The sequence below is a fragment of the Rutilus rutilus genome, assembly GCF_951802725.1.
Source record: "Rutilus rutilus genome assembly, chromosome: 7".
NCBI lineage: Eukaryota > Metazoa > Chordata > Actinopteri > Cypriniformes > Leuciscidae > Rutilus > Rutilus rutilus.
Genome location: NC_140221.1, coordinates 27300875 through 27372963, shown reverse-complemented (window position 1 = coordinate 27372963; position 72089 = coordinate 27300875).

Genomic DNA, 72089 nt, shown 5'->3' with positions numbered 1-72089 from the left:
ATATCTAAACAGTTCATGTCAGCCTTTTCGGTTATCAGCAGTTTTTCAGCTTATTGATGGTTGATTGTGCTCTCTGATCTAAATTTCAATTAAAATGAACATCACCAACAAAATTCTTTCAATACCAAAGTGTTTTACTCAATAAGCTGTTTACTCTCAACTCAAGAGAATATTTATTTTATCTGTATTTATTTTATAATTTTATAATATTTATTTTATAATTAAATACAAATTTTTATTTAATTTAATAATAGTAACAACATTGGTCACAGTTTCATTGCTGAGCAAGCAGGTGATTAGCTTTCATATTTTTCCTCAATCCTCTACTTTTGTGTCATCACAAAGATCTGTAAATGCTATATATAAAATTGGATTTCCAATTATTCATCATCAAATTAATCAATATCATTGCATGTGCTATATCAAAGTCATCTAAAGCCATACTGTATGCTTGCGTGTCATTGTAAGCTTTTGAGATTTTTGTAAGATTTTGAATAGTAATTCCTTCCGATGGATTTGGTTACACTTTAGTCATTGCTAGTGTGTTCCCGTGATCTTCACTTTAGAATACTGATCCAAATAATTAGTAGTTCCTTTAGAAAGATGTAATAACACTTGAGCCATTACTATCCAAAACCTTGCAAAAACCTCAAAAGCACAATGACTAAAGTCAATATTAGTTATCAAGCTTTTCAGTTTAGAATACTGATCCAAATTTAGTAGTAATTCCTTTAGAAGGATGTAGTAACACTTATTTCATTACTAATGGGTTACCATTACCTTATATTATACATTATGCATTATTAATATTAATTATGAACCTGTATAGTTCTTAGTAGTCTTCAGTGAGGTATGAAAAATTGGAGTAACTGATTAGTTAATAGTGAACTACCACATTCAACTGAGCGCTATTACTAACTCATTAATCAGAGTTTCTTGTTAGTTAATACTAGAATGTTAATAGTGCGTTACTCACTTGTTCCTATGCAATTATTCATTAATGAAGGAACAGTATTCTGAAGTGTTACAACATATTTTCTACACATTTCTATTAGACTTTTTTTTGTAAATGTGTCCTGAATTGATGAATTGCAGAGCTAATGAAGGGAAATGTAAAGGGCTAGATCAATGATCAACCAGTTCTCTAAAATAGCTCAGAGTTGCATTTCATGAAGCATAATTTGGAAAGCATATATAGAAAGAGCACAACACAGAGTTCCAAATTCTGACAATGGAAGAATAAACAAGGAAACAAATGGGGTCGAGAAGCTGAGAAAAAGAAGAGTAAGGATGTGTGGTGGAAGATTAGGGAGGCATTCTGAGTGTGTTTGTATCCAGTTTCTCCTGTGTCCTGGTTACCTTGATGCCTGTTCCCTCGGATTTCTCTCCTTGCCTCGCCCCTTTTTCTGTTATTGCTTGTTTGTGTATGACCCTTACCTGGATGTGGATTACGTCTTTGGATTACCCTTTCAAAATAAATACTGCATTTGGATCCTCAACCTTCTTGTCTCGGAGCTAAGTGTGTAGTGTTGTCTTTTCCTTTATATCGCAATGACATTTTACAGTAATTTGTCCACAGACCAACAGTAAAAGAATCCTGTCCAGTCTCTTGCAATCAGTATTAACAGTTAACAGTACAAATTTACACATTACTTTATGTGGGATACTGATATCCCACATAAATTAAGGTGTAATTTTGTACTGTTAACATTTACATATGCCATACAGATAAAGTGCAGTCTTGTGCATTTTCGATTATTGTCATCCAAATCGTAGCCATAGTTTACATCTGAAAATACTGACAGAGTACAGTAATATTGACAACATGACTAAGCATTTTGACTATCTGTTTTTGTGATCAATGACACAAGGACTTTTCATTCTGATGGCACTGATATGTTCATTGACATAAATACTTTTGAGAGATTAACTAAAGATTTTGAGCAAGTTGCAGGCTTTTGCAGGTAATCCATTGTGTGGTGCTGTTTGTACAAATTGTTTTGAGAAATGATCTTACTAGTTGCAAATATTAAGGATGATTCGAGAAATGTACCAAAGCGACGGAGAAAAACTGTAACTTGTTATTGCCTTGTTATCTGTGTTCTTGATACTTGAAGGTTACACTGCGACTTTACCTCTTAAACTTTTTGTATTTGCACTGAAGTAACACTGAACTTTTAAGTTCTCTGTCTGCCTGAGAGACACAGTATGTCAATATATTAGGTATTTTAGGAGAATTTCCGAAACAACAGAAGTGTCTGTTGTAGTTTGTGCGATGTGATGAAAATTGACTTGCTATTTTTAATCATTTCGGGGGAACATCGCTCGTATATCTTGCTCAGATATGGAGCAGCGTTGCTGATTAGAGGTTTTGGGACTGGGCCAGCTCTTGTCCCTTTAGTGTAAAATGGAGTTCTATAGTGTTCCATTGAGAGGAGAGGTAATAGAGTCTAAGAGAAAAGAGGGTATCACTAAAGGGAGTTAAATGAGATCTCTTAAAACATCTTTGAGTATGCCAAAGAGTCTTCCTGTGCAATATGAGAGCTCTCTCTCTCTCTCTCTCTCTCTCTCTGTAGCTCTCACTTACTCAAACATGCATATGCAAGTCTCTTACCATTATATAAATGAGTAAGCATTATATACTATTATATCATTTCTGTCATTTCATGTGTGTTGATCCTGTTTTAGAAGTAGATTTCTGTTTGGTTACAAGCAGCAGCAGCTAAATTGCATGATATTCTGAGACACTGATTTTGTTTGGGTGGTTTTATTGTGAGCAGGTGCATAACAGAAAGAGAGAGTAAGACATTCATGCCATCCATAGGCTTAAACAAACACCTTCTTGTCAGCTCCATCAACGGCTAACTTGACCATTTGGTATTCATAGGCACTAATCTAACACGTCTCTCACTCCCTTTGCTCATACACACACATACACAGACACATTCACTCTTAAAGACTTGTTCTCTGTCTATTTCTCATTGCTATTCCTCTATGATGCTCTTGGGCCGCCACTGAATTACCGTGCTTAATAAAAGACTGTCTCTCTTTGAAGACAGAAAATGGATGTGAAAAAAATAAAGTTTTGCCTTGCCCTCTAGACCCCAGGGCATGCTTTTCTTGAAGTAATTATTCGATTCACACATAAAAGCAACAAACAACCATTAACAAGGATGGCATGATCAGACTGCTTCCAACACAACAGCGCAGCATTATATACTATAAACCTAGACTTACATTTTGAGCTATGCATGCTATCTTGACCTTTAGAACAAAGCTATGACGTGTTTCACATGGCATGCAAAATCTGAAAATAGTGCATATTATATATTTATGTTGTCGACAATATCAGAGATCTTCAACCCTGCTCTTGGGGACCTCCTGTACTGCAGAATTTAGTTCTAGCCCTAAGCAAACACACCTGAAGCACCTAACCAAGCTATTCAGGATCATGCCAGAAAATACACAGACAGGTGTGCTGAAGCAGGTTGGAAATTACAGGGCAGAGTTTCTCCAGAAGCAGGGTTGAAGAACAGGTTGTAGTTATGCTGCTGCTTAAGTTAAAGTGTAATGCAAAGGCTAAGTATGGTAACCCATTCTCGGAATGTGTCCTCTGCATTTAACCCATTTACTATCAGTGTAACAATATATTGTGTCACAATATATCGCAATACAAAAATGAAACAATATGTATCGTGGATAGTGTATAGTTCACCCAAAATGAAAATGACTGTCTGAGAATTTTTTGGGGGAAAAAACAAGTTTACAGAGTTTTAGTGTCAGTACTACATTAAACTTATATATATATAATGTTGAATATAATGTATAATAATGCCATTGTGGGTCCTGGTAATGCCAAATGCCTTATGTTACCAGTAAAAAGTGGCCTACATTATTTTAAATATATTTAGTCAGTGACAGAGTGCAAGCATATTCGTCTAAAATAATTCTGTATTATCAGCTTCAAAATCATAAATATGTTTATTCTGGTATCACCATTGCATTGGGTTAGTTTGTTAACCGTTTATCATATGTCTTGGAGTATTGCAATAATATTGTATCGTGATATGTATCGTATCGTGACATGAGGGTATTGTTACACCCCTACCATTTACCCATCCAAGTTAACACACACACAATAGGAGTAGTTAGTGAACACACATACGCTGCCATTTTGCTGTGACACCCAGTGAGGCATAGGGGCATCTCAGTCATTTTCGCTCGCTCTGCCATGTAACGTTAACCTAGATCAGTGGTTCCAAAACTATGAAGGTAAAATAGTAGCAAAACTCGAGAGCACGTAGATGTGAATTTGAGAACTTGTACAATAAATATTTGTACTTGTACATGAACATTTACACTCACAGCTCCAATGTGAAAACCTGTAAAATAAAAATCTGAAGTTGAATGTTGAAATTTGCACTCGCAAACAATAGTCACAAACCTGTATTCTGAATCTGAAGCTGCAGACAAGTAGACACAAATGTGTAAAATGCCATTCACAGAAATACAACGACAGACACAAACTTGTAATATATATTTTGCGTTTAATCTTACATTCACATTCGCGGTACTACCTCAATTAGGCACTTGCAACTTCTCAAATCTGTCACTGCAATTTAAAATTTCGCGCCTTGACTTTTGCTACTCTTTTCGCGATATATCAGGTGCAAAACTAACTTGTGCACTTGAAACTCAGAGGCGGTGAGAGAGAAAGGGGGGCGGGAGCGGGGGGGTTCAAATGAGCCGTTTTATTGGTTGGCACCTAGCCAATGAAATGGGACTTCGATGATGTCACGAAACCCGCGTGCACTGAAATACTGTCTATGGCAATGAAACGCTAACATGGCTTAATGCATTAGACCGATTTTAAAAGAAATAAACGATATTATCAAACTCAGTAAACACCATGCTAATAATTTTCTCCATTAGGTCACCTGATGGAGTTTTTCGGTTCCTTGCCACTGTTGCCTTTGGCTTGCTCAGTTGGGGATATTTTGGGGATATTTAATTTAGATTTTATCAATCAATAAATTCCATTAGAACAAACCTTGTTGTATTATTTTAAATTAATACTGTGAAGCTGCTTTGATACAATCTGTATAGTGAAAAGCGCTATACAAATACACTTGACTTGACTTGACTTAATAATGCATACTACAGAAAAGCAGATGAGCACAGAATATCAACGCAACGCGTGTAATTGAGACAGTGGTATTAAAAGACCAAAACTCAGGAAACACCACAAACAAAGCATACAGAAAAGCAATTGAGCACAGAATATGAACTCAACGCGTTTAATTGTACGTTTTCCTCCCATATAAACCAAGAAAACGCTTAATGAGGCTTAATGGACCAACAGTTATAAAAAAATAAAAAAAAACATAATTCGTTACATTATTAATAAAACACAGGCAGCAAGTTTATTTGCACTGAACACACATTTGCTTTATTTCGTCATATTCTGTGCTCATCTGCTTTTCTGTAGTATGCATTATTAGCATGGTGTTTACTGAGTTTGATAATATCGTTTATTTCTTTTAATATCAGTCTAATGCATTAAGCCATGTTAGCGTTTCATTGCCATAGACCAGGGGTGTCCAAACTCAGTCCTGGAGGGCCACTGTCCTGCAGAGTTTAGCTCCAACCCCAATTAAAGGGGTCATATAATGCCATTTTTGTACAAGCTAATATGATTATTTAGGGTCTAAATTAAAAGTTTGTAATATACTTTAATTAAAAATTCTCATTAGTATTGTAAGAAAACACTCATTTTACCTGGTCAAAAACAGCTCTGTTTTCAGCACGCCGTTTAAGTGCATGTGTCTTTAAATGATAATGAGCTTTGCTCACCCCGCCCCTCTGTTCTGTGCGTACACGGTTGGTAACACAATAACCATAACGCGTTGTTCATCATAAACGTGGGATTATGAATTATATTGAGAATGTAGTACATAGAAAACATGCCGTAATGTACCCTGAGTGTAAAACTTAGATGCATTCATCTTGGAAGCCTGCAAGCAATTTGCAAAGATTAATATATTAATAAAGGTTAATAAAACGTTACACTTACTTCTTCTGGAGGTTCAGCAGGAACACGTTGGTACCGATTATTTTTTTTCAGGAGCAGCTTCTTAGCAAAACCAGCTTTACTGACCCTCGTTTGTAAAGCTGTCTGGTGTGTGAAATGATTCGTGCAAACATGAAAGCATGGACTGATCGTGGGGAATCCCCGCGAGGGAATCCCCGCGTCAATGCTTTGGGCATATTCCCTTCAAAAACAAAATTCAGCCACTGTGTCTTCAGCAGTTCGGATTTAGGACATCAAAATGACTGCTGTGTTCCTTATTACACCCAAGAACAGAACACCACAATCGCTTAGACGACGCCATTCTGCTCCAGCATATACACAATGCACTATGATGACAGACAGCTGCTCACGAGCGAGGGCGGGTCTGTGTTAGAAACGCTGCTGTCAATCAACCATCATGGGAGGGGCGTCGATTTTGTGACGTCACAAAATCGAACAGCTTGATTTCAGAGAGGGTAAAACATATAAGGAGATTTAAAAAAAAAACCACTGGATGGATTTTTATCATTTTATGATGGTTGTGTACAGGCACTGCCAACACACATTTCAGTACAATCAACTTGTAAAAGTGCATGTACCATTATATGACCCCTTTAAACACACCTGAACCAGATCATCAGACCTTGATTATCTGGTTCAGGTGTGTTTAATTGGGGTTGGAGCTAAACTCTGCAAGACAGTGGCCCTCCAGGACTGAGTTTGGACACCCCTGCCATAGACAGTAGGCTTGTTCGACTTGAACCGGCGCTGCACAGACCGATCGGTTTATGACATCAAAGTACCGCGAGAGCAATTCAAAAGCATAAGGAGCCGTCTACTTTCTATTCGCTCTCGCGGTACTTTGATGTCATTCACCGATCGGTCTGTGCAGCGCCGGTTCAAGTCGAACAAGCCTAATATTTCAGTGCACGCGGGTTTCGTGACATCATCGAAGTCCCATTTCATTGGCTAGGTGCCAACCAATAAAACGGCTCATTTGAACCCCCCCGCTCCCGCCCCCCTTTCTCTCTCACCGCCTCTGAGTTTCAAGTGCACAAGTTAGTTTTGCACCTGATATATCGCGAAAAGAGTAGCAAAAGTCAAGGCGCGAAATTTTAAATTGCAGTGACAGATTTGAGAAGTTGCAAGTGCCTAATTGAGGTAGTACCGCGAATGTGAATGTAAGATTAAACGCAAAATATATATTACAAGTTTGTGTCTGTCGTTGTATTTCTGTGAATGGCATTTTACACATTTGTGTCTACTTGTCTGCAGCTTCAGATTCAGAATACAGGTTTGTGACTATTGTTTGCGAGTGCAAATTTCAACATTCAACTTCAGATTTTTATTTTACAGGTTTTCACATTGGAGCTGTGAGTGTAAATGTTCATGTACAAGTACAAATATTTATTGTACAAGTTCTCAAATTCACATCTACATGCTCTCGAGTTTTGCTACTATTTTACCTTCATACAAAACTGGGGTACGAGAGGTGACAGAGGGGTTACACAAACAATATGCTGAGTTTTTCTGTTCATTTAATTTTACCCCACCTTAAAATAACATTTAAAACCGAGCAGCTTTCAAAAGGCTGCACAGTAGCTCAGTGGGTAGCACTGTCGCCTCCACAGCAAGAAGGTTCAAGCCCCGGCTGAGTCAGAAGTCTTTTCCGTGCAGAGTTTGCATTCCTCCAGGTGCTCTCTTTCCCCCAACACAGTCCAAACACAGTGTGTCTATGTGAGTCCCAAGTCATGTAGTGGGGAGGGTTGGGAAAAGACCTGGCAAACTACCAACTTCCTTAGTATTTTTTTTATTTATTTTTTTTACCACCAACAGTTTGGTTACCCATGTAGCGTCTGGACCAATCAGACACAAAAACTAACATCCCAAATGAAGCTAACACACTGGCAGAACGCGGTGTCCTGTTACAGGACACATTGAGACTGATAAGAGTTTTACGACCCAAAGGAATTTCCAGAAAGCTGTGACGCTCACATAATTCTTGCCGAGGAAGAGAAATAAACCCTGTTAATCCTATATATTCTATATATAACCACTTGAGAAATGTGTAAACATGTATCTAATTTTCCCATCTTATGATTTTCCTTTTATGTGGTTTGGCTTTTGTATTCTTGTAAACTATATTGGGTTAATGTTTCAGACTTTGGATACTATGGTTAACCAAAATCATATGTGTGGCATGTTTGGTCTCTGTTACGTCCCTGAGTGGTTGTGCGTGCCTGTGTGTGTGTGTCTCTCTCTTTCTCTCTCTCTGTTGCGCTCTTAGGTTTGCTCCACCTCCCGTTTGCTGGAGGGCTATCGTTTGCTATCAGTGGCGTGACGTCACCTCCACCGCAGCCAATCGAGTTCCTCGACAGCAGTTAAAAGGACGCTGAGAGAGAGCGTGGAGGCAACTTGTTTTCTGCCGTTTGGTTTTGTTGTTGCCTTGTATTTTCCCTTTTCGTTCAGTTTTGATTTTTTGTTTGACGTGTTACGGAAAGAGTATAGAGTTAAGAGGACAGTTTATATGTCACGTGACCTACATTACAAACACATAGGTAACTCGATCTGTATAGAACATCAGGTAAGGAAGTGAACGCCACCCCCTGTATGTTTTGTTTGTGAGACAGAGTAAGGAAGTTAGGGCGTGTGACGCCGAAGAGTTGTTGTCTTTTCTTTTCTTTTGTTTACTAGTTAGGTAAGAGGTTTAACTACGAGTTAGAATGAGTTTTGTTTTGTTACTTTTATTTCTTTGGCTTCACTACTAGCGTCCTCTCATTACTCTTGGTTTATTTACCTTTCTAGTATCTTTTGATTTATAAGCCGCTTGTTGTTGTTTCATTGTTTATATTAGTTCAACATTATTACTAATATTGTTATCTTTTACTTTTGTATAGTTATTTCACTTATTATGTATAATAAATTATCCTTTTCCGCCTTATTTTGTTGCCATGTTGTCTTTTGCCACCTTAACCACACCAAATAGTGTCACGACTTCAATGTTTCCTCTTTTGACCTTGCAAATCATAAGAGTTTGTAACATTTAATGGGGGCTCGTCCGGGATCGTTCAATCCCAAATAAATTAGTTGTGATACTTTTGTGTGTGTGTTGGTGGCAATTGATGTTACGTTATTTTAGCGGCGTATTTATGCGGACTGGTATTGTTGCACTCGTTTGCTGGTTGTGCATTATGGTGATGTTTAACTTGCAGAAGTTTATTGCCAATCCGTCCTTAGAACAGATTAGTTTGTGCAGGAAACAAGATTTATTGCTGATAGCTGACCACTATCAGTTTGTTGTGAGTAGACAGGCTCTTAAGAGTGAAATAAAGAGTAAGCTGATACAGCGTTTAAGAGAGCTCAGTGTTCTTCCTATGGCAAATGTTGTGGGTGATGGTGAGGCGGGAGGAAATGTCGTTATTGGTGACGTTGCAGTGGCAAATCTCAACTTTATGGATGATGAGGATAGGCGGAGTGGTAGAGCTAGTGCTGAGGCGGAGGTGAGCGCCGATGCTAAGGCCGGCTTGCCCCCGTTTGATCCATTCTCTCCAAGTTCTGTTGATTCCAGAGACGGCGCGCGGCTGAGAGTTCGTCTAGCCCGTTTGCAATATGAGGCACTCCAGGAGAAAGCCCAAGCACGTCAGGCTGAGCATAATCTGCGGCTGGAGGTACGCAGGCTCGAAATAGAGGCTGAAACTCAGGTGAAGCTGCGACAGCTTGATCTGGAAGCAATGAGGGTTGCTGACGGTTCAGCTGCGCGGTCGAATCCAGGGCAGCTCTCTCAGGTTCCTCCGCGCTCTGATTCATCCCAGGTAACATTTGACATAAGTAAGCACATTGTGTTAGTACCTCAATTTAGAGAATCAGAAGTAGATTCGTATTTCAGTGCGTTTGAACGCATCGCTACTTCGCTTCGCTGGCCTAAGGAAATCTGGTCTTTATTGTTACAGTGTAAGTTGATTGGTAAAGCTCAGGAGGTTTGCTCTACTTTATCGTTGGAGGAGGGTTTAAAATATGAGTCTATGAAGTCTGCTATTCTTCGCGCTTATGAATTAGTTCCAGAAGCATATAGGCAGAAATTTAGAGGACATAAAAAAAACGCTACCCAGACTTTCGTGGAGTTTGCAAGGGACAAGGGGATTTTGTTTGACAAATGGTGCACAGCCAGTAAAGTGAGTGACTTTAATGAGTTGCGAGAGCTTGTACTACTTGAAGAGTTTAAGGGATGCTTGCCTGATCGTGTTGTGGTTTACCTTAATGAACAGAAAGTAACTTCATTGTCCCATGCAGCCGTGCTAGCGGATGAGTTTGTTTTAACCCACAAAAATGTCTTTGCATTTGTACGCCCAGAGAAGTCACAGCCTGTTACTTTGCAAAACCAAACGTCACGTTCCAGACACAGCCCACCTCGTACTAGAGAGGATCGTGAGTGTTTTTATTGTCATAAACAGGGGCATGTGATAGCGGACTGTTTGACGTTAAAACGCAAACAACAGTCACAAACTAAAACTGTAGGTTTTCTGAAAGCTGTTAAGCCGTCTGATGTTGTACTTGGTGAGGAGAAAATTGATGACAGTTACCGACCTTTTATTTTGAAAGGTTTAGTTTCTTTAACTGGTAATCGTCAGGATCAGAAAGAGATAAGGATGCTCCGAGATACAGGTGCAATGCAGTCATTTATTGTGGCAGATAGGTTACCGTTGTCTGACGATACCTTTTGTGGCTCAAGTGTTTTAGTACAAGGCATTGAAATGAGTTGCATAAATGTACCATTACATCGTTTACATTTGCAGAGTGAGTTATGTACGGGATTCGTGAGAGTGGCGGTACGTCCTTCTCTGCCTGTTCAGGGTGTTGATTTTATTCTTGGAAATGACCTGGCTGGAGGGAAAATATTGCCTGTGTTAGAGGTTGTGGATAAACCAGACACGTTTAGCCACTCTGAAGATTTGTCTGACAATTACCCTGACGTTTTTCCCGCATGTGCGGTCACTCGTGCTCAGTCGCGCAAAGTGGGTAATATGGTGGATTTGTCTGACACTCTGTTTCTTCCTCTCTTTGTTGGTGACGAACCACTGTGTACTGGTGCTACTTCAAAGAAAAAGAAATCACAGTCAGAGAACAACAGTGTAAATGTGTCTGACGCGGATACCTTAACATTATCTGTGTCACGAGAGAAAATTAGTGCTGCACAGAAAAACGACAAGTCTCTCATCACTTCTTTTAATTCTGTTATCTCTCTTGATGTGGCTAAGGATGAGAAAGTTGCTTATTTTGTGGAAAATGATTTGTTGATGAGAAAGTGGTGCGCGAACACTAACGATTTGGAGTGGAATGTTGTATATCAAGTTGTTGTTCCTTCTCCTTATCGTCAACATGTGTTATGTCTAGCGCATGATCACCAGCTTGCTGGTCATCTAGGAATTACTAAGACATATAATAGGATATTGCAACATTTCTTTTGGCCAGGATTAAAAAAAGACGTTGTTCAGTACTGTCGTACTTGTCATACTTGTCAAACTGTTGGGAAGCCGAATCAGGTGATTCGTCCTGCTCCACTCGTTCCCATACCCGTGATTGCTGAGCCGTTTGAACATGTGATTATAGACTGCGTTGGACCGTTGCCTAAAACTAAATCTGGTAACCAGTTCTTGTTAACCATAATGTGTGCGGCTACTAGATTTCCGGAAGCAGTTCCATTAAGAAAAATCACTGCACCTGTGATTATCAAAGCATTGATAAAATTCTTTTCCACTTTTGGACTCCCTAAAATCATACAAAGTGATCAAGGCACGAATTTTTTGTCAAGACTTTTTAAGCAGGTACTGGAGTCTTTGGCAATTTCTCACAGAGTTTCAAGTGCGTACCATCCGCAGACCCAGGGCGCACTTGAACGTTTTCACCAGACACTTAAGTCAATGCTTAAGAAGTATTGTATGGACACTGCTAGAGACTGGGATGAGGGAGTTCCCTTGGTTTTATTTGCAGTAAGAGAGACTGTACAAGAATCTCTTAGTTTTAGCCCAGCCGAACTCGTATTCGGACATCAAATGAGAGGACCCTTGAAAGTTCTTAAAGAACACATTTTGAACACTGAATCAACTCCGAACACTAATGTACTGGATTACGTAAGTACATTTCGAGATCGTTTGCATACTGCTTGGTCGCTAGCTAAAGAATCTCTAGCAAATGCTCAGAAAGGTATGAAACGTAAGTATGATCAGAAAGCAGTTGCGCGTTCTTTTATGTCTGGTGATGAAGTGATGGTGCTTTTGCCTGTTCCTGGATCATCTTTGTCGGCTCGTTTCTTTGGTCCTTATGTGGTGAAACAGAAAATGAGTGAAACTGATTACATGCTTTACACACCTGATAGGAAACGTCAAACCCGTGTTTGTCACATAAACATGTTGAAAGCTTATCATGCCAGGGAGAGTTCTGCGGTCAAAGCTTCAGAGAAGACTGCAGGGCCCGCTGTCTCTTCTGTCGCAGTCGCTGTGGAACTGTTACCACCTTCTGGTACTTCGGGGGCTGACGAAGATGGTGTCGTGCTTCGCAATCCTCCTCAGCAGAGCGCAAGGTTGCCCAACTCAGAGATTTTAAATGATCTGCACTCTTATCTTAATCATTTAACTATGGACCAGGAAACTGACATTGTTAATGTAATATCTGATTTTCACTGTCTGTTTAGTGATGTTCCTAAACAAACAAATGTTTTGCAGCATGATATTGCTATAAATGGTGCTCGTCCTATTAAGCAGCATGCTTACCGTGTAAATGCAGTTAAAAGAGATATTATGCGTCAGGAAGTAAGTTATTTGCTGGAGAATGATCTGGCCAAGCCTAGTTGTAGTCCCTGGAGCTCTCCGTGTCTTCTCGTTCCTAAACCTGATGGCACGTTTAGATTTTGCACCGATTTTCGTAAGGTGAATGCCGTAACAGTCCCAGACAGTTATCCTTTGCCGCGAATGGAGGACTGTGTCGATAATGTTGGCTCGGCACGTTTTGTTAGTAAGCTGGATATGCTTAAAGGGTACTGGCAAGTACCACTGACTCCACAAGCATCAGAAATTTCAGCATTTGTAACTCCAGATACTTTCCTTCAGTACACATCGATGGCCTTTGGTCTCAGAAATGCTCCAGCCACTTTTCAACGTCTTGTAAATATTGTCCTGGCTGATGTACCGAATTGCAGTGCATATCTTGATGATCTGGTTATTTATTCAGTGGATTGGGAGGAACATGTGTGTGTGTTGAGAACAGTTTTTGAACGGCTTCGTAAAGCTAATTTAACCCTCAACTTAGCAAAATGTGAGTTTGGTCGGGGGACGGTCACTTATCTCGGTAAAGAGGTTGGACAGGGCCAAGTGCGACCAGTGGAGGCTAAAGTCATGGCTATTGCGGAATTTCCAGCTCCTACCACTCGACGAGAGTTACGAAGGTTCTTAGGTATGGCTGGCTATTATCGCAGTTTCTGCAAAAATTTCTCAACAGTTGTTAATCCTCTCACTGCGTTGCTCAGCCCGTCTAAACCTTTTGAGTGGTCTGTGGAGTGTCAGTATGCTTTTGACTGTGTGAAGACTCTTTTATGTAATGCACCTGTTCTTGTTGCCCCTGACTGTACACACACGTTTAAGCTTGAAGTCGATGCAAGTGCCGTTGGTGCTGGAGCTGTTCTTCTTCAAGAAGATAGAAATGGTATAGATCATCCTGTTAGTTATTATTCTCGTAAGTTTAATAAGCATCAGCTTAATTATTCTACGATTGAGAAAGAAGCACTAGCTCTCTTGCTTGCGCTACAGCACTTTGAAGTTTATCTAGGTTCTAGCAATCTTCCCGTCATAGTGTTCACAGACCACAATCCTCTTGTGTTTTTATCTCGAATGTACAATCAAAATCAGCGTTTAATGCGCTGGGCGCTAGTGCTCCAAAATTATAATTTAGAGATAAAACATAAAAAGGGTGTTGAAAATGTTTTGGCGGATGCTCTTTCGAGAGTGTAAAATGTTCTTTGTTTGATTATTTCATTTTTATTTTTCTTATTTTTTTTTACAAACAGGTTTGTTCTTAAGGGTGGGAGTGTTACGTCCCTGAGTGGTTGTGCGTGCCTGTGTGTGTGTGTCTCTCTCTTTCTCTCTCTCTGTTGCGCTCTTAGGTTTGCTCCACCTCCCGTTTGCTGGAGGGCTATCGTTTGCTATCAGTGGCGTGACGTCACCTCCACCGCAGCCAATCGAGTTCCTCGACAGCAGTTAAAAGGACGCTGAGAGAGAGCGTGGAGGCAACTTGTTTTCTGCCGTTTGGTTTTGTTGTTGCCTTGTATTTTCCCTTTTCGTTCAGTTTTGATTTTTTGTTTGACGTGTTACGGAAAGAGTATAGAGTTAAGAGGACAGTTTATATGTCACGTGACCTACATTACAAACACATAGGTAACTCGATCTGTATAGAACATCAGGTAAGGAAGTGAACGCCACCCCCTGTATGTTTTGTTTGTGAGACAGAGTAAGGAAGTTAGGGCGTGTGACGCCGAAGAGTTGTTGTCTTTTCTTTTCTTTTGTTTACTAGTTAGGTAAGAGGTTTAACTACGAGTTAGAATGAGTTTTGTTTTGTTACTTTTATTTCTTTGGCTTCACTACTAGCGTCCTCTCATTACTCTTGGTTTATTTACCTTTCTAGTATCTTTTGATTTATAAGCCGCTTGTTGTTGTTTCATTGTTTATATTAGTTCAACATTATTACTAATATTGTTATCTTTTACTTTTGTATAGTTATTTCACTTATTATGTATAATAAATTATCCTTTTCCGCCTTATTTTGTTTCCATGTTGTCTTTTGCCACCTTAACCACACCAAATAGTGTCACGACTTCAATGTTTCCTCTTTTGACCTTGCAAATCATAAGAGTTTGTAACAGTCTCTATAAACTCCAATCTTCGTGCCCGTTTTGTTCATTTACATTACATTCTGCTAACTTTGTGACGCATTAGTATTATAAGCATCTTAAAGATTCTTGTGTTAAACATCCAATCAAATTACATGTTCAATGGGTCATAAAGAAATTTCCCTCCAAAGGAAAACACTTCTTATTGGCTTTTACACCTCCAGAGGGTGTGACATCTTCACGCTTGAAAAACACAAGATTAGCTCTCTTAGCTCTCTTAGCCCCTTTCTGAAATGCTGACGTGAAGATGATGCTGAACTAGAAGTTTTCTAAGGACCCTCCAAGTTTGTGCCAGGCTGCGGCCTTGTCTTTCCATTCACCAAAGATACCCTGACTACCACTGGTTCTCTCTCATCAAGACCACATCAGCAAAGATCAACTGGAGCCTCAACAAATTGCATCAGGACAGTTTAATTCAAATGGGCAAGACATGCAAGTATCAAACTTAGTCTCATTATTTGATACATTAAGTATCCTTACCCCTTTTAAAGAAGGGCGTGTTAGAACTAAACTGATGGTTTGCTCAATGCTGTTGATCTGCTGAATTTCAAACAATACTATAACTTCCTGCTTTCCTGTATTCTGCTTCAGCTCTCTTTCCCTTGGTAAACTGTATGCATGTATGTGTGTGTGTGTATGTTAGAGTAGTTTAAGTGTTTAGACTAGTTAATAAAATCTTGTTCATGTCACACGTAAAGTTGTCCGTGTCTCAAGCTCCTAACTGGAGTCACTAATTCATAGTTTTTGTCTACTTGCTCTTAGTAGTACTGTAAATTAAGAAAGACATTTCCCATGCCCCGGAAATGTACATTTCTTAGAGTTAATAAACAATTAATCCTGAGTGTTCACGTGACAAACAGGTTAATTGATAACAGAATTTTCATTTTTGGGTGAACTTCCCTTTTAACGGAAAAGGTGTGACTGCAGTCTAAGTGGAAGTGAGGGGGTACGCAGAAGGATGTTAAATGCCCCAGGGGGGACACCACACTAAAAAGTATGGGAACCACTGACATAAAATGTGCGCTAAAGGCAAGCTCACACTCCAGGACTTTTGGCTGGATTTTTTTGTCGCAGCCAGATTTCCAACATCTGTGACAAAACCCTTGGACTGCGGACAAATTTATGCTGGTTAAGTATGAGCAGGTCAGCGACGTGATCTGAGCCTCGAGCAGTCACAGACGCTGTGATATTTTTCGAACCTATTTGATATTATCGCCACATGATCTTGTAGTAAAAAGGTGGAACTAATCCAGCCAATCACAGTGCAGATGGTATGAATGGGAAAATCTCGTAAACACTTCCATGAATTTTTGGCAATCATTTATATGAGAACGTTTTTTTTTTTGTTTTGTTTTTTTGCTGTTGCCTCTTGACCAAATGTGTTGTAGTTTGTGCACCTCGTTAGCATTGTGATGTGTAGTATTCGCGCTGCTATGAAAAGACGATGACAGATGACATGAAACCGTGTTGTGTAGTGTGAGCACCACAGCAATTCAGCTAGTCTTACAGTCCTGTATAGTGTGAGCTTGCCCATAAATGAGCGTCTAACAGTCGACCAAGAAAATCTTTAGTTGAGGGCAGCCCTAAAGGAAAAGTGTGGTAATTAAATTGATTTATTATATTTTGTTTGCAATTAAATTGGACTCTTCTCAGGAAGCAAGCGCAAGCCTGAAATGCATTTCTCTGCACTTAAATCTATGTTTTCAGTTGTAATTTTAAATCAAGCCCAAACCTTGTCTACTTTCTTTTTCTTTTTTTTTTACTTCGCTGACATTTCCTCATACCTGGGTCTGTGTTAATCTGTAAGTATAGCCTTACAGATTGCCAATATTTTAAAATGTAACCTCCCATGTGAATTTATCTCCTATGTTCATTCAGAATGGAATGTTTTATGTAAAGTAAATGTCACTGATAGCAGGGCTGATAAATCAAGGTGCATGAAGAACCTTTGATAAAGTGGATATTTTGAACACTCATATTGGATTTTTAGTGCAGCCAGAGATGTATATGTTTGTTCAGTCAGTGACTCTAATTTGTTATCCTGAAGGATCTGCTGATGTAGAAATTGACTGAGAGCAATAGTTACTAAACAAATGTTTGTATCCAATGCAACTTGTATTACTGTTACTGGAACAACCGGTAACACTTTATATTACGACCCACAAACAACTGCGTAAGTAAACCAAAATTACAGTGTACGTTTCTGTAATTATAGTGTACTTCCGTGTAGGTATAAGGGAACAATATGTTAAGTTTTGGGTAATAAAGGGGTAACAAGCAAATATACAACCTGCAAAGAACTTCGTAAGTAGACCGAAATTACGGTGTATGTTTCTGTAATTATAGTGTACCTCCGTGTAGGTATAAGGGAACAATATGTTAAGTTTTGGGTAATAAAGGGGTACAACCAGATATACAAGCAAATTATTTATAATGTAATTATTTTAAAACTAACAGGTACCTATTCTGTTAATATATTCCAGGCAAAAATTGTACGTCTGTTGTATATAAAAGTTTTTATCACATTTCTGGCAAAATATGTTCTTATGCAATGTAGTTACAGGGTAATTTTGACATCTGTGGGTTGTAAATTAAACTTTGGCAATGCAATTTATTGGCTTTTTTTTTACTAAACTACTTAACGTTAAGCCAAGTAAGTATTGCAATGACACTTAAATGTCAGGGCAAATATACTGTGTAATTAAAAGGTTTTTTTTTGTTTTGTTTTTTTAATAAGAGTACCTTTCTCTGTAATTACTGTGCAAATAGTGTTGTTTCGTATTGTTACATAGTAAGTAGTGTTTGTTACCCGTTTCAACTGTGTATTTACAGGGTAAGTGTAACTCCTGCGGGCTGTAAATTAAAGTGGTGCTTGTTACCCCCTTGTTCTGTGTAGTTACAGGGTAAGTGCAGTAAATATACAATAAAGGATCCCATTTAATTTCTGACTTTTATTTTACAAAAAAAATTCAAAACACTTTTTCATCTTAATAAAGCATTGTCTTTCCTACAGTATACTCAAACAACAAAGTTTAATTTACAACCCACAGATGTCAAAATTACCCTGTAACTACATTGCACAAGAACATTTTTTGCCAGAAATGTGATAAAAAACTTTTATATACAACAGACGCACAATTTTTGCCTGGAATATATTAACAGAATAGGTACCATTTTTAAAATAATTACATTATAAATAATTTTCTTCTATATCTGGTTGTACCCCTTTATCACCCAAAACTTAACATATTGTTCCCTTATACCTACACGGAGGTACACTATAATTACAGAAACATACACCGTAATTTCGGTTTACTTACGAAGTTCTTTGCAGGTTGTATATCTGCTTGTTACCCCTTTATTACTCAAAACTTAACATATTGTTCCCTTATACCTACACGGAAGTACACTATAATTACAGAAACATACACCGTAATTTCGGTTTACTTACGCAGTTGTTTGCGGGTCGTAATATAAAGTGTTACCGAACAACCCTATTGGACCCCGGATTAAGTGTCATGCTGTGACATTGACAGCACAATGTGTGATACCTGGCCTAATTGTGGTGCTATTTAGCTAAAATGACTCTATCTTGACCGTCTGGTATTCTGACTAAATGATAGTATCTAGCTGGATACTGGATGCCTGTGCTGGCATTTCTCCTGCGGTGTTGCTATCAGTGTGTGAAGAGTGGGAGAACAGGGTTGCATTGACAATCCAACACAATGGGCAGCACATTGAACACATTTTATAAGTGGTCAGAAACTTGTAAATAACTCATGAACGAATAAAGTTACGTTGAAACCAAGCACACCATTGTTTTTCTTGTGACATTACCAATAAGTTTGATGTGTCACATGGCCCTCTTCCTATTGAAAAAACAAAAGTTGTATCCAAGATGGCCGACTTCTAAATGGCCACCATGGTCACCACCCATCTTGAGGAGTTTGCCCCCTCACATATACTAATGTGCCACAAACAGGACTTTAATATCACCAACCATTCCCATGTTATTACGGTGTATCCATATAAATGGCCCACCCTGTAGTTCCCAGTATGTATACAGTTAGAAGATGACTGTGTCTCATGTGACCTTGTTATATGTACACGCTGTGACTATACAAATCACAACATAAATAGGAAAATGTTGGCGTTATTTTGTCACTTATTGGGAGCAGTATGCTAGCTGGAGCCGTTTACCTCCAGTCTTTGTGCTAAGCTAGGCTAGCAGTGGGTTACGGCACACACGGAGATGAAAAGGGTATGTATGGACTTATCTAACTCTGGGGATACGGTGAATAAGCTAAAGTCCCAAAAAGTCGGCGTGTTCCTTTAAATTGACGCTCAAGTGGGTTATGGAAGGATATGTGAAGTCCTGAAATAGATGCAAATCTATTCATGTCCATAGCATATGTTCTGCTTTCATCAGCTCATTCTGTTTTTTTCTGTTTCACCTTCATTTGTCATCACAATTTCTACTTACGTTCACACCTACATATTTTCTCATCAATTTCTGTTTTGGTTTTCCCAGGTGGACTTTGCTATGTTTGGGCACTGGTGTGTATATGTGGCTGCATAAAACAAGTATGACATCTTGGGCATTCATCTGGTTGGTAATAACTATCTTTTTGTCTTCTATGCATTCTTTCCATGTAAATGCTCTATATCTTTTATGGACCTATGCAATATAATATAATGAAGGGCGAGAGGAAAAAGGTGGAGCATATAGAATTACAATAGCCTTGCAGTGACATCTCAGGAGATTAAACATTCTCTCAGCACACACTTAAATGTCATCAAAGACACCACTATACACTGTTAACCATCTAATTGTTGTAGTGTATGTGCACGCATAGCAAAATAGTTGTAACTGTGTTCACATGACATGATGTTAATTTGCCGGTCTACAATAGATCTGTTCAGCCTATAATCCTAAAGCCAGGCACAAAAAAAAAAGCATTTTGTATGCATGGGTTCTCTCTGGAGTTTGCTGTGCTTTTATAATTGCAGTTTTCAATTAATGACTAAATTAAGGTCTGTGGTTAACATTACTTGGAGAGACTTTTGTTTTGTTCTACAACATAAAGTAAAATTAACTTTACAATTTACAATTAAGAGTGGTTGTCCAATTAACTACACATCATTTGCCAAGCACACAGACGTGGGCAGTAGGACTAGGCCTATTGAAGTAATGAAGAAATAAATGTAAAAAATAACATACATTTCACTCTAGAGGTATGATTGAGGTGTAATTTTCAGAAAAGTGGCTTCAAGTAGGCTAATGTTAACACTAGCCTTTTTTTCTTTTTTTTTACACAGAAAACTGCTATTCTAAAAAGTAAAATATTTAAGAGAGAATTAATTGCAAAATTAGCCTTCCTGGTTGGCCTACCATTGCAATTTCCTGAAAAAAAAAAGGGATTTGTAAAATTTCTCTCCACTGACAAATGAAACGTCAATGGTTGTCTGTGTCACAAAGAAATTGGAGAGTGACTGCTGAAGACAATGGACCCTTTTTACAGACTATGATGATGTGTTTCGTCAGTTATCAACTCTAGTTATTATCTCAGTTATTGCAAATCTAGTTGTCACGAACATTCAGTTATTTTGATCTTAGTTTCATTTTCATGGACTTTTAGTTTGTTTTCTTCGTCACATGTTCTCTGTTCTCCTTTGTTTAGTTTCCCGCCACTTATTAGTTTCTATGGAGATTATATGGAGATAATCAATTAATCATCACAGGTGTTTGTCATTATTTCCCTCATTTGCTTTGTATTTAAGTTGCAGTCTTTTCAGTGTTCATTTGTCCTGTCCCCTGGGTGGATTATTAAAGATGTTATATTTCATTGTGTTTCCTGCAACTGTTGGTGACACAAGTAAGTTTTTTTATATTCTCTTTTTTAAAATTTTATACATAGGCTATTTATAACGCCACCCTTTGTTTTATATTACCTTGGCTGTAAATGACAAATTAATTAACAATGCTGCAAGGGTGTTTCTAATACAATGGCTGAGGAAGTCTCTTTCTTCTGACCAATGTAATCAATCTCTGTAAAATGTTTTCCTCTTTTGGAAAGTCATGGAAATGCTATCATTATTATTTTTCTTTTGCTATTGGAGTGAATGGAAATGCAAAAATTATATTTGCTGTCTTAGGTTGTGTCATTTTTAACACATTCTTTCTGTGTTAAATATTTACACATTCATGGGTGAGTTCCAGGACCACTAGTTTTGTGTTAATTTTAACTCATTCACTGTGTTAATGAGTTTAACACACTAAATGTGTCAAAAAGGTTAACATAAAGATGTGTAAACGTGTAACATTACTACATTATGTGCTATCCTTGCTACACACATTGTGTTAAAGGTATCTAAAATCCTAAACAAAACGTTAGCATTTGACAAAATAAATATAAAGTTTGTGGTTGATTATCTTATTTATTATAATGAAATATAAAAAATGTAATTCAATCCAGAATTGAACAATAAAATTTAAAGCAGTCAAAAAGGAAATGTCTTACATAGGACAAAATAGTTATTTTCACAATCTCAGTATAGGTAACGTGACACAACCCCACCTTCAAAATAATTTCACTTATTTCCAAACATTTTTGGATTGATGCACATCAGTGTTAAAATATTAAGCATTTTAATGTTTTTGAAAGAAGTCTCTTATGCTCACCAAATATTTGATACAAAAATACAGTAAAAACAGTATTATTGCGAAATATTATTACAATGTAAAACAGCTGTTTTCTATTTGAATATATTTTAAAATGTAATTTATTCCTTTGACAAATCTGAATTTTCAGCATTATTATTCAAGTCTTTAGTGTCACATGAACCTTCAGAAACCATTCTTATATGATGATTTGATGCTGAAGAAACATTTCTGATCATTATCAATGTCTGTACTCCATCTTTTCCACAGCATAGGAGTAAAAGTGATCATAAAAAAAAAAAAAGTCTTTAAAAAGCCAACCTTTGGGAATAAGCATATTTTGTCCACCTTTGGGAAAAAGTAAATGAACTTAACCTAAATTAACTTCTCCTGTTCAGAACTTAGTCTTGTGTAGCTAGACCTATCCCTAGACTCTATCGCAGCTTATCTTGACCAAGGACTGCCCAAGAGGACGTTTGACTGACATGTAACGCAACCAATCACAGTCCGTTTTGTTCTGCGTCATGTTTAGGGGCGTGACGATATTATGTCAATGTCCCTACAACAACAGACTGGTGTGCATCTAATAAATTATTCATTCAAGAACATTGAGCAAGTTTACTGCAACAATGGAGCCGCAACCTTCACATATACTTTGAAAATCCAGCAATTAGTTGATCTTGGTAAGTGGTCATTGTCACAGTTGTAAGCACAAAGGCGTTCTTCTTCCACAAGGGATTTTGGTGTCACGGCATTTGTTTCCAGGCGGACCGATAAAGAACGCGACACATCCCCCGGACATCCTGTAGAATTCAACCAATCAGATCGCGACTTTGAAACTCCTGAAGTGTTTCCAGAAAAGTGACATATGCATCAGTCCCCTGTTCATGGCTGCATACGTGTCCACAAACACAAATGTGCTCAGTTCTTGTTCAGAGAAGATCGCAGTTCCAACACTATATAAAAATGTAAGAGGGGAAGAGAGAGAGAGGAGAAAGTTACACAAGCATCAAATTGTTTTTAATCTCCACCATACTATAATTCAGAATATATAGTACTGTGCAAAAGTCTTAGGCATGTTAATATCCCCCCCCCCCCCCCCCCCCCCCCAAAAAAAATGGTTTTAAGTCAGTTATTTATATCTTTTGCTGTAGTGTGTCAGTAGGAAATATCAGTTTACATTTCCAAACATTCTTTTTGCCATTAATTGTAATAATCCAGTGAGATTTGTGTATGCACAAGGAGTCTGATAACAGCCGGTATGATCTGATCTCACCATCATCGAGTCCGTCTGTGACTACATGAAGAAACAGAAAAATCGGAGACAAACTAAATCCAGAAGAACTGCGGGAACGTCTCCGAGATGCTTGAAGAAACCTTCCTGCAAAGCTACCTGAAAAACTATGCGCAAGTGTACTTGGACAAAAGCCGTTTTAAACGCAAAGGGTCGTTACACCATATATTGATTTGAATTAGTTAATAGAAGTTAAATCATAAATAAATTCAATTTGTGATGTTATTTTTGAAAGCATTCTCACTTTACAGCATTTTAACACAAGTGCCAGCACTTTTCACAGTACTGTAGCTTTGCAGGAAGGTTTCTTCAAGCATCTCGGAGACGTTCCCGCAGTTCTTCTGGATTTAGTTTGTCTCAGTTTTTTCTGTTTCTTCATGTAATCACAGACGGACTCGATGATGGTGATACTGGATTATTACAATTAATGGCAAAACGAATGTTTGGAAATGTAAACTGATCAAACCTACTGACACACTACAGCAAAAGATATAAATAACTGACTTAAAACCATTTTTATGGTTAATTATGGTTATGGTTAGGTATTAACATGCCTAAGAATTTTGCACAGTACTGCATATTTGTAATTAATACCCTTTTGTCAGCATATTCAAACATTTCAGCTGTACTGTAAACTAAATGATACCAGATATTAATACTTACATTTCCTTAATTCTCTCCAAAAATGCTGAGATTCATAGACGTAAATACTGCAATCAAGGATTAAGCCAATTTCAGCTTGTTTGCAGTGAAGGGATAGCTGTTTGAGACAATAAACAGTGAGATACATGCAAGAAATCCATGTGGTGATATTTTTATTATTTCCCTCAGTAGTTAACCCACCTGTGCGCTGATATGCTGAAATCATATTAGGCACCTTCCTGGTCAGGTCGGAGTCAGACTCTTCCTGGTCAGGTCGTACTCTTCGGCCTAATAATAGATCAAAATAATGCAAAACTAAAAACTAAAGGTGTTTAGAATGCTTGATTTGCAGGGGTGTGAAGTAACGAATTACAAATACTCACGTTACTGTAATTAAGTAGTTTTTTTCAGAAATTGTACTTTTTTGAGTAGTTTAAAAATTGTGTAATTTTACTTTTACTTGAGTACATTTTAAGTGATGTATCGGTACTTTTACTCCGCTATTTTCCTTCTGTTTGTGGTCATTACTCGTTACATGCTTGTTTTAATTTTATTTTTATCCATCAACGTGATTGGATCTAATCGGTCTCGTGACTGTCATCAAATCAAATTAAGCATAGAAAACTTTAACCGCCTATTCCATCGTGGCTGTTGTGGAAGTGCATTCTTCAAGCATCAATTCAATCCAGATATCAGCATCTACCTCTATATGCTAAGGTACATTTCTGCTTAATATTATATTTATATAGGCTGGCCTGTCTACAGGGCCTAACATTTGGTGTGAGGTTGGGGGTATTGCGTGACGAGTTCATAATGCGGTGAATTCCCGCTCCCATTTCACAATCATATTATAGAGAGACGCGCGTCACGATCTGCCGCGTCTCGCGCTCGTCATGCCGCCAGATTCAGTTCTAATGCACCTTATGAACCATGGCGTTAACTTAAACTGCATTTCTGTCAGTGCGTAACTACAGCTCGTTAATAAACAACGTTTTTTGATTGATCCATTTCATACAATCCGTGTTCATTTGGCAAGTGCACTTGCGCAAAAACATTTTTCATGTTCAACTTTTGTTTTGTTTTGTGTGTGGATGCTGCTGATAAAACAGCTTCGCCGAGACTACAAAGAAACATGCATGTGTGTGTGTGTGTGTGTTTGTTTCTTTTGTAAAAGTTTCCCGGATATAACTTACCTATTTAATGCACAATTTTTCGTACAAATGTAGCAAATGAGTAAATGTAGCCGTGTAAAATGTAAGGGATACTGCCTCCCTTCTAGAGCAATGTGCATTTACGTTTAAATTGTAACATATTTAATAGCATGGAATTACAGTGTAGTTAGTGTTAGCTATCTTAACCTTTTTCAGTGCATTAGGTGAGGTAATCTGAAAATATTAGTGATTCTCATTTATCAAAACACTAAAATTGGTACCGTTTTGGAGAGAAATTGGGTATTTTTTAATCTCTCTATTTAACCCATCTCATGGTGTGTGATGCTGAACTATCATATGAGTTTCTAAAGGTTTTTTAATTTTTTGCACAGTTATGAATATTTATATTTTATGTGCAACAATATCAGGCTTAGTGGCCTTTCGCCTAATTTTAAATGCTTTTTCTTTTTCAAATAATATGATTTAAATGGTGATGAGTGTACTGATTTGATGCATTTTAAAAATATGGATGGTAGATATTCTTCAATCTTTCTGACAAAGAACAAAATATAATGTGAATTACAGTATGTGCATTTTTTTTTTAATTGATAAATTGTAGTCGTGCACAGTGTTTATTATAAGGGGGTAGAATCCGCAGCTCACTACTCACTACTCATGAGTACTTTTAAAGGTAGGGTAGGTAATCTTTTTTCTAAAAAAAAACATTCCAAATTTGTTTAAACTGTCTTTATATACCAATACATAATTAAAATGTAAGTACTCTGAAAAAGAAAATATAAAAATCGAGTGACTGTAGACCTTTTAATCTGCAATAAACACAGCTCATTATTTCCATTCACTCCACCCCCTCCCTTCTGAGCTCCTTCCAAAGCCACGCCCCCAAAACACATGAACGCGCGACGCCAAACGCTCAGGCTCAGCTGGAACAAGACGCATTTATTACCTGAGACGAGTGGAGAGGAAGGAGCGCAGAACATACAGTGACATCATGTCAGAATCACATGTAATAAAATACCTAACTTTATCACTATGAATATAAACGAATAAGATTTCTTTTAGTACTCACTATCAAGCTAGCATATCGATAATGGTAAAGTTTCATTCGGTAACGAGCTATATTTATAAGGCAAAACTAAAAACAGGTTGCATTGATACACGTTTTTCCATTACCATCAGTTACACTGTGATGAAGGTGAATTTCGTGTAAGATTCATAACATATACGGTGTTTTGCATGTAAGAGTTTCCATGATGAAAACATTGTTGACTCTAATGAAGACTAACGTACACTCCGAGTCCGGAGACAAGTACCGCATCGTCGGTTCGAGGACAGGTCCGGGGTTGAGGAGGAGCAGAGGAGGTCGTTCAAGAGTGCGGGAAGGGTCCGAGGAAGTAGTTTTTGCCTTGTTTGCCTTCGCTGACTGCATATGCAGGTGCTTTGTAGAGATGCACCGATTGATCGGCTTGTGACCGGAATTGGCCGATTTTCACGTGATCGGCCATGACCGGCGACCGGCCGGTCAGTCTGAAATATGCCGATTTTATGCCGGTCAAATGCACTTGCACTCGGGCGCTGCATGATTAACCTTTTGAGCGGTACGGTCTCATATATGGGATTTTATTTCTGTGCCCCGAGAGTACGGTGCTACATTTAGAATGATCAGTGACATCGCATAACTGCCAGATTCAAACTGTGCTTTCGCGCGTTGGCTGGCGCTGGGCCAGAGTCGGACGCGTTCAGCGCTGTCATATATCACAACTACCGTTAAGCAGTGTTTTCAACCTCATAATGTTTATTTTAAGTTTCAGATATTTAAATACACATAAGCACGAGTAAAACAATACATTTGGAGTTTGTAAAATACACACTGATGTCTGTGGAAGCAGCAATAACAATCTATTCAAATATAATTAGCCGACATGTGTTATTCATATCAGACAAACATAGTGGAAGTAACTATAAAGTTTACTCTATTCTTCTCAGTTCACCGGCCACTTTCTTGCATTTATTTCGGGAGAAACTGATGAATTCACGTGCTGTAAATCCGACTGACAGGACAACATTGCGGCGCCCATCTCATGTTATAGATCAAGATTATTTATAAAGATTTTTAAACGACCAAACACACTCACTTAACGTTACACATATTTGAGAATCATAATATCAGATAGGCTAGTTGATGACATGGTAAGCAAGTTTGTGAATATTTTGAATAAAAAAGGAAAAGCGAAATAAAAGCGACAGATGTGTCTGTCATACAGTATTATTGTGGCTGCGGTGTATCGCGTGACGCGTCGCCATGGAAACATTAAAGGGAACGTTCGCCTTGAAAAAAACTCACTCTGGGGGTGGGGGTGTCAGTTAGAATATTTTAAACTTACGTGTGAAAGGGTTAAAGAAAAGATCGAAAATAAATATTTGTGTGTGCTGTAAAGTGGTTAGAAAAAAATAAAATCGGAATCGGCTAAAATCGGTATCGGCAGGTCAAACTCAATGAAAAATCGGAAATCGGAATCGGCCTAGAAAATTGTAATCGGTGCATCTCTAGTGCTTTGAGCTGAATATTTCCGGGAACGGTGACATGTGATGAGTGCACGCAGGGCAGCGCGCGCAGTGGGGCTCGGGCACGAGACATGAAGGCATCTGATTGGTTCTTTACATTCGCACCGAATGCCAGTGATTGGTCAGAGTTTTTACTGTCCTGCAGCTGCTACAGAGGTCTGATTTTTTTCATTCCTTTTTCTAAACACATAATGTATTGACTACTATCAGGATGGAAGGACCATTTCACCCAGTATAAAAAAAAGTGTTTCTGAACAGGATTACCTACCCTACCTTTAAATTAGCTACTTTTTTACTCTTACTCAAGTAGTTTTTTGGACAAATACTTTTTACTCTACTCACACTACATTTTTTGGAATGTAATGGTACTTTTACTTGAGTATTTTTTTTTTTTTAGTACTCTTTCCACATTTGATATGAATTAATGATTTAGTAAGTTTTACTGCAATGCTTACCTGAATAAATTCAATCTGGTGAGACTGAACAAAGAAAATGGTCCATCTTCTGATTGGTTCATTTGCTGTGTAATAAATATTAGACATAATGCAAAAGTCACTTATTTGATATAAAGTTAGCAAGTGTATATATTGAATGCTACCTACAGTAGTACTGCACAGCACCAGTGGCTCAACAAGAGCACTTATCACATATTGCTAATCATTTCAGCAAACTTTCAAATCCACTACGACTAGACATAATCAAATCAATAAAGAGTACAGGTAACATTTTGTGTATTGTAAATCGAGTACAATATACAGTCTAAAGGTGCAGTCACTTTACCATTGTTTGGCAAAAATTTGCGTGCAAAATCCATTAATTTATAAAGGTATCTTCAATATCGGGAATTTCGTGTGAAAGTGGAAAAAATGATGTCGATTTTGAATCGGGTTTTCCACGCAAATTCGCAGTTTTGATCAACATAAAGCTGCTTGGTTTAGCCATGCTTCAGCTACACTATAGAGAATGAGGAGTTACGCCACAATCTTTTCACGCATTGAATTCTGGGAAGGTGCCGCCATATTAGGTGGTTACGCTATCCGTTGCCATGGTTACTTCGACAGTGAGACCGAGAGAAGTAGCGAAAGAAAGAGAGCGCAGCTTAGTATTTGTTTACATTTTAGCGATACGCCGCGGTTTCTTGGGAGGCTATGGAGAAGGAGGAAGCGAAAGAAAATGGGCTCTATCGGGAGAGACAAAATAACAATGCTAGGCAGCATTATTTAGAGAAACTGCTTGACAATAAACTGACAGCAGTGACAACAAGCACTCAGCATGATTTCAAAAGCAACATATTTCAGCGCCAAAACGCTTTTCATTTAACACAAATTAACTAAATTAATACTCTGTTAGTCAACTAGAGTTGTTTCATTTGTTATAGATATATCTGTACCGCGAACTGTTTCAAAAAGACACTTTTTTTTTTCGCATTGACAGGGGAATGTCCGATCTGTCCGCTTACACAGCAGGTCCAAATGCACATCCGATTCATATCACATTTTTTTCCACATATAAATGACGCCTGAAACCTCAAGTATGACTGAGCTCTCGCAGTTTGTGGGTTTGTAAGTTGCAACCAGCCGCATCAGAAATGTTCATAAGCTTCTAATGACTTAAAGCTTCTAAACTCTTGTATTGTGTAGGCACTGATACCATAAACCAGGTAATTGACTATGTCAGGGTGTACGGTGGTAGTGCTTCTGGGTCTTTCATCCATTCTGTAGCTGCAGGTCGTTCGGGTCCATGTTGTTGATGCCAAGCAGTTTCTCTAAATAACGCTACCTGGCATTGTTATTTTGTCTCTCCCGATAGAGCCCCTTTCCTTTCGCTCCCGATAGAGCCCCTTTCCTTTCGCTTCCTTTTTCTCCATTTATTGAACCGTATCGCAAAAATGCAAACGAATATCAAGCTGCTCTTTCTCTCTCTGTCGCTATTTCTCTCGGTCTCACTGTCGAAGTAACCATGGCGACGGATAGCGTAACCACCTAATATGGCGGCGCCTTCCCGGAATGCAATGCGAAGTGAAACGCGTGACGTCACATTCTCATTCTCTGTGGAATGAGAAGACAATGGAAGATTTTTTTTCCCGCAAAATCTCGTCGTAACCTAGCTTTTAAAGCATTAAAGTATTCAAATAACAGTAGCAGAAGATATTGTTTTTGTAAAAAAACATAAGTAAAAATATGAATTCAATACAGCTTACCTCAAGAATCTTGCTAGCATCACCGGCGTGATTCGACACGAATCATCTCCTCCCTGGTAAAAATGTGGTTTTCACGAACAGTTTTGACGTGAGGAGTAGTCAAAAATGTTTTATTTTCAACAATATATAAGTAAAAACAAAATAGTTGCTGTCATTAACAGACTATTATCTACTACTGAACTGACTGGAACTGGATTCTGTTCACTCAAAGTCACTAAACTTTATTGCAGTTCAACTAGCTAATTTAAATAATGGTCGCGTTATAAAAATAACACATGTGTGTAGCCTAAGCACATCAGTCTACTCATATTGTGTTAAATGCTTTGAGTAAATTCCCAAGTTGTGTTAACTTTTAAACTACACATAGTGTATGTGTAAAATAGGTGTTTTTTTGTTTGTTTGTTTTTTACACATTTTTTGTTAATATTGACACAAAATGTGTCAATTAGAGTGTTACACATAATTTGTGTAATTTTTCTACACATTCCTTCTAAGAGTTAACCACTATAGAAGTTTACCCAACATAAAGCTTCTGAGAACCCTGGACAAAAATGGACATGCTCTTGTTCTGCATCCTAAAAAAAGATCAGTTTCAACAAAAATATCAAGCAGCATTTAACTGTTAAATATTGATATTAATAAATAAAAAAAGCAAATCAGCATAATTAGAATGTTTCTGAAGGATCATGTGACACTGAACAATGCTGTAATGACTGCTGAAAATTAAAATTGTAATATTTAAGTATACAGTTTTTACTGTATTTTTGATCAAATAAATACTATCAATTATGCGATTGTACTATCTATACACTACCGTTCAAAAGTTTGGGGTCGGTATGAATTTTTTTAATGTCTTATACTCACTTAGCCTGAGCATTATATTTGTTCAATACCATTTCAATCACATTTCAATGAGGATGTTAAACCATGACATGACTGATGATTTAAAATGCCAAGGCAACGCTGTCAATCCAACGCCATATTTTACAGCCTGACATAAAAGACCGTTGATACTGTATCACACAGTCAGTCTTGCTTTTTACCTAAGATCCCAGCTGGGTCATAATATTGTGGACTTTTAAACTTTTTTTTTTTGTCAGAGCAATGCTCTGTTTCTCTTTCTTTTTCCAAGATTCTTTCTCCATTTCATGTATTTCTACATGAGTAAGAGTTCTGCAATGACTTATTATTATCCATTACACAATGATGAGTATCAAGCCCCTCTCGCTTTCTTTTCATGTCGTAGACTGTCTCAGCCTCATCCAAGAATGTGCCATCACATCCGATCTGGCTGTGTATCACTCACACTCCATAGATTTAATTAGCAGCGGATTGGAGAGGCTGCCCTTGGGAAACAAGTTTTCCTTAGTCTTAATTAGTCTGTTAACTTCATCAGAGAGACAGCACATTGTATAAACCCACAAGAGAAATGGAGAATATGACAGACTAGTTAATTTATTATGCAAAGAAGCATACCTGTGATAGCTTTTGCACTTTTAGTCTTCAGTCGTTTATAATGAAAGTGATCAATTTAAACATGAAAATCTGCCTGGTGAGCATATGTTTGGTTTATATTTAATGTTGGCATATTTACCGCACATAAATTCCGTGCCACAGCAACACAGACCCACAGTACAAGAAGATAAGATGAATAATGTGACTTTACACTCAGAGCTCTCTAGACAGACATGATTGAAATCTTGCTTAAACACTTGGGATTATGGGAGTACTGAGACATGCAGTTATTTAAAGGATTAAAGGGATAGTTCACCCGAAAAATGAAAATGCTGAATCATTTACTCACCCTCGTGTCGTTTCAAACCTGTATATTTTAAAGGAATTTTTCTGCAACGAACTGTTTTTGTCCATCCAATAAAAGTCAGTGGGGTCCACAACAACATTGACTTTCATGAGACATTTTTCAAAATATCTTTTGTGATTCACAGAAGAAACACAATCATACAGGTTTGGAATGACATAAAGGTGAGTAAATAATCACAGAATTGACATTTTTGGGTGACCTGTCCTTTTAAGGAATGCATTAAGACTGGAGGATTCCCTTGTTGTAACGTCTGACTAACATACCATATGCTCGCTGCATTAATTACTGTAAGTAGCGCTTGACTAATTAAAGCAGGCATGTTTGAATATTTGAATCTATTTTTAAAATAATTCTTTCAAAAGACCTTCTTTATGTAATGCTCAAGATGTTCTCTTTTCTTTGTGTTTGAGACCCAAGAAGATGAATTTGACAGGTGTGCAGGGAAGGAGTGGATTTATGGCTGCTCTATCAGCTGGCATTTACAGACAGTAATGACAAGTGACAAAGAGAAGAAAGATGAGGACTACGAGAAAGAATGACAGAAAGACTGATAGAAGGTAAAATTGAGAAGGTGGTGGCATTTGAATGTTTGCCAAGAGCCCGTACATGGTTGACAGATCCATGAACAAGTTGAATTTAACTTTAAAGAAATTGTGTGTGTGGCTGTGTGCGTGTGTGTGTCTATATTTCTCTACGAGTGGTTGAAGCTCACTAATTATTTGCTGAGGGTCTCGCAGACACACGGACAGCTTACTGTTCTCAGAGTTTATTTATCGGTAGTTAGTCAGAGTCCTTTCACCCTTGGTGACGTTCCTTAGTCCCTCTCTCGGCCTGAGTTTAAGATAATTAATGCTCTAAATTGCACCAGCAGCCCTGACCTGCAACATGTGAGTATTACCGTGGATGTTAAACGTTATACACCATTTCCCTAGCGTATGTCTCTGTAAACGTGCAGAGCTGTGAGGCTTTTTTTGCACAGCCTTATCTTTTACCCTCAACCACACTCATTAGAGTCTATTAGATTTGTAGGACGTACGTCTGAGGGTTCCAGATTTACTCTATAGACTCACATCAATCCATTTGGCTTGTGTAAGGACTACAGTATGCATGGAAGCCCTTTCTAATTCAGATTTAAAAAAGGGTGATGGGGTTATAGTTTAAAATAAGAATTAAAACTCACACTTTGAGTAATAAAGTTGCAATTGCACGATATAAAGTCACAGTGTGATATCTTAAGCCAAAATTACGAGAAATAATGTCAAAGTTGTGAAATACACACTACCGTTCAAAAGTTTCTATACGTTTTTTTTATGTTCACCAAGGCTCCATTTCATTTATTTAATCAAATATACAGTACAATCAGTAATACTGTGCCATTACTCTAGTTTCTGTCACATGATCTTTCAGAAATCATTTTAATATTCTGATTCTGTGCGCAAGAAACATTTATTATTATTATCGGTTGAAAATGGTTATGCTGCTTAATATTTTGGTGAAAACAGTGGCTACGTTTACATGCAACCAAATAATCCGCTGGTAATCGGATTTACGGCTCAATCGGACTGAAAAGCCTTCATGTAAGCCATCGATACGATTAAGCTCAATCCAAATAAAATTTCGATCGGATTGAAAGGGGTGGTTTATTCCTTTTCTAATCCAATCGGGAGAACATGTAAATACTTGATCGGATTGAAAACCAAAACTGAAAGGACTGCGCATGTGCAATGATGTTGAAATAGTGTAAAGACGTATGATGCGCAGAACAAGCTGTTCTTCCTGTTGAATAAAGTGTCATATAAATGAGTGTCCCATCATTCTAAAATTCTCCTTTCACTCAGCGTCTGTGAAGTGAAGCAGGGCAACGTCCCACCAGTCCTTGTTTCGGATTCTCATCCAAAGACGACATGGTTTTGGGCGCGGGCAGGGGCATTTTTACTGCATAATAAATATAAGCAGCATGGCACAACGGTTCATATGCTCATTTACTCCAAATTATGACCAAAAAAGGATAAATATTAAGTCTGCTGTTTAAAACAAATAATGAACCAATGTAGGAGAATAGTTATTATGCGCAAACAGTGGGAAACCGTATATTCATGCAGTGTGCGCATGTCAAAAAATCAATTCCGATTTGAAGCTTGTGACATACAGTATAAATGCGCACATTAACCCGATCACGTTTCGCGTTCATGTAAACACTACATTCAGATTCGTCAATCGGAATTAATTCAGTCCGATTGAAACAAAAGTTGTGCATGTAAACATATCCAGTGATAAATTTTTCAGGGTTCTTTGAAGAAGAGAAAGTTCAAAAGAGCAGGTTTTATTTTAAAGGTACACAATAACTTTTGACCCTCTAGCGGTCAAAAAACAAAACTGTAAGCATTTTGCGGGAGAACATTGTTTTGGTTGTGCTTTGGCTCTGCGTGATTGGGCGGATGAATATGGTTATCCTACTGCTCATAAAACATTCACTGCTAAGCTTAAGAGAGATAACCAGTTTAGATGGAGAGGATCTCAAGCTGACTAGCTGAAGATGGTACTGTAGCTAAACACATTAATAGACAGTGCTTCTTTGAAAATAAATTCCAGTACAGCGCTATAGCAACCATAATGAAATGACCCTTCACAACAGATAATGCGGTAACACTTTAGAATACTGTATCTTACTTACTGCATAACTAATAAGGAATTATTGAGGAACTAATAGATAATTATTTATTAACACTTAAGTCACTACTGTTAACTACTAAGGAAGATGTGTTAACTAATTAGTATGTAATAGAATTGTATGATTGTGTTAGGTTTCAGTTAGTTAATCAATAACTAATGAATTATGTCATAACTCTTGAAGAACTATTATTAATTATCTATTAATTAATGTGCAAGAAAAATAACTAAGAAGTAACTACTAATGAACAGTCATACACAGTGACAATAAACCGTTTTATTTTAGCAGTGGAGTGGTGGATGAAGTACACAAATCAAGTACTTGAGTAAAAGTACAGATAACCCAATAAAATATTACTCCAGTAAAATGATAAACTATTGGCCTATTCATTTTCAAAATTACCTTAGTAAATGTACAAAGGTAATTACTTGAAAAGTAAAAAGCACTGATAAATGTTTTTTATTTTATTTTCTAGCCAGTTTTAGTCATTCTTCAGCACTAATAAGAAAGATAAGTGCAGACATTTACTAGGCTATATATTGATCTGCAAATAAGCAAACTTTTTATTTAATTAGCAAAATGTATCATAATGTATGATAACTTATCTATTTTACAAAGGTTTAGATAATACCGTTAATAATGTGTTTTTTTTCAGTAAGTTTGATTTGAGTCAGAAGTATGTGGTAATTCTGTATTAATTACTAATGAGTTTCCTATATTCTCACTTTAGAATACTGTTCCAGGTTCCAAGTAATTCCTGAAGAATTATCTAATAATTATTTGTTAATTACCAATTAATTTCCTTATATGTTCACTTTAGAATACTGTTTCAGGTTATAAGTAGCCTAATTCCTGGATAATTATTTGATAATTATTTATTAATTACTAATGAGTTCCCTATATTCTCACTTTAGAATACTGTTCCAGGTTCCAAGTAATTCCTGAAGAATTATCTAATAATTATTTGTTAATTACCAATTAATTTCCTTATATGTTCACTTTAGAATACTGTTTCAGGTTATAAGTAGCCTAATTCCTGGATAATTATTTGATAATTATTTATTAATTACTAATGAGTTCCCTATATTCTCACTTTAGAATACTGTTCCAGGTTCCAAGTAATTCCTGGAGAATTATTTGATAATTATTTATGAATTACAAATAAGTTCCCTATATTTTCAGTTTCCCTCAGTCATTGCCTCAAACATGAATTTACTCAATGGCATTCTATGCTGAGGAAAACAGACACACACAGTACTGTATATAAAATATAAAAACTAATCTGAGGTTAGTTTTGTATGACTGTTCATTAGTAGTTACTTCTTAGTTATTTTTCTTGAACCTTAATTAGTAGATAATTAGTAGTAGTTCTTCAAGAGTTATGACAGAATTCATTATTTATTGATTAACTAACTGTTACTTAACACAATCATAAAAATATATTACATACTGATTAGTTAACACATCTTCCTTAGTAGTTAACAGTAGTGAAGAAGTAGTTAATGAATAATTACCTATTAGTTCTTCAATAATTACTTATTAGTTATGCAGTAAGTAAGATACAGTATTCTAAAGTGTTACCGATAATGCTTTGTCTAACTCTGTTAGAGAGCTACATATGGCAATTTATCTGTTACCTTACTCACCTGTTGACAAAAACATCTCATCGCTTTTACAACATTTCAAATTCATCAGTTCTCGCCATCTCCAGTCTTGATTCTTGTTTTATTACGAGCTCTGTCACGACTCACGTTCTCTTTTTACAAGCAGAAACTCCTCTGTTCTGCTTCTATTTTTTTTAACAGGTGAATTCCATAGGTTTGAGATTTAGCTGCTCCATGTCAACCCTTCTCACTCATTGTGACAAACCAATGCCACTCCCACATACGCCAAAGTATCCAAAGCAACTTTACTCTATTTTCAGAGACATGCACAGACGAGTGACGAAAGTATGCAATCAGGGTAAGACAACAACACGTTTTAGAGGAAGGATCAATGGTGTGTTGACTCATTATTTCAATTGTGTTAATTTTGCACCAAAAAAAGTTACATAGTGCACCTTTAAATAGAAATCTTATTTACCGTCACTTTTGATCAATTTAATCCTTGAATAAAAGTATTAATTTCTTTATTAAATCCTTTCTCCCAAACTTTTTAACAGTGTTAAGTCACGTAAGTTAAGTCACAATTACAAGAAATAAAGTCAAAATTGCAAAGAAATAAAGTCACAGTTGTGAGTGAAAATTTAATTTAATTTTAATTTTTAGCTCGGAGGTGATCACAGGCTGTTTGTGAGAAAAAGGTCATGTTTTTGAGCAATGTTGTGGAAATATTTGTATGAGATGCTGGTTAATTAAAATGGCAGGCAATAAAATAAATGGACATTTTTCATATAAAATGAAACCATAATAATTTAAGAAGAGACAGAGTGTTTTTGTGCTCATGATACTCTGAATTAGTACTATTTTGAGGTCAGGCATTGCAAAACACATTAGCTGCACTCAGATATAGTTCAACACAGAGTTCAAGGAGCATCTAACTTCAAAAATAATATATATTTAGTGGTGCTTGCCAAAAAAGCAGAAAAAAAAAACATATTTTGTAACTTTCAAAGGATGATTTTAAAATTGTTTTATGGCACAAACGTTTATTATTCATTTAAGAGGTACTGGAATCTTCTCTTAGTCTTGGAATGATGGTGACAGATTATTTTTGAAAGCATATGTGACAGCTTCTGGGAGAGAGATCCAAACCTTGGGGCCATAGTGACTAAAGGTTGATGTAATAAGAGCTTGATATTTTGCACCATGACAGAACTGACAGAACAGTAACAAGTCTGCATCGATATGTGTTTATAACCAGTTAGTCTGCTGTTCTGACTCTGATTCAAGGATCCAGCTTTGATCCAGATCCATCCAACCATAAGCACGCCTCATTCTGTGTCATATGTTCATATCCCTATTTCACTTACTGTTTCAGTCTGACCTTTAACTCCATCCTAATCCTTTCATGATTCCCCTTTTTCAAAACCAGAATACATTATCTTTTTTTAACTTATATTACACCATTTACAATTATGTTTAATATAATCAATTGTATACCATTCAAAAGTTTGGAGTCTGTGACATTTAGGGCCAGATTTACTAACAGTTTGCATCAGCCACACAGTATGGCACCCTTTTAACACTAGAAGTGCCAGAATTCCATAACTACTAGAACTGCCGCAAGCGGTCATTTTGACCGCTAGATTCCAAACTCTATATCTTTAATGATAAATACCCAATTGAGAGATTAATGCATTTATTGTATAAGGATATCTTTTAAAAACAAAACAACACCAAACTGTACATTTAAACAAGTTTAATTATACATCTATAAATAATAATATCCGTAGATGTCCAAAATGACGGAGCAGCTTGTTTTCATGTTTACACTGTTCGATCACGCCCGCGCCTTACACACACACACACACACACACACACATTGCAGCATTGCAATCTTGACATCACAGCCTGTTCATTATAGCCATAATAAAATATAATAATAAAATAGTCAACCTAACATATAAAAAATCCACTGCTCTGTTTAGTCAGTAGCCTACAATTCGTACCATTTTGCGCATGTGAAGATTTTTTCCGTCGATATTGGAACGTGAGTGAAGTAGCCTACAAAGCATAATAAAGAATAGTTTACCATCCAAATACATCGCAAATGTTGAAACATTTTTATTCTAATTAGAGAGTTACGTGAGCCCAACGCCGCTTACTTTCACTTTCGCTTGAAAGTAGCCCATTTCATTTTGGCTTGTTTATAGTTATTTTTTCATTCTTGTTCTGTTCTGAATATCATTCCATTTAAATGATTTGTTGTGGAATATGTTTTGTGTATTTTTTACCACATTTTATTGTTGTGTATATTGGTATATGTATAATAATACCGCGAAATTCAGTGCGGTCAATCTGACCGTCTATGGCCGAAATAGGTAAATATGTTCATTTGTTTTTTTGTCTTATGTGTAATTTATATGAAAAACATTTTAAATGAAAATACAGACACTTTTAGGAAAAGTCAGGTACCAGCAGGATTTTATTTATTTTTTCAACAAAGTTGTGGCAGATATAAAATTCAAAACGGTCAAAATGACCGCCATGGCAGTTCTAGTGTTAAATCCCAAAATATCTGCCGGAATATTATGGCACCTTTTTTTTCCTTTGTTGTTTTCACTCAATTAATGGTTGTAAACTGAGGTCGGTGTCTTTAGAATAATCTGTGCTTAAATGTACATAAATCATAACAATCCTGTGCTATGGGCACAGCCATAAATACAGGCTGCAGCGAAATGTTTGCACTACTATTTGAAGCTTCCGCTTTTCGAACATGGAAGTGTGATGTAAATACAAGTCTATGCTGTATTTGTTCTGTACATTGCAATATTTCTCTCACCAATTCATGTAGCTACAATAAACCATAGACTGTAAAAAAAGACGGACGTTGCACCTTCACTCTCTTCCATTGTAGAAAAGGTGTATCCGCCAATGTCCAAATATGGCACTGACATCTTGGAGCCCGAGTCTGCGCATTAGTGAGCGTGAAGTAGAGCCAAGGTATCAAGGCCCCAATCATTATGTTGGTGTGAAATAAACAGTAATGGAAATATAGAAATTAAAGTTGAAGCTCCAATCTCCTCTCGAAAACCCCCCAAAAGTCTGTTGGTGCCTCAGTGACAAATTTCGTTCAGAGAAGCTGTCAATCACAGCTGTCAACCATGACGTCAACCCCCCGTTTTTATAGCATCAAATAACTAACTAAAACAAACTTCTTTTTTTTTGCGAACACTTGAACCTAAATCAGCGTGATAAAAAACTACCTAAAATGACAGAAACCATCTTTGGAATTTTTTTTTATTTGAAGTGTAATTTGATTGTTTAGTTTGTCTCACGTCCCATTGGATTACATGGAGAGGACGGGGTTTATTACCTATCTGCATCCAGCCACGTGGAAGCGATCGAAACGTTTTGGCTTCACTTTTCAAGACTTGTGCGGCACACTTGCAATAAACTCACGAAGCACACAACTACAACTCCCTTATGAGTCTCTCAAGTTTGTAATGTTTTCACTAAAAGTATTATTACTTTGTTTCTCTGTTCATCTCTACTTTTGATTTTACAATGTTTTACTCATGAGACCTACAGTATAGTAAAACATTCTCGCGTGTGGGTGAGGCAGTAATGGGTTTCTTCAAAGAACATGGATGAATAAGTTTCTCAGAAAGGGCAGAAAAACACTCACACATTTACTTCAAATCTCAATATTTCCACTCATGGAAAGTGACAAGTATATTATGCAGTTTTCAGAATTGAGACATTGCAGCCACTTTAAATGCTGTTTGGCTGAATAGACAGGCAATAGTAGCGCTTTGAGAGAATTATAAGAGAGTTAATGAGAGGATAAGCAGAATGAAGAATCCTGACAGTTGCTGTCTTTTTTAGCACAGAAATGAGCTGAATGCTCTTGACACATGAGTTTAAGGAAGGCTGAGTTATGTTTGCATCTCAGACAGAAAAATATATGTTAGAAGACAGATATTATAGGTTCTGTGACAAGCAACGCCTCATCACCATGCCCTATGCACAAGAGGTGTATGGGAAAGTGTGAGGGAAGATATGAAAAAATCTCGCAGAGGGGCACAAGTGGGCAGGCAGGTACGGCTGAGAGGAGCTTCTTCACATGCACACAGGATCCAACTGACATTTCATTTTCTGTTGAGAGAGATTGGGGAGACCTGAAAGAGAGAAAGGAGTAGCACACATGTCTGAGTTGTGTTGACAGCCTCAAATGGTGACTCGAGATCTACGTCCACATCACATTTGTGTCAAGGTTTTATATACACTCACCGGCCACTTTATTAGGTACACCTGTTCAACTGCTTGTTAACGCAAATATCTAATCAGCCAATCACATGGCAACATCTCAATGCATTTAGGCATTCAGACATGGTCAAGGTGATCTGCTGAAGTTCAAACTGAGCATCAGAATGGGGAAGAAAGGTGATTTAAGTGACTTTGAACATGGCATGGTTATTGGAGCCAAACAGGCTGGTCTGAGTATTTCAGAAACTGCTGATGCCTTGTTGATGCCAGAGAATGGCTTCATTCCACAGTCTGGTTTGATCTGAAAGGCAACAGTAACTCAAATTAACCACTCGTTACAACCGAGGTCTACAGTAGAGCATCTCTGAATGCACAACACATCAACCTTGAAGCAAATGGGCTACAGCAGCAGATGAACACACCCATCTTCTGATGGCTACTTCCAGCAGGATAATGTGCTAATTATAAATATGTTTCTTGAACATGACAATGAGTTCACTACACTCAAATGGCCTCCACAGTCACAAGATCTCAATCCAATAGAGCACCTTTGGGATGAGACTTGTATATGTGCAGCCGACAAATCTGCAGCAACTGCGTGATGCTGTCATGTCAATATGAACCAAAATCTCTGAGGAATGTTTCCAGAACCTTGTTGAATCTATGCCATGAAGAATTAAGGCAGTTCCAAGGGGGTCCAATCTGGTACTAGCAAGATGTACCTAATAAAGTGGCCAGTGAGTGTAGTATATAAATGTTTTTCAAAGAAGTCTCTGTAACACTTTATTTTAGTGTCCTTGTTGCATGTTACATTTAGTTACTAAAGTAACTGCATAATTATATGCAACTAACCCTAACCCTATAGTATGTGCATGTAGTTAATTACTATTACTCAGTACCTAAATGTATAATTACTAATGAATAAATGTATCATTTATTATTGTATTTGTTGCTTTATTATTTCAACCTGTTTAAGTTTAGTTTATGTTTAAGTTTTAGTTATGCTGAAAAAATTCTATATTTACAAAACATTATTTGCATATACAGTAACAACTAGTTTGTGTACATCTGTTTCTCACATTCACCTGCACACATTTACAAACAAACAAATGAAACTCTGCCACACTGTTGGCCTAATGACACCTATTCATTCTGTTGGCATACTTTTCTCTCAAATTAAATTGGGTACAGCTCTAAGACAGCTTGCAATTAATGTCCTGTAATAAGAAATCTGTCAGTTTCAAATTAGCTCTCTCAGACAATTGAAAATGACTTGCATATATCTGCATACCCTGGAATTCGAATATGTGCCACAAACATTTGTCACTCTACAGATGTAGCACACGCACCCATAAGCCCAGCTAACACCCTCCATTCACTTCATTTCAACTGCACATTCCGCTCTTGCTGAAGACATTCTCTTGAAGAATAGTGCAGCCTTGGAATCTAAATTCCCCATTTACAGTCTGTGTGTGTGAGTAAAAGAGAGATGAAGATGAGCATCCTTTGTTCTTCTGGGTCTTTTATTCAGTCCAACATCTATCATCAGTATGTATCATATAACCTTCAAAATTATTAAAAAAGAAATAGAGAGAAAAGAGTTTTGAACACAATAAAGTAGCTGGCAAAAAAAAGGAAAGGACTGAACTTTGTGGATAGATAGGAACAGTCGTATTTGATGTGTGTCTTTGCGAAGGTCAGGCATTTTCAACCTTTTCCAGGCCAAGGGCCTCTTACTTTATAGGGACACACTGATATAAAAAATGCTGGTCAATACCCACAAGTGGATTTATTTTCTTTTTATGGCTTTTCTTTTTCCATCAAAATATGTTATTTTTTATTTCATTTTATTTTTTAACATTTATACAAAGCAAGGAATATGAAAAAAGCAACAACGTTAATAACTATAAATTATATATTTTTTTTACCTTAAAATGGCTCAAAAAATTGTTAAGGGAGATCTTCAAGATGTCAAAATAGATTTATAGCAGTAAAATGTATTCTAAAATGATCTGGGAAATGTGTATTTATTGATGAATGTCAAACTATATAGCTTTTCCTGCACGCCTAATATTTGAAAGAGGTGGAAAAAAATAATTACATGGATTATGCACGCTGTCTTGCTGCCGTGTGGTTTGCGTCTGTAAGCTGCTCCGCATAGCTTTCCGTTTTGAATCTCTATTTACTATCATTCCTTGTTGTTTATATCGCTAAATATATCGTACTCATCAACCAGATTTCTGCCATTATCTAATCCAAACTTTGATCTGACTTCGCTAGCTTTAATCTAAATCACTATCGCTTGCAAAACGCGCTAGCCTTCCGCTACCCTGTTAATCTGCCATCCGTGTTCTTGCGCACGCTCGCGCCTTTTCGAGTCCATCAAACAACTGTGGTGAGTAGGATCAGTCAACAAACACGGTGAGTCATGTCTTCTCCTATTATTGTCACTTGCACTTCATGTCATGTATAGTATAGCCTTCAGACAGAGAAGATTTCAGAACTAGAGACATGCATCCAAACTTTAATCGAGGATAGTAAGAATGCAAGGGCTTTAGATACTGCTTTGGATGCGACTAGCTTAGTGAACTCTGAACATTGTTCGGTTCCGGCTGTAGAGCCCATGCAGCAGGGCAACTGGGTGACCGTGAGACGCTGTAGTCGCGGGACAAAACACTGCTCCTCTTCCGATAACAACATTAAACAGGTTCTCTCCACTCAGTGAAACACCCACTGTGAATCCTGTTGAAAGTGCCCTAGTTATTGGCACGGAACGTGAAAATAGAGACACCAGCCACCATAGTCACATGTTTGCCGAGAGCCAGGGCGCCTGACATCAAAGCAAATTTATAAGTGCTGGCTAATGTTAATCGTAAATTCTCTAAGATTGTTATTCACGTCGGCACTAATGGTGTTCGACTTCGCCAGTTGGAGATCATTAAAATTAACATTAAAGAGGTGTGTGAACTTGCAAGTACGATGTCAGGGACTGTAATTTGCTCTGGCCCCCTTCCTTTTCGAAGGAGTGATGAGATACTTAGTAGACTGTCCGCACGGCTGGCTGTCTAAGTGGTGTCCACAAAATAATATAGGGTTCATAGACAATTGGAAAAGTTTTTGGGGCAGACCTGACCTGTTGAAAAGAGATGGTATTCATCCATCCTGGGATGGTGCTGCTCTTCTCTCTAGTAATATTGCACATAGTCTTAGGCCCCGTCCACACTACTGCGTTTTCGTTTAGAAACGGAGAATTAAAACGAATACGATCTCCGTCCACACCAGCGTTTTAGCTGCGTATTAGAATTGATCTCCGTCCACATTAAAACGACTGAAAACGCGGATCACGTGACCATTCACCAACACTGGGCATGCGCGAGCCGGTGTAAACACAACTTCATTGATAAAATTATCCCACCATGCGCTGGTTCTTCCCGGGTTAACCCAAAACCGACGCTCGTACACGGTCGATACCGGGAATTGTCAAACGTAAACTATTTTATCGGGAATTGTCAGTTGCACACGGGAATTGTCACATTGTCACTATTTTACCGGGAATTGTCACAGATCGCTAGAATAATAGCTTGCCTCCGGCGCATGTAGGCAGTTAGCATTGTAAAATGCAGAATTTACTTGCACAACAGCTGCTAGAAAAGATATAGCCTACGCCATGACTGATGACACCCAATCATAGAGCCGAGCGTGAGCCTCTACTACGTCATCGTTTCTAAAGTCCTCCGGTTTGACCCGTCCAGACTAAAACGCCCTCCGGAGATTCAAAACGAAAAACGGGTCGGCAGCGTTTCTAAACTTCTCCATTTTGGATCTCCGTTTTTGCCGTTTTAGTGTGGACGGGAGGTGCAAACGTAGCAAAAGGTCTCCGTTTTTAAACGAAAACGCAGTAGTGTGGACGGGGCCTTAGAGCTCAAACATGACAATCTGGGGCTCAGGTCAGGAAGCAGACAGACTGGCTAAACCAACCATCTGCTAGCGGTCTCACGTCACTGAGGTCAGATAAATCCCATCACATAGAGAATCTTTCACCTAGATATCATCACATAGAGTGTCTGTTCCGCGAACTAGGAAATGCAAAAAACTCCCAAACCCATTTAAGGGTTCAACAAATAAAAAACAAATATAATGCAAATGAACAAATTTTTATCAAATTTGTATAATTCTTTATCAAAGAATTTGCTGATTTTTCTATCAGAGTTAAGGCCATTGCACACTGAGTCCGAAATTCGCATCCGAAATTTTCGCACGTAAAAAAAAAAATTCAACCTCATGTTATGTCATTCACGCTTGCACACTGTCTACGAAACTTTCGTCCGTAATAAAAAAATTCGGATCGGGTTCGATTTTCTGCGTTTTTCGCATCCACAACCAGTATTTTGAGAGGTTTTTGACAATTCAGAGCCACCGTACAAGCGAACGACAAGATCCAGAATGACGTCTGACAAGTTGATACACTTTGTCTCGCAGCACAAGTACTGTATGAAAAACATAATGCGGATTACAAAGACACTGAATAAAATATAACCTGTATACAGCTGTTCTGTCTGCCCAGCGCTTCTGCCGGCCGCGTGTGTGTGTGTCCGTCCATAGACATGCCAGTCTCTGTTCAGGATCGATTGGTTCACGGAAATTGGTGGTCTTCTTTTTAATATGTGGCTCCAGTATCGCTAGCAAAGCTTCAAACTGTTCCACTGACATTCTGAGGTAAAATTTTAATCGCTCGGGATAATTTAGCAACTCCTTGATAAGGAGGTGAAACTCTCCTCTCGGCGCAATCTCAGGATTGGATGGACCCAATATTTCCTCTTTCTTTTTCTCTTTTTAAGAAGAAAGAGGGCAACAAAATCATCCTCACTGCTTGACGAATCCATTTTGTGGGTTTTTTCCGCAAAGGTTTAATAAATACGCATCGGACTCAGTGTGCAAGGTTTCTGTGCGTGACGAATTTTAAGGCTGACGAACACGAAAAAACGCTTACGAAAATTTCGGACTCGGTGTGCAATGGCCTTTAGTACTGGCTGCAGATAAAGTCCTAATTGTTGGTGATTTTAACATCCATGTAGATAATGAAAAAGACGCATTGGGATTAGCATTTACAGACATTCTAAACTCTATTGGAGTTAGACAACACGTGTCAGGACCTACTCATTGTCATAATCATACTTTAGATATAATCTTGTCACATGGAATCAATGTTGATGCCGTTGAAATTCTGCAGCAGAGCGATGACATCTCAGATCATTATTTAATATCATGTATACTTAATTTAGCCAAGGTTGCAAAGCCGACTCTGTGTTATAAATATGGTAGAACTATCACTTCTGCCACTAAAGATTGCTTATTAATAATATTCCTGATCAGTTTCATCTCGTCAGCATCCCAGATAGATAAGAAGAATTCGATGTTGCAACAGAAATGATTGACTCTCTCTTTTCCAGCACTTTAGACACAGTTGCTCCATTGCGCTTAAAGAAGGTTAAAGGAAATAGTCAAACACTGTGGTACAACGAGCACACTCTGGCCCTAAAGAGAGCAGCCAGAAAAATTAGAAAACAAAATTAGAAGTTTTTCGCATTTCGTGGAGAGAGAGCACAATTGTGTACAGAGAGGCCTTAAAAACTGCTAGATCTGCTTATTTTTCAACACTTTTAGAAGAAAAAAAACACAATCCTAGGTATTTATTCAAAACAGTGGCTAAATTAACAAAAAATAAAGCTTCAGCACTGGACGTTTCCAAACAGCACATCAGTAATGACTTCTTTACTTACAAGATTGATAATATTAGAGATAAAATTATAACTATATGCAACCGTCTACTACAGTATCACATCAGACAGTGCATTTTAGTCTCCCTGAGGAAAAATGTCATTAATTCATTGCTATAGGAGAGGAAGAATTGTCTAAACTCATTAAATCATCTAAATCAACAACATGTATGTTAGACCCTATACCGACTAAGCTATTGAAATAGATGCTTCCAGAGGTCATAGATCCTCTTCTTAATATCATTAATTCATCTTTGTCACTAGGATATGTACAGAAAACTTTTAAGCTGACTATTATTAAACCTCTTATTAAAAAAACACAACTTGATCCTTGAGAATTAGTCAATTACAGGCCAATCTCGAATCTACCTTTTCTGTCAAAATTAACAGAAAAGGCAGTATCCTCACAACTGTGTTCCTGTTTAAAAAGAAATGGTATCTGCAAGGATTTCCAGTCAGGATTGAGACCATATCATAGTACTGAGACAGCTCTCATTAGAGTTACAAATGATTTGCTCTTATCATCCGATCGTGGTTGTATCTCTCTATTAGTGTTACTGGATCTTAGTGCTGCATTTGATACCATCGACCACAACATTCTTTTGAATAGACTCGAAAATTATGTTGGCATTAGTGGAATTGCACTAGCATGGTTCAAATCATACTTATCTGACCATTATCAGTTTGTAGCAGTAAATGAAGAGATGTCATATCGATCAAAAGTTCAGTATGGAGTACCACAAGGCTCAGTACTAGGACCATTGCTGTTCACCCTGTACATGCTACCCTTGGGAGATATCATTAGGAAGCATGGAATTAGTTTTCACTGTTATACTGATGATACTCAGCTCTATATTTCTACGCGCCCCGACGAAACGCACCAATGCACAAAATTGTGTCATCGTCCACCTTAAGTAAGGTAGATTGTCAATATTATCGATCTGCCTTACTTAAGGTGGACGATGACGCAATTTTCTTCTAGAAACAAACTTTGTTGTATTATTTTCATGTTATCACTGTGAAGCTGCTTTGATACAATCTGTATTATAAAAACACTATATAAATAAAGGTGACTTGACTGGAATTATAAATTAAACGGGTGAATAATTTGTTCCTTTAAAACATAGTCCATAGCAGTACAATGTTTTCTAAAAATATTTAGGAAATGTGTATTTGCTGATGTCAATCTATGTATATCTTTTCATGCTTTTCATCTAAAAGTAATATTTGACGTATGAGTTTGTGTAGGTCAAACTTAAAACTAAAATTTGTCATTTTCAATGCTTGAAGTAATATAGGCATGGCACCATCACTGGTGCACTCGTATCACTATTTAATCGTAAGCTTGGTGAACAGCTTTGGAGTATTTGATATTCCCCATTCAAAGAGATAGGAGCTGTACTTGCATGACTGAAATAGCTGCCTGGGAGGCGTTTCAAAAGATGGCCGCCAAGTGAAATGGCTTTGACCATTATAATGTACAGCATTTTAATATCAATTTGACATTTTTATCCTATTTAATTAATGTAGCCTATTTTTTTATTATTATTATTTTATGTGGGACAATAAAACATATGGCGGAACTTTAGCTCATTATTTTCTTGTTATAAATTGAATTTTATGAATTTTTCATAAAAAATTAGTTTAAGATCAAACAATAGTTGTATCCCCCGCGGTATTGCCTCAGTTGAAGATCCCTGCTATTGAAGAACGAAAAAAATTATAATAATAATTAAACAACGAGAAAGTATTAAAAAGTTATTTGTGTGTGTGTGTGTGTGTGTGTGTGTGTGTGTGTGTGTGTGTGTGTGTGTGTGTGTGTGTGTGTGTGTGTGTGTGTGTGTGTGTGTGTGTGTGTGTGTGTGTGTGTGTGATACCTGAGAGATACCTGAATGTAAGTGGATGTGTGTGTCGGCTTTGTGTGTGTTCATGTGTGCCCATGTACAGCATGAAAACAAAAGCTGGCATGGTTCAGATTGCTGCAGTGTTGCTTTGCACTGTATTGTTGTGCTGATACCAACTCTGGGTGTGAGGAAATTCATTAAGAAATCATTTAAAACTCACTCTCCCCGGTAGTGGAAATTCTGGGCTTCATTCCAGCTTGAGATTTATGTGCGACATCTGAAGCGTCTCTCGGCCCTTTGAGACAAGAAGCTAAAGATTTTATTTTATTTGTGTACACATGTAGCAGCTGAAATAGGGAATTAGACTCAGCAAGAGGTAATCTGTCAACATCTATATGTATGTTAACACATATTTAAGCATTTTTCATTAACCTTGAGAAAGCTGTAAAAATTGGGTCAGTGTCTTTCTGCATCTGTTGAAGTTGCTGAGATTAATGTCTGTATCCACTTTATTTAGCCCGCAGTCCTCATTTTAATCTGTTTTGGGGTTGATATTTCTGTCAGTATTGAGACACAATAAGGATTTTGAATATTGTATTGCATTTTTGCTGGATTAATAGTACTTACTGAAATAACAACCTAGGCTCATTGGAAAAATGCCTCTACCTCACTGCATTTCACAGCTGAAATCAACACTAGTGGACATAAAACACCAACAACTTGTATTGCTTTACACACAAATTATGGTGGGGCAGATTATCGATTAATAAAGACATATTTCAGTGGGGTTCATTGCACAATACTATGTTATGAGCACAAAACACTTTTACCTTATGCATGATTTTAAACATACAGTTTTACGTCTGCGTCACTTAACCAGCTTTTCTGACATAGTAAACTTGCTCTGTACAGTAGCTCACCTGGTACAGCACTACATTTGAAATGCACTGAGGATGAGGGGATTTTATTTAATGAAGGAAAAATAATTAAGGGTAAAATCAAATTATTATATTTTTAACAAAAAACGTAGCCTAGTTATGAGTTAAGGTGTCTTCTAAAATTATTAGGGATATGTGTATTCGTTGAATGTCAACAACTCCCAATCTCCTTGTATTGTTCGGGACTGAGCACAGGAGGTTTGATTATTTCCTCCTGAAGTCACACGTCTAACCAGGACCTTTACTTTGCGTATCGACGGAAGGTTGTTGCTGTGGTTTCATTGTTTTTTTGTCTATACAAAGTAATAGCATATTTCACCTTTAAGCACTGATTTTCAGTGATTTGAGTACTGCAAGTGATATCTTTCCCATTATCCACCATTTCTATCACTCGTCAGGTACAAAAATTTACTCAATGCCTAGTATCGTACTGTTTTATATTTTTGGTACCCCTTTATTTTTCCAGTACATTAAAAGTACTAACGTAAATACTAAGAAACATGCAGCAAAGTCAAGAGCTGAAGCTCTTGATGGATTGAATAAGTAGAAGCAGATCAATTTGAATTGCTGCTTGTCAATTCAAACTGATATGCTTCTACTTATTCAACCAGAGCGTGCTGGCCGAGCCAGAAACGAATGAAAGGTCCACTTCTCCAAATGGCCTCGGGATGTACTAGATGTATATGAGGAACTTCGTTAAAGATCAAAGTAACATGCAAGAGCAGGTCTGAAGGTGAGAGGGTTTTAAATACTGAACTCAGTCTCAGATAAAAGCCGAGCGGCTTCTCTTTGAATTCTCAGAGGAAAAATAGGTTTCGATATCGCCCCACATGAAAGATATGTCAGTCTGAATTGTATACAGGTCAGAGAGGCTTCAGTGCTGGACGGCCCCCCAGATGAAAGCAACACAATTAATGGGTCAAAGCGTTTAAAGTGCTCTTGCAGCGGCGCGTATGTGTGCATGCATGCACGTCATTGCTTGATCAAAAGCAATATTCTTAATTTGACTCCTCATAATAACCGAGACACGCACTGGCTTTCTGATCTACTGCTTCAGTGACTTGCTGCTCTTCTTGAAATGCACATTTTAAACTCATAGGCCCTACGTCAATATTTGAGGTTAAATGATGGTCCCAAAGAAAGTAAGAGGGTAACTTGATGAAAGTTGTGCATGTTTGAACTGTACTTGTATCAGTGTTTAAGATATGCCTTTATGTTTCACAACTTTAACATTTAAAGGATGTAAATCACTTGCATTGAGTTTTCTGGTTGCACAACACGGTCTCATTGGAAAACTCAAAAAAACATACCCATTGTTGATGGGCTTTGGAATTTTCGATACAACACTACTGACGTTTAACATGCTTGGTTTGCTTACTTATCTCAATACATTATGCCTCTCATTTATATTTTTCATTTTATTGGTTGGTATGGGTCAATGACGTGACGGCAAAATTTTCTGTCCGATTGCAATTTTTCAGGCAAAAATTAGTTTAAATGCATAAAGAGATACTGTATATTTGTAGTACCTCTCCCATGTATGTACTCACTTTAACTTTTCAAAAACCATTACTTATTTGTTTTGTTTTTTTTGTTATTTAAAGTGTCAAAACATCATGTGGTGCGACCGTCCGGCCATAACTTCTGTTTTGAAAACGTCTTTGAAATTACTCTGAATTTATTCCAATTTATTTTCTGCACTATTTGGCATGATTTCCAAAATGTTTTGTAATCCTTTAAAAAAATTCAAAGCATTTGTATTTATATTTCCATCATAATATACAAACAAACTTTGTCCGATGATGTCCATTTTATGAAATATCATGTGGTGCGACCATCAAGGAACTACCATTTTGGGACCTTTATATTGAAAACTATTCAAACACAGGAAGTTACATCATAAACCAATTTACCAAGGACCCATGGAAGCAGCAAGCAGGTTTGTAATTTTCTCAAATTGGAAAAAAATAAACCTTTGTAATGGTTGGTATGTAGTTGCCACATTTGGATGTCATGTGGTATGACCTCAAAAAAAAAAAGTGTATTAAAGTTATTTCTACAAATATATATTTTTATTATAAATTTCATAGTGACCTTTTTTTGGCAATCTAGCTTGTTTTGTTTAGGTGGCCAATTCCGTGCCTGTAAATTTTGACTGAATTTGAAAATATCATGTGGTGCGACCACTGCAGACTGTTTTCCATGATAGATATATGTCCTAGATTGGCATTTTTATGCTTTTATATTCAATTGATGGTTTATATAAAAAAAGTACTTTACATTGGTATCATTTGGAATAGATTTTTATGCAATTTGGGATATTTTTTTATATATTTCAGACAGTTTATGTTTACTCTTTGTACAATATGAGAAAAATGCAAAAAAAAAAAAAAAAATAGAGCCTGTTATTTCAGTTTACTAATAAACATTTATAAGTAGTATATTTATTATTGCCTATTTATTTATTTAAAATTATTTTAATCTTTTTTACCAGATGCCACTGCCAAACGAAAAAATTGATTGGGATGATAGGAGAAGAGTGAAATATTATTACAGTTTAAAATAGCTGTTTTCTATGTGAATATATAGTAAACTGTAATTTATTCCTATGATCACAGCTGAATTTTCAGCATTGTTAATCCAGTCTTAAGTGTCACATGATCCTTCAGAAATCATTCTAATATGTAACCCTAGACCACAAAACCACTCAATGAGTCAATGTCACATGGGTAAATGTTTTGAAATTGAGTTGTATACATCATGTGAAAGCTGAATAAATAAGTTTTCTATTGATGTATGATTTGTTAAGATGAAAATCTTAACTGAACTGAAAATCTGGAATCTGAAAACAACTGAAAATCTGGAATCTGAGGGTGCTACAAAATCGAAACATTGAGAAAAATCACCTTTAAAGTTGTCCATTTATGTTTGCGATATTGCTATATTCACTCACAAAAATAAATGTTTATAAATTTATGGTAAGACATTTACAAAATATAAAACATGATCTTTATTTAATATCCTAATGATTTTTTGGAATAAAAGAAAAATCGATAATTTTGATCCATACAATGTATTGTTGGCTATTGCCCTACAACACTAACACCCTGTGCAACTTCTGACTGGTTTTGTGACCCAAGGTCACTAATGATTTGCTGCTCAAGAAACATTTCTGATTATTATCAATGTTCATATATTTTTGGAAACTGAAACATTTTATATGTCAGGATTATTTGATGAATTGAAAGTTCAAAGGAACAGCATTTATTTGAAATAGAATCTTTTGTAACATTATAGCCTGCGCCTGAATATGACACTGAATGTGTCCTTGATTAATAAAAGTATTAATTAATTAAAAAAACTATTGACCCCAAATGTTACCTGTATACAATACTTTTATGAAATAATTTATATCTATAACATTATTATTTGTAAGAAAGAAATTCTAAGTCAAGTTCAATTAAATGGTGTACTTGTGTTTGTGAAGTGATTTTTATATATATAAAAAAATGTTTATAAAATGTTTGTTCAGGAAAATTCTGTGAAATTTGTATAAAATCTGATTTAAATCTATTATTTTGTATAAAATGCATTGTTCATTGATCTCTTTAAATAGATTTTTAACTATATAAGGTCTTCATGTCATTTGGAGCGACCACTTATCATGTGGTGCGACCAATAAAAGCAATCACTGTATTAAATTCAAAATAAAATATCTTATTTCTGTGGCTGAAATATGAATCACTGATAGAGTATGCTTTAGTAAATTATATTTTTAAAACATTTCTATCAGTTTTATGTGATTTACAGGAAAAATAAGTCTGTTAACTTGATTTATGAAGGCAACTCAGAAATTACAGAACAAAAATTGAGATCATTATTTACAAAAACTCAAAAGAAATGCAAATACTTGGTTTCTAAACACTTTAAGAACTTGTAAAATAATGTTTAAGCATGTTAAGGAAATTAATTAATTTGAAGATAAATCACGGTTGCACCACATGACATTTTTTAAGGCTACGGAATATTCATCTAGATGAAAAAACACTAAAATCACTTAAATTAATTTTTTTAAATGAATTTAGGTGTACACAACATCCTAAATGTTTGAACAATTGCAACAGATATTATTATTTTTTGTATTTTAAAATTGGCCTGTCGCAAAAACTTATACGTCATCGACCCATACGCAAAGTGGGGGAACGGATTTCGACAGCTGAACTATTTGCCGTCGGATTCCGTTCCCCCTATGTTTCTTACACAATAAGGTTCTAATATTTATCAAATTGAAGGAAGTTACTAGTCTCAATAGCCTAGTTGTCAGTACACTGACAATATTTTTTTTAGCTTTGGGCAACCCGAGTTCAAGTCCAGGGTCGTCGAACTTTCTTGATACTATACTTTCCTATCATAATAAAAGGCAAAAAATATGTTCTTTAAACTGATGCAAGTTAAAGGTCCCGTTCTACGTGATCCCATGTTTCAAACTTTAGTTAGTGTGTAATGTTGTTGTTAGAGTATAAATAATATCTGTAAAATTATAAAGCTCAAAGTTCAATGCCAAGCGAGATATTTTATTTAACAGAAGTTGACTACATAAAACGGCTCGATTGGACTACACCCCTCTACTTCCTTCATTAGTGACATCACCAGAACCGTGTTTAGACTAACCTCCGCCCACAGGAATGCTCCCTCAACTCTACTGGCTACTTGCGCACTTCTTATAACTTAGGCTACTGTGTTTACTCAGCTCTTACCGTGATTTTCTGAAGTAAAACTGACGCTTCATCTTTTGTGTGATGTACAATAAACTTTATTAAACTCATCAGTACATGTTTGATCATCATTCGGACCTGGTCCGAAACAGCAGACTTGTAGGCTGTTAATAAATAATGGATACATACAAGCAGATGACAATACGTTATAATAACCGTAATTAAACTACTAAACCATACCTGTTTCATCTCTATACAGCACTCTGACTCTGTAGGCATTATTGTCCGACTCAAAATGAACGCCGTTACTGAGAGTTTCTGATATTATCATCATTCCATGAGATGAATTTGTCCTGACAGACTGAGCGCGAGCTCATGAAGCTCCGCCCCCTGGGTCGTCCAGCAGCAGCTCATTTGCATTTAAAGGGCACACACTGAAACAGCTCGTTTTTCTGAGCCCCAAAAAATGTCAATTTAAACATGCTGTAAAAAATGATCTGTTGGGTATTTTGAGCTCAAACTTCACATACACAGCCTGGGGACATCAGAGACTTATTTTACATCTTGTGAAAAGGAGCATACAACGGGACCTTTAAGCTCCATCCACACACAAAACAGAATCAGCATTTTTTAAGTCATTACATCAACACCTCTCATAATGGGAGTGGGGGAACGGATTCCGACAGCTGTTTTTTTGCCGTCGGATTCCATTCCCCCTATGCTTCTTACACAATAAGGTTCTAATATTTATTAAATTATAGCATTTAGCTAGCCTCAATAGCCTAGTGGTCAGTCCCCTGACAATGTTTTTTTTTAGCTTTGGGGCGACCCGAGTTCAAGTCCCGGGTCATCGAACTTTCTTGATACTATATTTTCCTATCATAATAAAAGGCAAAAAATATATATTCTTTAAACTGTTGCAAGTTAAGCTCCATCAACACACAAAATAGAATCAGCATTTTTTAAGCCATTACATCAACACCTCTCATAATGGGAGTGGGGGAACGGATTTCGACAGCTGAACTATTTGCTGTCGGATTCTGTTCCCCCTATGTTTCTTACACAATAAGGTTCTAATATTTATCAAATTGAAGGAAGTTACTAGTCTCAATAGCCTAGTTGTCAGTACCCTGACAATGTTTGTTTTTAGCGTCGGGGCGACCCGAGTTCAAGTCCCGGGTCATCGAACTTTCTTGATACTATACTTTCCTATCATAATAAAAGGCAAAAAATATATTCTTTAAACTGTTGCAAGTTAAGCTCCATCCACACACAAAATAGAATCAGCATTTTTTAAGTCATTACATCAACACCTCTCATAATGGGAGTGGGGGAACGGATTTCGACAGCTGAACTATTTGCTGTCGGATTCTGTTCCCCCTATGTTTCTTACACAATAAGGTTCTAATATTTATTAAATTGTAGCATTTAGCTAGCCTCAATAGCCTAGTGGTCAGTCCCCTGACAATATTTTTTTTTAGCTTTGGGGCGACCACAGTTCAAGTCCCGGGTCATCGAACTTTCTTGATACTATACTTTCCTATCATAATAAAAGGCAAAAAATATATTCTTTAAGCTCCATCCACACACAAAATAGAATCAGCATTTTTTAAGCCATTACATCAACACCTCTCATAATGGGAGTGGGGGAACGGATTTCGACAGCTGAACTATTTGCCGTCGGATTCTGTTCCCCCTATGTTTCTTACACAATAAGGTTCTAATATTTATCAAATTCAAGGAAGTTATTAGTCTCAATAGCCTAGTTGTCAGTACCCTGACAATATTTTTTTTAGCTTTGGGCAACCCAAATTCAAGTCCAGGGTCGTCGAACTTTCTTGATACTATACTTTCCTATCATAATAAAAGGCAAAAAATATGTTCTTTAAACTGATGCAAGTTAAGCTCCATCCACACACAAAATAGAATCAGCATTTTTTAAGTCATTACATCAACACCTCTCATAATGGGAGTGGAGGAACGGATTCCGACAGCTGTTTTTTTGCCGTCGGATTCCGTTCCCCCTATGCTTCTTACACAATAAGGTTCTAATATTTATTAAATTGTAGCATTTAGCTAGCCTCAATAGCCTAGTGGTCAGTCCCCTGACAATATTTTTTTTTAGCTTTGGGGCGACCCGAGTTCAAGTCCCGGGTCATCGAACTTTCTTGATACTATACTTTCCTATCATAATAAAAGGCAAAAAACATATTCTTTAAAGTGTTGCAAGTTAAGCTCCATCCACACACAAAATAGAATCAGCATTTTTTAAGCCATTACATCAACACCTCTCATTATGGGAGTGGGGGAACGGATTTCGACAGCTGAACTATTTGCCGTCGGATTCTGTTCCCCCTATGTTTCTTACACAATAAGGTTCTAATATTTATCAAATTCGAGGAAGTTACTAGTCTCAATAGTCTAGTTGTCAGTACCCTGACAATATTTTTTTTAGCTTTGGGCAACCCGAGTTCAAGTCCAGGGTCGTCGAACTTTCTTGATACTATACTTTCCTATCATAATAAAAGGCAAAAAATATATTCTTTAAACTGTTGCAAGTTAAGCTCCATCCACACACAAAATAGAATCAGCATTTTTTAAGTCATTACATCAACACCTCTCATAATGGGAGTGGGGGAACGGATTCCGACAGCTGTTTTTTTGCCGTCGGATTCCGTTCCCCCTATGCTTCTTACACAATAAGGTTCTAATATTTATTAAATTGTAGCATTTAGCTAGCCTCAATAGCCTAGTGGTCAGTCCCCTGACACTGTTTTTTTTTAGCTTCGGGGCGACCCCTAGTTCAAGTCCCGGGTCATCGAACTTTCTTGATACTATATTTTCCTATCATAATAAAAGGCAAAAAATATATATTCTTTAAACTGTTGCAAGTTAAGCTCCATCCACACACAAAATAGAATCAGCATTTTTTAAGCCATTACATCAACACCTCTCATAATGGGAGTGGGGGAACGGATTTCGACAGCTGAACTATTTGCTGTCGGATTCTGTTCCCCCTATGTTTCTTACACAATAAGGTTCTAATATTTATCAAATTGAAGGAAGTTACTAGTCTCAATAGCCTAGTTGTCAGTACCCTGACAATGTTTGTTTTTAGCGTCGGGGCGACCCGAGTTCAAGTCCCGGGTCATCGAACTTTCTTGATACTATACTTTCCTATCATAATAAAAGGCAAAAAATATATTCTTTAAACTGTTGCAAGTTAAGCTCCATCCACACACAAAATAGAATCAGCATTTTTTAAGTCATTACATCAACACCTCTCATAATGGGAGTGGGGGAACGGATTTCGACAGCTGAACTATTTGCTGTCGGATTCTGTTCCCCCTATGTTTCTTACACAATAAGGTTCTAATATTTATTAAATTGTAGCATTTAGCTAGCCTCAATAGCCTAGTGGTCAGTCCCCTGACAATATTTTTTTTTAGCTTTGGGGCGACCACAGTTCAAGTCCCGGGTCATCGAACTTTCTTGATACTATACTTTCCTATCATAATAAAAGGCAAAAAATATATTCTTTAAGCTCCATCCACACACAAAATAGAATCAGCATTTTTTAAGCCATTACATCAACACCTCTCATAATGGGAGTGGGGGAACGGATTTCGACAGCTGAACTATTTGCTGTCGGATTCTGTTCCCCCTATGTTTCTTACACAATAAGGTTCTAATATTTATCAAATTGAAGGAAGTTACTAGTCTCAATAGCCTAGTTGTCAGTACCCTGACAATGTTTGTTTTTAGCGTCGGGGCGACCCGAGTTCAAGTCCCGGGTCATCGAACTTTCTTGATACTATACTTTCCTATCATAATAAAAGGCAAAAAATATATTCTTTAAACTGTTGCAAGTTAAGCTCCATCCACACACAAAATAGAATCAGCATTTTTTAAGTCATTACATCAACACCTCTCATAATGGGAGTGGGGGAACGGATTTCGACAGCTGAACTATTTGCTGTCGGATTCTGTTCCCCCTATGTTTCTTACACAATAAGGTTCTAATATTTATTAAATTGTAGCATTTAGCTAGCCTCAATAGCCTAGTGGTCAGTCCCCTGACAATATTTTTTTTTAGCTTTGGGGCGACCACAGTTCAAGTCCCGGGTCATCGAACTTTCTTGATACTATACTTTCCTATCATAATAAAAGGCAAAAAATATATTCTTTAAGCTCCATCCACACACAAAATAGAATCAGCATTTTTTAAGCCATTACATCAACACCTCTCATAATGGGAGTGGGGGAACGGATTTCGACAGCTGAACTATTTGCCGTCGGATTCTGTTCCCCCTATGTTTCTTACACAATAAGGTTCTAATATTTATCAAATTCAAGGAAGTTATTAGTCTCAATAGCCTAGTTGTCATGTACCCTGACAATATTTTTTTTAGCTTTGGGCAACCCAAATTCAAGTCCAGGGTCGTCGAACTTTCTTGATACTATACTTTCCTATCATAATAAAAGGCAAAAAATATGTTCTTTAAACTGATGCAAGTTAAGCTCCATCCACACACAAAATAGAATCAGCATTTTTTAAGTCATTACATCAACACCTCTCATAATGGGAGTGGAGGAACGGATTCCGACAGCTGTTTTTTTGCCGTCGGATTCCGTTCCCCCTATGCTTCTTACACAATAAGGTTCTAATATTTATTAAATTGTAACATTTAGCTAGCCTCAATAGCCTAGTGGTCAGTCCCCTGACAATATTTTTTTTTAGCTTTGGGGCGACCCGAGTTCAAGTCCCGGGTCATCGAACTTTCTTGATACTATACTTTCCTATCATAATAAAAGGCAAAAAACATATTCTTTAAAGTGTTGCAAGTTAAGCTCCATCCACACACAAAATAGAATCAGCATTTTTTAAGCCATTACATCAACACCTCTCATTACGGGAGTGGGGGAACGGATTTCGACAGCTGAACTATTTGCCGTCGGATTCTGTTCCCCCTATGTTTCTTACACAATAAGGTTCTAATATTTATCAAATTCGAGGAAGTTACTAGTCTCAATAGTCTAGTTGTCAGTACCCTGACAATATTTTTTTTAGCTTTGGGCAACCCGAGTTCAAGTCCAGGGTCGTCGAACTTTCTTGATACTATACTTTCCTATCATAATAAAAGGCAAAAAATATATTCTTTAAACTGTTGCAAGTTAAGCTCCATCCACACACAAAATAGAATCAGCATTTTTTAAGTCATTACATCAACACCTCTCATAATGGGAGTGGGGGAACGGATTCCGACAGCTGTTTTTTTGCCGTCGGATTCCGTTCCCCCTATGCTTCTTACACAATAAGGTTCTAATATTTATTAAATTGTAGCATTTAGCTAGCCTCAATAGCCTAGTGGTCAGTCCCTTGACACTGTTTTTTTTTAGCTTCGGGGCGACCCGAGTTCAAGTCCCGGGTCATCGAACTTTCTTGATACTATACTTTCCTATCATAATAAAAGGCAAAAAATATATTCTTTAAACTGTTGCAAGTTAAGCTCCATCCACACACAAAATAGAATCAGCATTTTTTAAGCCATTACATCAACACCTCTCATAATGGGAGTGGGGGAACGGATTTCGACAGCTGTTTTTTTGCCGTCGGATTCCGTTCCCCCTATGTGTCTTACACAATAAGGTTCTAATATTTATTAAATTGTAGCATTTAGCTAGCCTCAATAGCCTAGTGGTCAGTCCCCTGACAATATTTTTTTTTAGCTTTGGGGCGACCCGAGTTCAAGTCCCGGGTCATCGAACTTTCTTGATACTATACTTTCCTATCATAATAAAAGGCAAAAAATATATTCTTTAAACTGTTGCAAGTTAAGCTCCATCCACACACAAAATAGAATCAGCATTTTTTAAGTCATTACATCAACACCTCTCATAATGGGAGTGGGGGAACGGATTCCGACAGCTGTTTTTTTGCCGTCGGATTCCGTTCCCCCTATGCTTCTTACACAATAAGGTTCTAATATTTATTAAATTGTAGCATTTAGCTAGCCTCAATAGCCTAGTGGTCAGTCCCCTGACACTGTTTTTTTTTAGCTTCGGGGCGACCCGAGTTCAAGTCCCGGGTCATCGAACTTTCTTGATACTATACTTTCCTATCATAATAAAAGGCAAAAAATATATTCTTTAAACTGTTGCAAGTTAAGCTCCATCCACACACAAAATAGAATCAGCATTTTTTAAGCCATTACATCAACACCTCTCATAATGGGAGTGGGGGAACGGATTTCGACAGCTGTTTTTTTGCCGTCGGATTCCGTTCCCCCTATGTGTCTTACACAATAAGGTTCTAATATTTATCAAATTCAAGGAAGTTATTAGTCTCAATAGCCTAGTTGTCAGTACCATGACAATATTTTTTTTTAGCTTTGGGCAACCCGAGTTCAAGTCCAGGGTCGTCGAACTTTCTTGATACTATACTTTCCTATCATAATAAAAGGCAAAAAATATATTCTTTAAACTGTTGCAAGTTAAGCTCCATCCACACACAAAATAGAATCAGCATTTTTTAAGTCATTACATCATCACCTCTCATAATGGGAGTGGGGGAACGGATTCTGACAGCTGTTTTTTTGCCGTCGGATTCCGTTCCCCCTATGTTTCTTACACAATAAGGTTCTAATATTTGTTAAATTGTAGCATTTAGCTAGCCTCAATAGCCTAGTGGTCAGTCCCCTGGTAATATTTTTTTTTAGCTTTGGGGCGACCCGAGTTCAAGTCCCGGGTCATCGAACTTTCTTGATACTATACTTTCCTATCATAATAAAAGGCAAAAAAATATATTCTTTAAACTGTTGCAAGTTAAGCTCCATCCACACACAAAATAGAATCAGCATTTTTTAAGTCATTACATCAACATCTCTCATAATGGGAGTGGGGGAACGGATTCCGACAGCTGTTTTTTTGCTGTCGGATTCCGTTCCCCCTATGTTTCTTACACAATAAGGTTCTAATATTTATTAAATTGTAGCATTTAGCTAGCCTCAATAGCCTAGTGGTCAGTCCCCTGACACTGTTTTTTTTTTAGCTTCGGGGCGACCCGAGTTCAAGTCCCGGGTCATCGAACTTTCTTGATACTATACTTTCCTATCATAATAAAAGGCAAAAAATATATTCTTTAAACTGTTGCAAGTTAAGCTCCATCCACACACAAAATAGAATCAGCATTTTTTAAGTCATTACATCAACACCTCTCATAATGGGAGTGGGGGAACGGATTCCGACAGCTGGTTTTTTGCCGTCGGATTCCGTTCCCCCTATGCTTCTTACACAATAAGGTTCTAATATTTATTAAATTGTAGCATTTAGCTAGCCTCAATAGCCTAGTGGTCAGTCCCCTGACAATATTTTTTTTTAGCTTTGGGGCGACCTGAGTTCAAGTCCCGGGTCATCGAACTTTCTTGATACTATACTTTCCTATCATAATAAAAGGCAAAAAATATATTCTTTAAACTGTTGCAAGTTAAGCTCCATCCACACACAAAATAGAATCAGCATTTTTTAAGCCATTACATCAACACCTCTCATAATGGGAGTGGGGGAACGGATTTCGACAGCTGTTTTTTTGCCGTCGGATTCCGTTCCCCCTATGTTTCTTACACAATAAGGTTCTAATATTTATTAAATTGTAGCATTTAGCTAGCCTCAATAGCCTAGTGGTCAGTCCCCTGACAATATTTTTTTTTAGCTTTGGGGCGACCCGAGTTCAAGTCCCGGGTCATCGAACTTTCTTGATACTATACTTTCCTATCATAATAAAAGGCAAAAAATATATTCTTTAAACTGTTGCAAGTTAAGCTCCATCCACACACAAAATAGAATCAGCATTTTTTAAGCCATTACATCAACACCTCTCATAATGGGAGTGGGGGAACGGATTTCGACAGCTGTTTTTTTGCCGTCGGATTCCGTTCCCCCTATGTTTCTTACACAATAAGGTTCTAATATTTATTAAATTGTAGCATTTAGCTAGCCTCAATAGCCTAGTGGTCAGTCCCCTGACAATATTTTTTTTTAGCTTTGGGGCGACCCGAGTTCAAGTCCCGGGTCATCGAACTTTCTTGATACTATACTTTCCTATCATAATAAAAGGCAAAAAATATATTCTTTAAACTGTTGCAAGTTAAGCTCCATCCACACACAAAATAGAATCAGCATTTTTTAAGCCATTACATCAACACCTCTCATAATGGGAGTGGGGGAACGGATTTCGACAGCTGAACTATTTGCCGTCGGATTCTGTTCCCCCTATGTTTCTTACACAATAAGGTTCTAATATTTATCAAATTCAAGGAAGTTACTAGTCTCAATAGTCTAGTTGTCAGTACCCTGACAATATTTTTTTTAGCTTTGGGCAACCCGAGTTCAAGTCCAGGGTCGTCGAACTTTCTTGATACTATACTTTCCTATCATAATAAAAGGCAAAAAATATGTTCTTTAAACTGATGCAAGTTAAGCTCCATCCACACACAAAATAGAATCAGCATTTTTTAAGTCATTACATCATCACCTCTCATAATGGGAGTGGGGGAACGGATTCCGACAGCTGTTTTTTTGCCGTCGGATTCCGTTCCCCCTATGCTTCTTACACAATAAGGTTCTAATATTTATTAAATTGCAGCATTTAGCTAGCCTCAATAGCCTAGTGGTCAGTCCCCGGACAATATTTTTTTTTAGCTTTGGGGCGACCACAGTTCAAGTCCCGGGTCATCGAACTTTCTTGATACTATACTTTCCTATCATAATAAAAGGCAAATAATATATTCTTTAAACTGTTGCAAGTTAAGCTCTATCCACACACAAAATAGAATCAGCATTTTTTAAGTCATTACATCATCACCTCTCATAATGGGAGTGGGGGAACGGATTCTGACAGCTGTTTTTTTGCCGTCGGATTCCGTTCCCCCTATGTTTCTTACACAATAAGGTTCTAATATTTATTAAATTGTAGCATTTAGCTAGCCTCAATAGCCTAGTGGTCAGTCCCCTGGTAATATTTTTTTTTAGCTTTGGGGCGACCCGAGTTCAATTCCCGGGTCATCGAACTTTCTTGATACTATACTTTCCTATCATAATAAAAGGCAAAAAATATATTCTTTAAACTGTTGCAAGTTAAGCTCCATCCACACACAAAATAGAATCAGCATTTTTTAAGTCATTACATCAACATCTCTCATAATGGGAGTGGGGGAACGGATTCCGACAGCTGTTTTTTTTGCCGTCGGATTCCGTTCCCCCTATGCTTCTTACACAATAAGGTTCTAATATTTATCAAATTCAAGGCAGTTCCTAGTCTCAATAGCCTAGTTGTCAGTACCCTGACAATATTTTTTTCAGCTTTGGGCAACCCGAGTTCAAGTCCAGGGTCATCGAACTTTCTTGATACTATACTTTCCTATCATAATAAAAGGCAAAAAAATATATTCTTTAAACTGTTGCAAGTTAAGCTCCATCCACACACAAAATAGAATCAGCATTTTTTTAAGCCATTACATCAACACCTCTCATAATGGGAGTGGGGGAACGGATTTCGACAGCTGAACTATTTGCCGTCGGATTCTATTCCCCCTATGTTTCTTACACAATAAGGTTCTAATATTTATCAAATTCAAGGCAGTTCCTAGTCTCAATAGCCTAGTTGTCAGTACCCTGACAATATTTTTTTCAGCTTTGGGCAACCCGAGTTCAAGTCCAGGGTCATCGAACTTTCTTGATACTATACTTTCCTATCATAATAAAAGGCAAAAAATATGTTCTTTAAACTGATGCAAGTTAAGCTCCATCCACACACAAAATAGAATCAGCATTTTTTAAGTCATTACATCAACATCTCTCATAATGGGAGTGGGGGAACGGATTCCGACAGCTGTTATTTTGCCGTCGGATTCCGTTCCCCCTATGTTTCTTACACAATAAGGTTCTAATATTTATTAAATTGTAGCATTTAGCTAGACTCAATAGCCTAGTGGTCAGTCCCCTGACACTGTTTTTTTTTAGCTTCGGGGCGACCCGAGTTCAAGTCCCGGGTCATCGAACTTTCTTGATACTATACTTTCCTATCATAATAAAAGGCAAAAAATATATTCTTTAAACTGTTGCAAGTTAAGCTCCATCCACACACAAAATAGAATCAGCATTTTTTAAGTCATTACATCAACACCTCTCATAATGGGAGTGGGGGAACGGATTCCGACAGCTGTTTTTTTGCCGTCGGATTCCGTTCCCCCTATGCTTCTTACACAATAAGGTTCTAATATTTATTAAATTGTAGCATTTAGCTAGCCTCAATAGCCTAGTGGTCAGTCCCCTAACAATATTTTTTTTTAGCTTTGGGGCGACCTGAGTTCAAGTCCCGGGTCATCGAACTTTCTTGATACTATACTTTCCTATCATAATAAAAGGCAAAAAATATATTCTTTAAACTGTTGCAAGTTAAGCTCCATCCACACACAAAATAGAATCAGCATTTTTTAAGTCATTACATCAACACCTCTCATAATGGGAGTGGGGGAACGGATTCCGACAGCTGTTTTTTTGCCGTCGGATTCCGTTCCCCCTATGCTTCTTACACAATAAGGTTCTAATATTTATTAAATTGAAACATTTAGCTAGCCTCAATAGCCTAGTGGTCAGTCCCCTGACAATGTTTTTTTTTAGCTTTGGGGCGACCTGAGTTCAAGTCCCGGGTCATCGAACTTTCTTGATACTATACTTTCCTATCATAATAAAAGGCAAAAAATATATTCTTTAAACTGTTGCAAGTTAAGCTCCATCCACACACAAAATAGAATCAGCATTTTTTAAGTCATTACATCAACACCTCTCATAATGGGAGTGGGGGAACGGATTCCGACAGCTGTTTTTTTGCCGTCGGATTCCGTTCCCCCTATGCTTCTTACACAATAAGGTTCTAATATTTATTAAATTGTAGCATTTAGCTAGCCTCAATAGCCTAGTGGTCAGTCCCCTGACAATATTTTTTTTTTAGCTTTGGGGCGACCCGAGTTCAAGTCCCGGGTCATCGAACTTTCTTGATACTATACTTTCCTATCATAATAAAAGGCAAAAAATATATTCTTTAAACTGTTGCAAGTTAAGCTCCATCCACACACAAAATAGAATCAGCATTTTTTAAGCCATTACATCAACACCTCTCATAATGGGAGTGGGGGAACGGATTTCGACAGCTGTTTTTTTGCCGTCGGATTCCGTTCCCCCTATGCTTCTTACACAATAAGGTTCTAATATTTATCAAATTCAAGGCAGTTCCTAGTCTCAATAGCCTAGTTGTCAGTACCCTGACAATATTTTTTTCAGCTTTGGGCAACCCGAGTTCAAGTCCAGGGTCATCGAACTTTCTTGATACTATACTTTCCTATCATAATAAAAGGCAAAAAAATATATTCTTTAAACTGTTGCAAGTTAAGCTCCATCCACACACAAAATAGAATCAGCATTTTTTTAAGCCATTACATCAACACCTCTCATAATGGGAGTGGGGGAACGGATTTCGACAGCTGAACTATTTGCCGTCGGATTCTGTTCCCCCTATGTTTCTTACACAATAAGGTTCTAATATTTATCAAATTCAAGGAAGTTACTAGTCTCAATAGTCTAGTTGTCAGTACCCTGACAATATTTTTTTTAGCTTTGGGCAACCCGAGTTCAAGTCCAGGGTCGTCGAACTTTCTTGATACTATACTTTCCTATCATAATAAAAGGCAAAAAATATATTCTTTAAACTGTTGCAAGTTAAGCTCCATCCACACACAAAATAGAATCAGCATTTTTTAAGTCATTACATCAACACCTCTCATAATGGGAGTGGGGGAACGGATTCCGACAGCTGTTTTTTTGCCGTCGGATTCCGTTCCCCCTATGCTTCTTACACAATAAGGTTCTAATATTTATTAAATTGTAGCATTTAGCTAGCCTCAATAGCCTAGTGGTCAGTCCCCTGACAATATTTTTTTTTAGCTTTGGGGCGACCTGAGTTCAAGTCCCGGGTCATCGAACTTTCTTGATGCTATACTTTCCTATCATAATAAAAGGCAAAAAATATATTCTTTAAACTGTTGCAAGTTAAGCTCCATCCACACACAAAATAGAATCAGCATTTTTTAAGTCATTACATCAACACCTCTCATAATGGGAGTGGGGGAACGGATTCCGACAGCTGTTTTTTTGCCGTCGGATTCCGTTCCCCCTATGCTTCTTACACAATAAGGTTCTAATATTTATTAAATTGTAGCATTTAGCTAGCCTCAATAGCCTAGTGGTCAGTCCCCTGACAATATTTTTTTTTAGCTTTGGGGCGACCTGAGTTCAAGTCCCGGGTCATCGAACTTTCTTGATACTATACTTTCCTATCATAATAAAAGGCAAAAAATATATTCTTTAAACTGTTGCAAGTTAAGCTCCATCCACACACAAAATAGAATCAGCATTTTTTAAGTCATTACATCAACACCTCTCATAATGGGAGTGGGGGAACGGATTTCGACAGCTGAACTATTTGCCGTCGGTTTCTGTTCCCCCTATGTTTCTTACACAATAAGGTTCTAATATTTATCAAATTCAAGGCAGCTCCTAGTCTCAATAGCCTAGTTGTCAGTACCCTGACAATATTTTTTTCAGCTTTGGGCAACCCGAGTTCAAGTCCAGGGTCATCGAACTTTCTTGATACTATACTTTCCTATTATAATAAAAGGCAAAAAAATATATTCTTTAAACTGTTGCAAGTTAAGCTCCATCCACACACAAAATAGAATCAGCATTTTTTTAAGCCATTACATCAACACCTCTCATAATGGGAGTGGGGGAACGGATTTCGACAGCTGAACTATTTGCCGTCGGATTCTGTTCCCCCTATGTTTCTTACACAATAAGGTTCTAATATTTATCAAATTCAAGGAAGTTACTAGTCTCAATAGCCTAGTGGTCAGTCCCCTGATAATGTTTTTTTTTAGCTTCGGGGCGACCCGAGTTCAAGTCCCGGGTCGTCAAACTTTCTTGATACTATACTTTCCTATCATGATAAAAGGCAAAAAATATATTCTTTAAACTGTTGCAAGTTAAGCTCCATCCACACACAAAATAGAATCAGCATTTTTTTAAGCCATTACATCAACACCTCTCATAATGGGAGTGGGGGAACGGATTCTGACAGCTGTTTTTTTGCCGTCGGATTCCGTTCCCCCTATGTTTCTTACACAATAAGGTTCTAATATTTATTAAATTGTAGTATTTAGCTAGCCTCAATAGCCTGGTGGTCAGTCCCCTCACAATATTTTTTTTTAGCTTTGGGGCGACCCGAGTTCAAGTCCCGGGTCATCGAACTTTCTTGATACTATACTTTCCTATCATAATAAAAGGCAAAAAATATATTCTTTAAAGTGTTGCAAGTTAAGCTCCATCCACACACAAAATAGAATCAGCATTTTTTAAGCCATTACATCAACACCTCTCATAATGGGAGTGGGGGAACGGATTTCGACAGCTGAACTATTTGCCGTTGGATTCTGTTCCCCCTATGTTTCTTACACAATAAGGTTCTAATATTTATCAAATTCAAGGAAGTTACTAGTCTCAATAGTCTAGTTGTCAGTACCCTGACAATATTTTTTTTAGCTTTGGGCAACCCGAGTTCAAGTCCAGGGTCGTCGAACTTTCTTGATACTATACTTTCCTATCATAATAAAAGGCAAAAAATATGTTCTTTAAACTGATGCAAGTTAAGCTCCATCCACACACAAAATAGAATCAGCATTTTTTAAGTCATTACATCAACATCTCTCATAATGGGAGTGGGGGAACGGATTCCGACAGCTGTTTTTTTGCCGTCGGATTCCGTTCCCCCTATGTTTCTTACACAATAAGGTTCTAATATTTATTAAATTGCAGCATTTAGCTAGCCTCAATAGCCTAGTGGTCAGTCCCCTGACACTGTTTTTTTTTAGCTTCGGGGCGACCCGAGTTCAAGTCCCGGGTCATCGAACTTTCTTGATACTATACTTTCCTATCATAATAAAAGGCAAAACATATATTCTTTAAACTGTTGCAAGTTAAGCTCCATCCACACACAAAATAGAATCAGCATTTTTTAAGTCATTACATCAACACCTCTCATAATGGGAGTGGGGGAACGGATTCCGACAGCTGTTTTTTTGCCGTCGGATTCCGTTCCCCCTATGCTTCTTACACAATAAGGTTCTAATATTTATTAAATTGTAGCATTTAGCTAGCCTCAATAGCCTAGTGGTCAGTCCCCTGACAATATTTTTTTTTAGCTTTGGGGCGACCTGAGTTCAAGTCCCGGGTCATCGAACTTTCTTGATACTATACTTTCCTATCATAATAAAAGGCAAAAAATATATTCTTTAAACTGTTGCAAGTTAAGCTCCATCCACACACAAAATAGAATCAGCATTTTTTAAGTCATTACATCAACACCTCTCATAATGGGAGTGGGGGAACGGATTCCGACAGCTGTTTTTTTGCCGTCGGATTCCGTTCCCCCTATGCTTCTTACACAATAAGGTTCTAATATTTATTAAATTGTAGCATTTAGCTAGCCTCAATAGCCTAGTGGTCAGTCCCCTGACAATGTTTTTTTTTAGCTTTGGGGCGACCTGAGTTCAAGTCCCGGGTCATCGAACTTTCTTGATACTATACTTTCCTATCATAATAAAAGGCAAAAAATATATTCTTTAAACTGTTGCAAGTTAAGCTCCATCCACACACAAAATAGAATCAGCATTTTTTAAGCCATTACATCAACACCTCTCATAATGGGAGTGGGGGAACGGATTTCGACAGCTGAACTATTTGCCGTCGGATTCTGTTCCCCCTATGTTTCTTACACAATAAGGTTCTAATATTTATCAAATGCAAGGAAGTTATTAGTCTCAATAGCCTAGTTGTCAGTACCATGACAATATTTTTTTTTAGCTTTGGGCAACCCGAGTTCAAGTCCAGGGTCGTCGAACTTTCTTGATACTATACTTTCCTATCATAATAAAAGGCAAAAAATATATTCTTTAAACTGTTGCAAGTTAAGCTCCATCCACACACAAAATAGAATCAGCATTTTTTAAGTCATTACATCATCACCTCTCATAATGGGAGTGGGGGAACGGATTCCGACAGCTGTTTTTTTGCCGTCGGATTCCGTTCCCCCTATGCTTCTTACACAATAAGGTTCTAATATTTATTAAATTGCAGCATTTAGCTAGCCTCAATAGCCTAGTGGTCAGTCCCCTGACAATATTTTTTTTTAGCTTTGGGGCGACCACAGTTCAAGTCCCGGGTCATCGAACTTACTTGATACTATACTTTCCTATCATAATAAAAGGCAAATAATATATTCTTTAAACTGTTGCAAGTTAAGCTCCATCCACACACAAAATAGAATCAGCATTTTTTAAGTCATTACATCATCACCTCTCATAATGGGAGTGGGGGAACGGATTCTGACAGCTGTTTTTTTGCCGTCGGATTCCGTTCCCCCTATGTTTCTTACACAATAAAGTTCTAATATTTATTAAATTTTAGCATTTAGCTAGCCTCAATAGCCTAGTGGTCAGTCCCCTGATAATATTTTTTTTAGCTTTGGGGCGACCCGAGTTCAAGTCCCGGGTCATCAAACTTTCTTGATACTATACTTTCCTATCATAATAAAAGGCAAAAAATATATTCTTTAAACTGTTTCAAGTTAAGCTCCATCCACACACAAAATAGAATCAGCATTTTTTAAGTCATTACATCAACACCTCTCATAATGGGAGTGGGGGAACGGATTCCGACAGCTGTTTTTTTACCGTCGGATTCCATTCCCCCTATGCTTCTTACAAAATAAGGTTCTAATATTTATCAAATTCAAGGCAGTTCCTAGTCTCAATAGCCTAGTTGTCAGTACCATGACAATATTTTTTTTTAGCTTTGGGGCGACCCGAGTTCAAGTCCCGGGTCATCGAACTTTCTTGATACTATACTTTCCTATCATAATAAAAGGCAAAAAATATATTCTTTAAACTGTTGCAAGTTAAGCTCCATCCACACACAAAATAGAATCAGCATTTTTTAAGTCATTACATCAACACCTCTCATAATGGGAGTGGGGGAACGGATTCCGACAGCTGTTTTTTTGCCGTCGGATTCCGTTCCCCCTATGCTTCTTACACAATAAGGTTCTAATATTTATTAAATTGTAGCACTTAGCTAGCCTCAATAGCCTAGTGGTCAGTCCCCTGACAATATTTTTTTTTTAGCTTTGGGGCGACCCGAGTTCAAGTCCCGGGTCATCGAACTTTCTTGATACTATACTTTCCTATCATAATAAAAGGCAAAAAATATATTCTTTAAACTGTTGCAAGTTAAGCTCCATCCACACACAAAATAGAATCAGCATTTTTTAAGCCATTACATCAACACCTCTCATAATGGGAGTGGGGGAACGGATTTCGACAGCTGTTTTTTTGCCGTCGGATTCCGTTCCCCCTATGTGTCTTACACAATAAGGTTCTAATATTTATTAAATTGTAGCATTTAGCTAGCCTCAATAGCCTAGTGGTCAGTCCCCTGACAATATTTTTTTTTAGCTTTGGGGCGACCCGAGTTCAAGTCCCGGGTCATCGAACTTTCTTGATACTATACTTTCCTATCATAATAAAAGGCAAAAAATATATTCTTTAAACTGTTGCAAGTTAAGCTCCATCCACACACAAAATAGAATCAGCATTTTTTAAGCCATTACATCAACACCTCTCATAATGGGAGTGGGGGAACGGATTTCGACAGCTGAACTATTTGCCGTCGGATTCTGTTCCCCCTATGTTTCTTACACAATAAGGTTCTAATATTTATCAAATTCAAGGAAGTTATTAGTCTCAATAGCCTAGCTGTCAGTACCATGACAATATTTTTTTTTAGCTTTGGGCAACCCGAGTTCAAGTCCAGAGTCGTCGAACTTTCTTGATACTATACTTTCCTATCATAATAAAAGGCAAAAAATATATTCTTTAAACTGTTGCAAGTTAAGCTCCATCCACACACAAAATAGAATCAGCATTTTTTAAGTCATTACATCATCACCTCTCATAATGGGAGTGGGGGAACGGATTCCGACAGCTGTTTTTTTGCCGTCGGATTCCGTTCCCCCTATGCTTCTTACACAATAAGGTTCTAATATTTATTAAATTGCAGCATTTAGCTAGCCTCAATAGCCTAGTGGTCAGTCCCCTGACAATATTTTTTTTTAGCTTTGGGGCGACCACAGTTCAAGTCCCGGGTCATCGAACTTTCTTGATACTATACTTTCCTATCATAATAAAAGGCAAAAAATATATTCTTTAAACTGTTGCAAGTTAAGCTCCATCCACACACAAAATAGAATCAGCATTTTTTTAAGCCATTACATCAACACCTCTCATAATGGGAGTGGGGGAACGGATTCCGACAGCTGTTTTTTTGCCGTCGGATTCCGTTCCCCCTATGTGTCTTACACAATAAGGTTCTAATATTTATTAAATTGTAGCATTTAGCTAGCCTCAATAGCCTATTGGTCAGTCCCCTGACAATATTTTTTTTTAGCTTTGGGGCGACCCGAGTTCAAGTCCCGGGTCATCGAACTTTCTTGATACTATACTTTCCTATCATAATAAAAGGCAAAAAATATATTCTTTAAACTGTTGCAAGTTAAGCTCCATCCACACACAAAATAGAATCAGCATTTTTTAAGCCATTACATCAACACCTCTCATAATGGGAGTGGGGGAACGGATTTCGACAGCTGAACTATTTGCCGTCGGATTCTGTTCCCCCTATGTTTCTTACACAATAAGGTTCTAATATTTATCAAATTCAAGGAAGTTATTAGTCTCAATAGCCTAGTTGTCAGTACCATGACAATATTTTTTTTTAGCTTTGGGCAACCCGAGTTCAAGTCCAGGGTTGTCGAACTTTCTTGATACTATACTTTCCTATCATAATAAAAGGCAAAAAATATATTCTTTAAACTGTTGCAAGTTAAGCTCCATCCACACACAAAATAGAATCAGCATTTTTTAAGTCATTACATCAACACCTCTCATAATGGGAGTGGGGGAACGGATTCCGACAGCTGTTTTTTTGCCGTCGGATTCCGTTCCCCCTATGCTTCTTACACAATAAGGTTCTAATATTTATTAAATTGTAGCATTTAGCTAGCCTCAATAGCCTAGTGGTCAGTCCCCTGACAATATTTTTTTTTTAGCTTTGGGGCGACCCGAGTTCAAGTCCCGGGTCATCGAACTTTCTTGATACTATACTTTCCTATCATAATAAAAGGCAAAAAATATATTCTTTAAACTGTTGCAAGTTAAGCTCCATCCACACACAAAATAGAATCAGCATTTTTTAAGCCATTACATCAACACCTCTCATAATGGGAGTGGGGGAACGGATTTCGACAGCTGTTTTTTTGCCGTCGGATTCCGTTCCCCCTATGCTTCTTACACAATAAGGTTCTAATATTTATCAAATTCAAGGCAGTTCCTAGTCTCAATAGCCTAGTTGTCAGTACCCTGACAATATTTTTTTCAGCTTTGGGCAACCCGAGTTCAAGTCCAGGGTCATCGAACTTTCTTGATACTATACTTTCCTATCATAATAAAAGGCAAAAAAATATATTCTTTAAACTGTTGCAAGTTAAGCTCCATCCACACACAAAATAGAATCAGCATTTTTTTAAGCCATTACATCAACACCTCTCATAATGGGAGTGGGGGAACGGATTTCGACAGCTGAACTATTTGCCGTCGGATTCTGTTCCCCCTATGTTTCTCACACAATAAGGTTCTAATATTTATCAAATTCAAGGAAGTTACTAGTCTCAATAGCCTAGTGGTCAGTCCCC